At 44.4% G+C, this 72,089-nt stretch overlaps 1 protein-coding gene and 1 long non-coding RNA gene across 2 annotated transcripts; both read right to left on the bottom strand.

Annotated features, from left to right (window-relative positions):
- Positions 1 to 39,495: 39,495 nt before the first annotated feature.
- LOC124659751 (nodal modulator 1-like) lies at positions 39,496 to 55,028 on the bottom strand. The gene is made up of 27 exons (XM_047197570.1): positions 54,862 to 55,028; positions 54,707 to 54,772; positions 53,797 to 53,883; positions 51,884 to 51,940; positions 51,706 to 51,770; positions 51,449 to 51,615; positions 50,405 to 50,466; positions 50,235 to 50,318; positions 49,934 to 50,090; positions 49,196 to 49,311; positions 48,621 to 48,749; positions 47,218 to 47,289; positions 46,794 to 46,889; positions 46,638 to 46,715; positions 46,065 to 46,193; positions 45,767 to 45,943; positions 45,488 to 45,688; positions 45,287 to 45,400; positions 44,946 to 45,199; positions 44,690 to 44,732; positions 44,356 to 44,604; positions 43,684 to 43,911; positions 42,907 to 42,998; positions 40,946 to 41,174; positions 40,492 to 40,848; positions 40,090 to 40,163; positions 39,496 to 39,996 (listed from the first exon to the last, which is right to left on the bottom strand). Exons 1-27 carry the CDS (start codon positions 54,958 to 54,960, stop codon positions 39,891 to 39,893), a joined length of 3,588 nt encoding a protein of 1,195 aa, XP_047053526.1. The 5' UTR covers positions 54,961 to 55,028; the 3' UTR covers positions 39,496 to 39,890.
- Positions 55,029 to 56,927: 1,899 nt separating this feature from the next.
- On the bottom strand, positions 56,928 to 58,853 carry LOC124665095. The gene is made up of 2 exons (XR_006990481.1): positions 58,674 to 58,853; positions 56,928 to 58,017 (listed from the first exon to the last, which is right to left on the bottom strand). It is a non-coding gene; the product is annotated as an uncharacterized LOC124665095 (long non-coding RNA).
- Between the last annotated feature and the right edge of the window lie 13,236 nt (positions 58,854 to 72,089).

Below are 72,089 nucleotides of genomic sequence, written 5' to 3'. Positions count from 1 at the left end.
CAGGGCGTAAACATGCTCAAGAAGCTTGGGATGATGAAGAAGGAAGAGGGGTTGCTCTTTCCCGGGGAGGAGAGCTTTCCTACACCTCGCATCGGATACCGGGTAACATTCATCGACCACCTCATCCGCGGCCTGTCCACCCCCATCCACGAGTTCCTCCGTGGATTACTTTTTGTCTACACCAGCTGACTCCCAACTCCATTCTCCACATCTCCATCTTCATAACCTTGTGTGAATGCTTTCTCGGAACCCACCCAAATTGGGGCATGTGGAAACGCATATTTTATCTTCGCAGCAACAACTCCCACAACACCGCCTACAATGTAGGTGGTGTTGTTATCTGCATCCGTCCCGACGTCGATTACTTCGACGTCAAATTCCCCGACTCCATCCAAGGGTGGCGCAGGAGATGGCTATACATCCGCGAGGAGTACATCGACTCGCAGGAATACAACGTTGCGCCTTTTGATGGTGGTACAAAAATCCTTCAGCGCCGATCGTGGGATGCGGAAGCTACCGAAGAAGAGAAGATGGCGACAAATGCGCTGATGAAGCGCATCCATGAGCTACAGAACACCCGCGGTAAGGAACTGTCGGGTGTTCAGATTACTGCGCACTTCCTTAGGATCCGGGTGCAACCTCTACAGGCTCGCAAAAACCCTCTCTGGATGTATGCTGGCGAAAAAGATGTCGACCGCGTATCCAAGGATCTTTCTGTGAAGGACTTGGAGAAGCTTGTCCGACGTTTTTCATCGCTAAGCAAAAAAGACACAGTTCCAACCTCTTGTCGTGTGGAGCCATACAGCGGCAACCACGCCCTTCCCAAAGTAAATAATCTTTTCCTTCAAGTTGTGCCTTTTCCTTTTTTCGACTGCTATATTGTTTCCTTGTATCCTTATATTGATTTGTTGTTTTTTTCGACAGAACCATCAACCTTTATCTTCTCTTCCTCCTCTTCCTGAGGGTGGAGAGGTGGACGAGCGAACCGTCATTACTGGTGAGTCGCAAGAATCCTCTCCTCCTGAAGTAGAAGTCGCGGGATCTCACAAATCCGCGGCTTCCTCTGAGAAAGACACGGAAACATAAGCTTCTGAATCCGCGCGCTCTCCCCCTTCCGCTGTTTCTCCAAGGAACAAGCGAAAATGGGATGAGGTCAAAGACTCCGGCACCTCCAAACCCAGTGGGTCACCCGCCGAAAAAACCTATCCCGAGGAAGAGGGTGCTTTCTGTCCTTACGAAGATGCCATTATTAGCTCGTAAGCTATGATGCCCCTTACTCTTGCATATTTCTCGCGAATATTCTCATGTTTCATTGTTGGCAGTGGCGAAGAAGAAGAAGAAGAACCCGCTGCTAACGTGACGGCACCAACAAGCACGCCGAATACCTTGGTTTTGTCGGAAACACGTCGTGCTGCCGAAGAAATTTCATCTCCTCGCCAGCATGATGTGGAAGCATCGACTCCTGTCGGCAGCCCCCGAGCTCGTTCGCCTAAAAGGGCAAGGATTGAACTTGGCGAAAGCTACAACTGCTTTGTTGGAAGCTCGACTACTCCTCCTTTGGACGACGTAAGCACCTCTGCAACTATTTTTATTTTGTCAAGTCTCAATTTTTATTTATTATCAATTGTCGAGCTTTTTCCCTTTTGAACCTGCCTCTCGACTTTATTTTTGTAGCCTCTGATGAAACATTTCATCAATCTCGGTACCCAATTTATTGGGTATCGTGATACTGTCGAAGGTTTAAAAGGTAAACCTTACTCTTTGTGGATAAGGTATTTTTTCTTTTCCTCGGCTAGACTATATTGTATCTTGACATCATTGTCTCCTTTTTTCAGAGGCTCTCGGCAAAGCCAACAAACGCGCTGATGATCTTGCTATTAAGCTTGAACAAAGCGAAAAGGCTCGAGAAAAAGTTGAGCAAGACGCTGCTTCTATTGGAGATCTTCGCGAGAGGCTTCATCGCGCTGAGAACGCTTTAAGCGAGAAGACGACTCAGCAGATTGCGCGTGAAGAAGCCATCATAGGTCGCTTAGAATCTCAGAACCGGCGCTTTGTTAGTAAGTTCCTTAGTCCTGTTTTCTAAGCTTCTTCTGAGGTTGACTCTCTTCATATATTGATGAACTCGAAACTTGTTTCAGCGGGAAAAATGGGTGAAGATTCCAGACTTCACGAAACTGAAGAGGATCGTCTTCTCGACACCCTTTCAGTCCTTGAGCTTCATGGGGATTTGGCGCGCAGCAACATTGCTAGTGCGCGAGCCGCTTTCACGCGCCTCTTCCCTTACTTCTTCCCCAAGCAGAAACAGCGGGATACTTTCTCAGAACTCGCCAGGCGCTTCCTTCCTGAGAAGGATCTTGGATTGGCTTTTCGGCAAGAAAACTTGAAGTTTGGAGTTGAAGGGACCATAGCCCTAGTTGCCGAAAGTCAACAAAATGTCGAGTGGGCGAAAACTGGCGAAACGCAAGGAATAAACAAGGAGAAGTGGAAGTCCTTGGTGAAGGCTGCCAAGCCGCATTCTAAGAAGATTCTCTCCTTCCTCGGATACAAACCAGCTGCTTCCTCTAGTACCGCCAAGCCGGAGGTCAAGTAGACCAACTTACCCCTCCATTTGTCTTCTTTTCCTCTTTTGATAGCTGTCGATATCCTTAAGATATGTGGCTGCCTTTGTCGACTCACTAGGAGTCGTCCTTTTGTAATGAATCCTCGCTTATGTAAATATTTCGACTTATGAATGAAAAAGAAGGACTCTTTATTTAGTAATTGATGTCGACCTTTTCTTCCTTCCGGTTGGTGTTTGATAATTACTCAAAGACTGTTGGACCATCCAATGCTTCTCCTGCTACGTCTCACTCGAAACGGATATCTGATCATGCTATCTTGGATGATTCTTCATGCGCAAACTCGGACCACCTGGAATTAAATGAACTTCGACAACAGCTCCAAGCCATGAAAAAACAATCCATTATTGTCATGGATCAATCCTGCAAATTTTCCGAACGGGAGAAGATAGCTCTTCAGCAAGTTCAAGAAGCCTTAGAATTTCTTATGTTGCCGAAGATACAGGCTACCTCTCGAGAAAATTATATGCTTGAACTACTGACTGACGCAAGTCTGCATATGGCGGGTAAGTGTCTCTTTTTGTGTTCTCCTTTTTCTTAGCTATGTACAAGTTTTTCCATCCTCGCCATATTTCCTGATATGGTTAGGCTCCTTCTTGGATGCTACTGCCGAAGATCAGCGTGTTGATGCGAGATCCGAGGTTCTTCTTCGACTTGCTCAACAAAACAACTCCAACTTCTGGTCTTCCCCGGACCGGACCCGGCAGATTGTACGTTTCCAGGACCATGTTGCTCAGGTTCAATAGTATCTTGAATTCTGCACAAATACTCTGGCCATGATTTACAACGCCATGTTTCCTCGGAATCTCCAGCCCAAAACTCTTCATGAATTGATGAACAAGTTTAAGAGCGTTCGTCGAATTCATAGATTTGTAAAGGCCCAGTTAATGGCTGGTGCGAGGTTTGCCTTAATTATGCTGTAGATCTATCACCCGAAGCTATACATGTGCAACCTTGTTGACCTTTGCTACTCCCGATTAAGAAAAAGGAGAAGAAATGTCGACAAGATCAATGACGAGATAACTCCTATAGCTGAAAAAATGATTGATGACCTTCTTCGGATGGACACAGAATTTTTTACTGACTGCCACTACGCTGATTCCATGGGTGCTTCTACGGAAGTTGAAAGGGTGAACATAGATGACCTTATAGGAGACGATTGAAGTTATTTTTTCTTTTATCGTTTCTAATGTAAAGAAATATCTTGTATATTGTAAGAAATATCTTGTATATTGCGAGAACTATGTATATTTATTTTTCCTCCTTTTTTTAGCTTCCGAGTGTTTCGGTAGGCACATGTATTTTTACTATTCGCGAGGTGTTTGAACCAAGGCGAAGAATTTACATGTTATATATTTTGTAAAGATCGAGTCTATTTTGTTGAATTTGCGAGTTGCAAGCCCCCGAGCCTGACGAAGAAAATATATATCATCATTATTTTTACTATATTGCAGCATCGCGAACCCGCCTCATTAAAAACCTTTCAGCCCCACTCGGTGCCCTGAAAGGAAAAGAGTGCGTCTGAAAACTCGCGAGCTTTTCAGTACATTGTATGTTTACATGTATATATCTATTTTGACTTCTACGCGTAGAAACGCCAAAGCTGCGTCACGTTCCATGGATTTGGCTCTGCGACCCCTGTCTTCTTGTCCTTTATTCTGTATGCTCCTCCTGCGATCACCTATGTGACGATGTATGGTCCTACCCATGGCGATTCTAACTTTTCATGGCTATCTTGGGTAAGCTGAAGAACTAGGTCGCCAACTTGAAAAGACCTTGGACGCAAACATCGACTATGGTAGTTTTCCAGGTCTTGCTGGTACTTAGTTACTCTTGACAGCACCTCATCTCTAGCTTCATCGAGTGCATCGACGTCGTCCTCTAGTGACTTTCTCGAAGTTTCTTCATCATATTCTGCCACTCGGAGAATTGTGTTCTATTTTGATTGGGAGCACAGCCTCGGCTCCATGGACCAGAAAGAACTGAGTTTCCTATGTTGCTGTATTGGGTGTTGTCTGTATACTCCATAACACGCTATGCAACTCTTCTGGCCAAGTGTGTCGAGCTTTCTCCAGAGGTGTTATCAATCGTTTCTTGATACCATTGCAGATGACACCGTTTGCTTTCTCGACTTGACCATTGGTTTGCGGGTGCGCAACCGACGCAAAGTGTAGTTTGATGCCTACCTCTGCGCAATATGCCTTGAATTCCTTGGAGGTGAAATTACTGCCGTTGTCCGTGACAATGCTGTGAGGAACACCAAATCGAAAGACGATGCCTTTAACAAAGCTTACCACCGATGCTGCATCTGGCGAAGTTATTGGTTTTGCCTCAATCCACTTGGTAAACTTGTCGACAGCCACAAGCATATACACGTATCCTCCTGTCCATGCCTTATGGAATTTCCCCACCATATCGAGACCCCATTGAGCGAAAGGCCACGACAAGGGTATTGGCATCAACTCTGCTGCCGGAGAATGAGGTTTTGCCGCGAATCTTTGACACGCATCACAAGTGCGCACTATGTCCTTTGCATCTTCTACTGTGGTTAACCAGTAAAATCCTGCCCTGGAAACCTTGGCTGCTATTGCTCGACTGCTTGCATGCGCATACTCCCTCGTGTACATCCTTCAGAATAACTCTTCCTTCTTCGGGTGTAACGCATCGCTGCAATACTCCCGATATGCTTCGCTTATACAGCTCTCCTTTTACCACAGTAAAAGCTTTGGATCGTCGAATTACTCGCCTTACTTATACCGGATCTTCGGGTATTTCTTTCCTTAGGATATATGTTACGTAAACCTGCATCCAATGAACTTGCATCACCATCACCTCATGTGATTCCTCTTCATCTCCCGATGTATTTTCTTCTGATCCTGTTGGAGCCCCCGAGTCTTTCTCAAGTTTCTCCTTCTTCTTTGGTTGTTTCTTCGCCTTGGTTGACCTTTCAGTTATTTCCTACCAAAATACACCGGGTGGTATTGCTAAACATTGCGACCCGATGTTTGCCAGAACATCGGCTTCATCGTTGCTGAGTCTGCTAATATGGTTTACTTCACACCCATCAAAGAGTTTCTCGAGTTCATTGTATACCTCCTTGTATGCTATCATACTATCATTGAGTGCATCGCACTGGTTCATCACCTGTTGAGCCACCAATTGTGAATCGCCAAAAATATTTAATCGGGTTGCTCCACAAGCCTTCGCCATCTTCATCCCATGTATGAGTGCTTCATACTCCGCCTCATTGTTGGATGTGTTAGGGAACGTCATTCGCAGCACATATTTCATCTTATCTCCTTGAGGTGACACTAATATCACGCCTGCTCCATCTCCTTCTAACCTCTTGGACCCATCGAAGTTCATGGTCCAGGTTCTCGATAGATCTAGGGGTCCCGTATTTTGCAGCTCCATCCACTCTTCGACAAAGTCTGGTAAGATCTGCGACTTTATTGCTTTTCTTTTCTCATACGTGATGTCCCGAGGGGAAAGTTCTATTCCCCAAAGGGAGACACGACCTGTAGGCTCTGGATTGTTTAATATGTTTGATAAAGGTGCCTCATTGACCACTATTATCGGATGCGCCAAAAAATAGTGTCGCAATTTTCTTGCGGTTGTGAACACTCCATACGCCAACTTCTGATATTGCGGGTACCGCTGTTTTGAAGGTGATAAGACTTCACTAATGAAATACACCGGCCTCTGGGCTCCATGAAGTTTCCCTTCTTCTTCCCTTTCTACAACAAGTACCGTGCTCACCACCTGAGGTGTGGCCGCGATATATAACATGAGAAGTTCCTTTTCCTTAGGCACCACCAGTATTGGCGGTGTCGAAATTATTCGCTTCAAGTGCTCGAACGCCCTATCTGCTTCTTCGTTCCACTCGAACTTTTCTCCTTTCTTTATAAGCGCATAGAAGGGCAACGCTTTTTCTCCTATCCTGGCGCGACACGTCCTGTCAGCTACTGTATCTCTTTAAGCTTCGTCGGCTTTCTCATTGTCACAATTGCTTGTATCTTTTCAGGATTTGCTTCGATTCCTCTAGCTGACACCAAGTATCCAAGGAGTTCTCCCGCAGGAACGCCAAAAGAACACTTTGTCTGGTTTAGCTTGAGATGAAACTTGTCTAGGTTGTCGAAGGTTTCCTTGAGATCATCAATCAGAGTGGACCCCTTCTTTGTTGTAATTAGGACATCATCGATGTATACTTGGACGTTCTTGCCAATCTGCGTGGCGAGACACTTTTGCATCATCCTCTGATAAGTAGATCCCGCGTTTTTCAACCCGAAAGGCATCATTCTGTAGCAGAACACGCCATAAGGTGTTATGAAAGCAGTTTTGACCTCATCTTCTTCTTTTAAGCGGATCTGGTTGTAACCAGAATACGCGTCCAGGAAGGAAAGAAGTTCGCATCCCGCTGTGGAGTCGATGATTTGATCGATCCTCGGGAGGGGAAAGTGATCCTTTGGACGATGTTTATTGAGACACGTGAAGTCGACGCACATGCGAAGGACGTCCGTGTTTTTCTTCGGGACCAGAACTGGGTTTGCGACCCACGTGGCCTCTGTGTGCAGCTCTTTGATAAAGTTTGCTTCTCGAAGTCGATTAATTTCCGACAGCATAGCTTTGCGGTTTGGTTCCGAAAAACGCCGCAAAGGTTGTTTGATTGGTCTGGCCATTCGATCCAAGTTAAGAGGGTGCTCGGCAAATTCCCTGGGTACTCCTGGCATGTCAGCTAGACACCATGCGAAGATTTCCCAGCGCTCACGGAGCAACTCGACAAGCGCGCTTTCCTATGCGAGATCCATGTTTGTTGCGATAGTTGTCGTCTTCTTAAGATCTGTCGGGTGAATCTGTACTTCCTTCGAGTTCTTGGTGGTATCAAAGGTTGGCTCCTTGAGTGGCCTCCCTCCGTCAGGCAGCACGTCATAATCGGTTGTTAGCCTTGACGCCATATACTCTGCTTGCATCCTGAAAGTTTCTGACAGCCGATGAAAATCCTTGTCGCACTTGTCCTCTAGCGCGAAACTACCTTTTACTGTGATTGGGCCCTTGGATCCAGGGAGTCTCCACAACAAATATGTGTAATGTGGTACCAGCATAAATCTGGCATAAGCGGGTCGTCCTAGCAAAGCATGGTACTGTGACGGAAAATCCACAACTTCGAACTCCAGCTTCTCTCTTCTGTAATTCTCTCGGGTTCCAAACTGGACGTCAAGATTAATCTTTCCCAATGGATAACTTGGCTTATCCGGTGTGATACCATGGAAACGCGTCTCAGTTGGTGTTAAATTCGCCAAGGATATGTTCATCTTCCTCAATGTATCTGCATACATGAGGTTTAAACTGCTGCCTCCATCTATGAATACCCGTGAAACATCGAATCCTGCAATCACCGCCGGTAGGATCAAGGCAGATTGCCCTGGTCATGGAACTTGTTGCGGGTGGTCTGCTATGGTGAAGCCGATGTCCTGCCCCGACCAATTCAGGTACTCGATTGTTGGTGGAGGCATCTTTTCTGCCATAAAAACTTGTCGCGAAATCACTTTTTGAGTTCTATTGGAGGGCCTGCCCTTCTGAATCATCGAGACCGCCCCATTGGTGTCGATATAAGGACCATTGCTTGGAGCTGCCGCCAATTGCAACTAGTGTCGGTTTTCGTCCGTGATTGCGGGTGGAGGTGGAAGGTGAATCTCACTCCTTGGCCCCTGGGGGTTCCTGTTTGCTATCTGTGCATTGATATGCCCTACATATCTATGCAGTGCTAGGAAAGTTTGGCAATCCTTCTGCGGGTGCCCTGACTGCCTCTTCCCATTATTATCGAGGAAGAAGTGCATTTGGCATGGTCCGTTCAAGAGATCCTTGGGTGACACATATGGCCTCTGGAACCTTGGCCCATTATTTTGTCTGCTAGGACGGGGAGCGTCCCTTTGATCGCTTCGCTACTCATTGCTTCTCTGATAATCGTCTCGATTGTTGCTTCTGCCAGTTACTCGGAAGCCAACCGATATTTGGCCAGGACCGACGTAATCTGAAAACTGTCGAGAAAAACATCGTCTATTTTGATTATTTCGACCGCGGTCGTCCTCAGGTGACCTATGTCGTTTGTTGTGAACAGGATCTTCTCCATCTACCCAGCGGTTCGCTATTTCCATGAGCGCTGCTATTATCTTCGGATTAGTCCTTCCCAAATCCTCGACTAAGTCCTTTCTTCGGATTCCGGCAACAAACGCATCTATTTCTCTTTCGTCAGATATGTTGTCTGCCGAGTTTTTGATGATGTTCCACCTCTGGATATACGTCCTCATTGGTTCATCATACTTCTGCCTGTAGGCCCTCAGTTGCTCTAATGACGCATGTTTCTTGCATGTGGATAGGAAATTCTTCAAAAATATGTCCTTGAAAGTTTCCCAGCTGTCGATGGATCCAGGCGGTACCTTTTTTATCCATGACCGCGCTGCTCCACTTAAGTGTACCTGGATGCTCTGCATGGCCGTTGCTTTAGTTCCACCTGTCAACTTCACTGTCTCCAGGTAGTCGACTAACCAGTCCTTAGGATCTTGCAAGCCATCGAACTTCTTATAGTTGTCGGGCAACTTAAACCCAGATGGGACCCGAGTTTTACGAACTCGTCGAGTGAATCAAGGGAGCCCCGCACATATCCTCCTCATCTACCTCTGGTGAATGCCGACGTTCTCTCCTTTCTTGCCGCACTCTATCGACCCGCGCCTGTGTCGTTGTATCTCTCGCACCACTCGTTCTTGGAGGGTCTTGCACTACCACAGTAGGTCGTGGACTATTTTGCCTTGGAGCACCTTCGGGGGGGGGTGTACTTGTTCCTGCGAACGCTTTTCCCATGGCTCCAACTCCTGCCATAGCCATATTGTACAATGCTTCTCTTGGATCTCCGGGAGGTGGCCTGGATGCCAGTATGAAAGCCTGAGTCGCCATATATCCGGCTTCCGGTGCTTCGGGAATAATATTTCGCCTTGTATCTATCGACATAAAGGACATGTCGAGGTTTTGGACCAGATTCTCCCTCTCTCCTTCAGGTATATGCTGCATCCGAGACCTTGCCCTATTGCGAGCTGCTCTGTGACTGTCTCCCGAAGTACCTGATTGTCGACTTAACTCGGCCCTTCGCCTACTTGACGCGGAGGCTGCCACCTTTCTCTTCTCAATTATCTCCCTTTCTTTCTCTATCTCTCGGCCAGCACGCGCGAGCCTATATTGGAATGCTTGCAACTCCTCCACCATAGCGGCGGTGGTCAACGTATTTGTACCGTTCAAGGCCGTTGTCGCTCTATCCCAAGCTGATTGCGGGAGTTGCAACCTCTGGCGTGGTGTAGTCCCGACATACTTGTTGCCTAGGCCTCGTGTGAGATCAGCAGGATCGATGTATGGATTTCCCATATCATCGAAAGCCTCTGATGTTTCGCCCTCTGGATTACTTGACTCGCCGATCACGTAGACTTGATGGTACGTTGGCCTTGAGTAATCATCCTCTGGGTCGGTGACACCATCGTAATGATCGGCGAAGACCTCCCGAATAAGGTTAGATTTGTCGATGAAGCTTAAGTTGTCGACGCTATATGTGCTGATGTCCATATCGGAGTCCGTGAAAAATCCGAACGATATCCCGCTGTCGTAATGATCGGCGAAGACCTCCCGAATAAGGTTTGCCAAAGAGCAAGAGGCAGCCCGAAAAGATGTCGAGCGGGCGTTTGGTATCTTCCAAACTCGTTGGGCTATCGCCAGGTACCCTGCTAGAGCATGGAGTGTGCAAACTATATGGGAGGTGATGACTGCTTGTGTAATCATGCACAACATGATTGTTGAGGTAGAGCGGGATGATTCACTGTTTGATAATGATTGGGATGGCCAGGAAGAGTTGGTTGCTCCTCAAGGTGGTCCGGCATCATTCTAGGATATCCTCCATGTGCATCACGAAATTCGGGATCAACGGTTCACAACCAGCTCCAGGCTGATTTGGTTGAGCACATGTTGGTGCATGTTGGCAATAATGCTGCAAACAACAACAATGAAGAAAATCCCGAAGAAAAAAAATGCCAAGGCCATTTGTACCATTTTACATTTTTATTTTAATAAGTACTTTGTCATTAAACAGGTGGACAATAATCTTATGTAATAAACCTTAAGCATTTAAACTTGTTTATATTTTTATGTTTATATGCCTTATATTGAATTTAAAGGCCAAATGACAAATTCTATGGCCGCGGCCCATATCTGGCCGCGTTGGATGCAGCGAGCAACCCAAATAATGTCGGGCGGACACCGGCCACTGTTGAAAGGATCGTATGCCGCACCTTGAGGGGGGGTGATTGGGTGCTACCCAATTTTTAGTTCCTTTGCAATTTAGGCTTGACACAAAGGTAAATTCTCTAGATATGCAACTATGTGAATTTACCTAGATGACAAGGTATACAACTAAGAAAGATATAGCTAGACAAGATATAAAGGTGCAATCAAGGATAGAGGAAACCGAGAGTGGAGAAACGCCACAAAGGCCTAGCCCACTTCCACTAAGGGATTCCTCAAGTCGGAAACCGGGCCTTTACAAGATTCTTGGGGCACACATCCACAACTGAATCGGAGGCTCCCAATAGCTGTAGCAACACAACAACAATAAGAAAAAATCAATGACAAACAACTAGGGTTTCCAAATGGAACACTAGCAAAGGGGCCCTCAAGGAAATGAGGGGGAAAAGCAAATCGCTTTTGTGAAGATGTAGATCCGGGTCTTCTCCTTTGATTCTCCAAATACCAAAGGCTTTGGATGGTTGGAGGAGGAGATCTAGTGATTCTTGTGGTTCAACAATGGTGAGATCTTCTTTTTGGGACAAGCAACCTGTTCCATTGGGGAAGAGGGATATTTATATGAGTAGGTGCTTCAGATCTGACCGTTGTGGACGCTTTTTGTGTAATACCGGAAGTACCGGCCACAAGGGCCGGAAGTTCCGGTTAGATTCATCCTCCTGCTAACCTGATGTTGCTGCATGTTGCAGGCGGAATAAGGGCGGTAGTACCGGGGGCGGTACTGATACGTCTCAAACGTATCTATAATTATTGATGCTCCAAGCTTTTTTTACACCAATTCATATATGTTTTGTTCATACTTCGTTGCACTTTTATACATTTTCCGACACTGACCTATTAACAAGATGCCATAGTGCCAGTTCCCTATTTTATGTTGTTTTGTATTTCAGAAAAGTTGTACAGGAAATATTCTCGGAATTGGACGAAACAAAAGCCGAAGTCAATATTTTTCCGTAACGAAGACAGAGTCCATAGGGGATTCGAAGGGGGCAGCAGGGCGGCCACACCTGCCCTAGGCGCGACCTGGCCCTGGCCCACGCCTAGGGGTGGTGTGGGCCACCCTGGCCTCCACCGACATCGCCCCTCCGCCTATTTATTCACGATCTCGCGAAAACCCTGAATACCCGAGCCTCCATCCACGAAAAGTTCCATCGCGGCTGCCATTGCAGAACCCATCTCGGGAGGGTTCTAAAGCTCTTCCCGGCACCCGTCCGGAGGGGGAAATCATCGCCATGCCCACCTCCGAAGTGATGCGTGAGTAGTTCATCCGTGGATTATGGGTCCATAGCAGTAGCTAGATGGCTGTCTTCTCTAATTTGTGCCTCATGTTTAGATCTTGTGAGCTGCCCTACATGATCAAGATCATCCTTATGTATTGCTACATGTTGTGTTTGCTAGGATCTGATGAATATTGTATACAATGTTGAGATCGATTGTATATTCTTGTCATATGTTATTTGTGATCTTGCATGCTCTTCGTTGCTAGTAGATACTCTGGCCAAGTAGATGCTTGTGACTCTAAGAGGGAGTATTTATGCTCGATAGTAGGTTCATGCCTCTAGTTTTCTGGAAGAGTGAGAATAAATTCTAATATTGTAGATGTGTTGTTGCTACTACGGAGGAAACAACAATGTTTTATCCAAGGGTAATTTTATTGTTTACTTTACACACATTGCTTAATGCGATAATCTGTTGCTTGCAACTTAATACTGGAATGGGTTCGGACGATAACCGGAAGGTGGATTATTAGTCATAGACGCAGTTGGATTACGGTCTATGTATTATGTTGTAATGCCCAAACGAATCTCATAGTAATCATCTTGTCATGTATGGTCGATAGTCTGTCAATTGCCTAGCTGTAATTCGTTCATCCAGCATGCTATTTATCTTTATGGAGAGACACCTCTAGTGAACTGTGGACCTCGGTCCTTTCCTTTACACTGATAAATTCAACCACTGTAATCCTGTTTTGTTTACTTTCTGCAATCATGTTCTCTTTAATTATTGCAAACATCTCTTTCCACTCGATACGTCTAATCATTTCTGTTTAGCAAACCGGTGAGATTGACAACCTCACTGTAAGTTGGGACAAAGTATTGTGGTTGTGTTGTCTGCAGGTTCCACGTTGTTGCTGATGCCGGTAGTGCGCCCTGCCAATAGTAAGCTAGCAACACCTTCAGAAGTCACGCCTTTCTCCTACTGGTCGATTAAACCTTGGTTTCTTACTGAGGAAAAACTTGTTGTTGTGCTCATCACACCTTCCTCTTGGGGTTTCCCAACAACTGTACACCATCAAGATTTTTTGGCGCAGCTGCCGGGGAGAAAGAGGATTTCTGCAAGGGGAGTCTCTCATCTCCAATCTCTTTACTTTGTTATAGTTTTGCTTAGTTTATTTTATTTTGTTTTGTTTGCTTCATTATATCAAAAACACAAAAAAAATAGTTTCTATTATAGTTGTTATTTTTGTTGCTTAGTTTTAATTTTGCTAAAATTGATTCCGCTGAAAATACTAAGTTGTGTGACTTTACTAGCACAAACAACAATGATTTTATTTGTACACCTATTGCTCCACCTGCTCCCGAAGCAGCTTTCTATGAAATTAAACCTGCTTTATTAAATTTTGTTATGAAAGAGAAATTTTCTAGTGTTAGTACTGAAGATGTCGCTTCTCACCTAAATAATTTTGTTGAACTTTGTGAGATGCAAAAATATAAGGATGTAGATGGTGACATTATAAAACTGAAATTGTTTCCTTTCTCTTTGAGAGGTAGAGCTAAAGATTGGTTGTTATCTTTGCCTAGAAATAGTATTGATTCTCGGGTTAAATGCAAAGATGCTTTTATTGGAAAGTATTATCCTCCTGCTAAGTTTATATCCTTGATAAGCAACATAATGAAATTTAGACAATTTTATAATGAATATGTTGCTCAAGCTTGGGTAAGAATGAAATCTTTGGTAAAGAATTGTCCCACTCATGGACTGACTACTTGTATGATCATCCAAACTTTTTATGCAGGACTAAATTTTTCTTCAAGAAATCTCCTGGATTCAGCTGCTGGAGGTACCTTTATGTCCATTACTTTGGGGGCTACAACAAAATTATTTGATGATATGATGATAAATTATTCTGAATGGCACACCGAGAGAGCTCCACAAGGTAAGAAGGTAAATTCTATCGAAGAAACCTCCTCCTTGAGTGATAAAATTGATACTATTATGTCTATGCTTGTTAATGGTAAACCTCATGTTGATCCAAATAATATTCCGTTAGCTTCTTTGGTTGCTCAAGAAGAGCATGTTGATGTGAACTTCATTAAAAACAACAATTTCAACAACAATGCTTATAGGAATAATTTTGGTAGCAACAATTATAGGACATATCCTTCTAATAATGGTAATGCTTATGGAAACTCCTATGGTAATTCCTACAGAAATAATAAAATTGCACCCTCTGATCTTGAAGTCATGCTTAAGGATTTTATTATTAAACAAACTGATTTCAATAAAATTGTTGAGGAAAAGCTTGGCAAAATTGATATTCTTGCTTCTTAAGTTGATAGCCTTGCTCATGATGTTGATTTTCTTAAATGAAAACGTATGCCTCATGATGTTAAAGAAAGTAAAACTTTGAATGCCATTCCAGTTAGAATTGATGAAAATGTAAGGATGTTGGCGGAATTGCATGCTAGGTGGGAAAGAGAAGATGAAATTGCTAGAAATAATAATTTGACTAAAAAATTTACCATCACCACCACCGGTAATAATGAAGTTTCAAATGCTATCCACTCTCCTACTATTAATGGTAAAATATTTGGGTTAGGAAAAGTCCCCGCTCCCTCTACAAAATTGCCTAGAACAACTGAAACTGCTCCTGATAAGTGTGCTGAATTTTTTCGGAGTATGGGAGACAAGAGTCCTTTCACGATTGATAAAAATGACTTTGATTTTGATGATTGCAATATCTATGAAATAATTAAGTTCTGACAAAAGCTTTCTAGAAGTCGTAATGCTAGTGCTATAAATATGGCTTTTATAAAGCATATTACAAATCCTCTCATGCAAATTAGAGAAAAGAAATTAAAGTGTGAAGCTTCTATTCCTAAAAAGTTAGAAGATGGCTTTGTGCCCATCATTAAGATGAAAATAGATGTCTTTGATTGCAATTCTTTATGTGACCTTGGTGCAAGTATTTCTGTTATGCCTAGAAAGATCTATGATATGCTTGATTTACCACCGTTGAAACAATGTTATTTGGATGTTCATCTTGTTGATATTGCTGCAAAGAAACCTTTGTAGAGAGTTAATAATGTTCTTATTATGGTTAACAATAAACTTTTCCCCGTTTATTTTGTTGTTTTGGATATTGAATGCAATGCTTATTGTCCAATTATATTGGGAAGACCGTTTCTTAGAACTGTTGATGCTGCTATTGATATGCGAGATGGGATTATTAAATATCAATTTCCACTCAAGAAAGGTATGAAACACTTCCCTCGGAAAATAAATAAGTCACCTTATGACTCTATTATTAGAACAAGTTATGATGTTGATTCTTCTTCACTTGATAATACTTGATGCTAGCACTTTTCCTGCGCCTAGCTATAAGGCGTTAAAGAACAACACTCTTGGAAGTTATTACCTCTGTAATAATTCTTTTGTTGAGTTTTGGAAGTTATTACCTCTGTAATGATCTCTCCTTATCATTTTTATTTCATTTTTGTGCCAATAATATCCTCTAATAGGAAGAAAGTAAGATTTAGGGAAGTTGTTGTCCTGAAGACAGATTCTGTTCTGTCACCATAAAAATTCGTATAAATAGTCAGAGCAGAATTTTGAGCTGCCATTTTTTATGAATATTCCCCAGGTTATTATCTAACTTTAGTTAGTTGACCACTTTTCTAGATGAGCAACATAGGATTTTCGGAAAAATTGATCTTTACCTGTTGTTCTGCACTATTTGCATTTGCCTCTTAATCTCTTTCTTTTTGAGTTCTTTTGATCAAAGAGCTTTTTGAAGAGTTGGTACAGTAGCTAATTCTTCAATAGGTGTTTTATATATGTTAGAATTGTACCCAAGTGTATTTGTTTATTTTGATTGTACTAATGCTGCTTATAGAGAATTGTGTGAAGTTTTGTATGAAGGAAGTTTTCAAGTGTAGGGAGAAAAGAATGATGTGATGAGATGAAAAATGGACAAAAGATTGCACCCCAAGAAATATCCAAGAGTACAAGCGTAAAAGCTTGGGGATGCCTTGGGCATCCCCTCTTCATCAACAAAGCAACAGGTCATCTTTCTATGCGCTATATTTTTATTGCTTCGTACGCTATGTGTTGTTCCTGGAAAGTCTTTATTTTCGTTGTTAGTTTTGTTTTGTTTTATTTGCTGTAGCATATGTTGGATCTCGGCATATTTGTTTTGGAGAAAGACACGCTCTATTTTAATTGCATAGAACGCTCTAGTTTTAGGTGTTATTGTTCTGCGAGTGTTCTAATTTGCTAGTACTGCGTTTAGCTCTTGTTCTTTCACTTAAATTTTGTTCAGAGCTCGTTACTATTCTTTGTTTATGTATGATTATCTCTCTGGTTCATATTTATTTTCATCTCTAAGAGTTATTTCAAATAAGTTGATTGGTGTTGGAGACGAGTAAAATGTTTCATGACTATAGTGATGCAAAAGGAAGCTTGTCTAGACTGTGGCATAGACTTTGGCATGTCATGTTGGATGTTATTCTTGTCATATGCTTAGTATTTATTGTTGTAGCATGACTTGTTTCAAATAGCTGAGAGTGCATAATGTGTCATTGAAAGAATCATGTGTTGTTTCCATCATAAAAGCATAATATTGTGGTATTCTCCTTTGATGCTTTATTGGGTTGACTTGGCACATGCTTATACCATGTTATGAATATAACCAGTCAACTAAAGCCTCTATGATCATTTAGCTATTGACTTGTAATTTCACTTTATGCTTTGATTGATAATGTTTTGTCGCTATACATGATTATGGTCATTACTGCTCTCTTAGTTGGCCGCTCTCAGTCTTTTGCTAGCCTCCGCTTGTACTGAGTATGAACTCTACTCGTGCATCCAACCACCAATAACCAAAGTTTGCCAATCGTGTCCACCATATCTACCTAGTAGCATTATTGCTATTCCAAGTATGCTCATCATGTCTTTATTCATCTTCCAAATTAAATTTTGGCATGAGAAAATTAGTAAGTAAAGCTCTCACGAACTTGATGGCACATTTACTTTCTTGCACTTAATAAATTTGATCATTGTGACTATCTTATGAAGTTTATATGTTTGAAAAATTGCAAGTTGGGAGTTATCATAACCATGTTTTCATGGGGAACGCTTTGAACATTGCACTTATTCATATTTAGTTGATGTCATGTTATTTTGTTTATGGATGCCTAGCGGTGCGAAATAAAATGAAAAATTGTAAGTACGTGGAGTTGTATATGAGTTAGAGAAACGCCTGGGCTGCTAATCTAACCCATGCATCATTCATGGTGGAAATTTACAGCGAACCATAGTGAGCATTCTATGAAGCATTTTCAATAAAAAGCTATACGCATAGTAAATAAAAAACTGCTGAGATGCTCATTGTCTGTTTGTCTTGTAATTTTGGCATGGAATTTCTCCTACAAGAGTACTTCCATATCATCGGGCAGGAGGTACCCCATTGACGGTTCTCGATGATACATGTATACTTACAATGACAAGAACTTATTTGAGACCTAAGTTGAGTAGGATGAGGTTTAGGTACTCATATTCAAGGGGCATGAGATTTTCAACTTGTGATTTGTCAAGCATATAGGTCATATTTGCCTCACATTAACTTTAACCATTCAAGATGCTTATGATAGGGGCAATGAGAGCTCAAAGAGTATCATACTTTTAGAAGGTTTATAAAACTTGTTTATCTTGCTTACTCTGCAAAGAGTCTCTCTTTTAATTTTATGTTGAGTCTTCATCTTCTACTTTACGCACCAATTAAGAGAGCGTAGTTGTCATTCTTAGTGCAATGTGCATAGTCCCAAAATTATTATTGATTGATTCATGATTATGCTATTGCTTGTTCTTAAACTACTTGTATCTAGTCGCCCTTTGAACTTTAAAGGTATCCTAGCATTTATATTTTGCTACTTCTTAAAGGACATGTTGAGTACCACTTTGCTATGTTTTCTCTATGCTCATAAACAAACAGTTGTTTTCAATGCACTATTATTCATGATCTTTTGTTTGAGTTACTCTTCATGTCATAACATAGTTGCTAAGTTCTATTGTTAGATTTGTATCTATCATGTCTATGTTTAGAGTAATTTGATCCTAGCTCACAATGCTTTACAATGCTTGATCAAGATTGTGTTGGCTGCATGCCACCTCAAATATTATTTTGTTATCACTTACCTACTCGAGGACAAGCAGGAGTTAAGTTTGGGGATGCTTGATACATCTCAAACGTATCTATAATTTTTGATGCTCCATGCTTGTTTTACACCAATTCATATATGTTTTGCTCATACTTCGTTGCACTTTTATACATTTTCCGGCACTAACCTATTAACAAGATGCCACAGTGCCAGTTCCCTGTTTTCTGCTGTTTTGTATTTCAGAAAAGTTATACGGGAAATATTCTCGGAATTGAACGAAACAAAAGCCGAAGTTAATATTTTTCTGTAACAAAGACAAAGTCCAGAGGGGAGTCGAAGGGGGCAGTAGGGCGGCCACACCTTCCCTAGGCGCAGCCTAGCCCTGGCCCACGCCTAGGGGTGGTGTGGGCCACCCTGACCTCCACCGACATCGCCCCTCCGCCTATTTATTCACGATATCGGGAAAACCCTGAATATCTGAACCTCCATCCATGAAAATTTTCATCGAGGCCGCCATTGCAGAACCCATCTCGGGAGGATTTTGAAGATCTTCTCGGCACCCTTCCGGAGGGGGAAATCATCGCCGGAGGCATCTACATCGCCATGCCCGCCTCCGAAGTGATGCGTGAGTAGTTCATCCCTGGACTATGGGTCCATAGCAGTAGCTAGATGGTTGTCTTCTCCAATTTGTGCCTCATGTTTAGATCTTGTGAGCTGCCCTACATGATCAAGATCATCCTTAGTAATGCTACATGTTGTGTTTGCTGGGATCCGATGAATATTGTGTACTATGTTGAGATCGATTATATATTCTTGTCATATGTTCTTTGTGATATTGCATGCTCTCTATTGCTAGTAGATACTCTGTCCAAGTAGATGCTTGTGACTCCAAGAGGGAGTATTTATGCTCGATAGTAGGTTCATGCCTCTAGTTTTCTGGAAGAGTGACAATAACTTCTAAGATTGTAGAAGTGTTGTTGCTACTAGGGAGAAAACAACAATGTTTTATCCAAGGGTAATTCTATTGTTTACTTTACACACATTGCTTAATGCAATAATCTGTTGCTTGCAACTTAATACTGGAAGGGGTTCGGACGATAAACGGAAGATGGATTATTAGTTATAGACGCAGTTGGATTACGGTCTATGTATTATGTTGTAATGCCCAAACGAATCTCATAGTAATCATCTTGTCATGTATGGTCAATATTCTGTCAATTGCCCAGCTGTAATTTGTTCACCCAGCATGCTATTTCTCTTTATGGAGAGACACCTGTAGTGAACTATGGACACTGGTCCTTTCCTTTATGCTGATAAATTCAACCACTGCAATCATGTTCTATTTACTTTCTGCAATCATGTTCTCTTTAATTACTGCAAACATCTCTTTCCACTCGATACGTCTAATCCTTTGTGCAAACTGGTGAGATTGACAACCTCACTGTAAGTTGTGGCAAAGTATTGTGGTTGTGTTGTGTGCAGGTTCCACATTGTTGCTGACGTCGGTAGTGCGCCCTACCAATAGTCAGCTAGCAACACCTTCAGAAGTCACGCATTTCTCCTACTGGTTTATTAAACCTTGGTTTTACTGAGGGAAAACTTGCTATTGTGCTCATCACACCTTCCTCTTGGGGTTCCCCAACAACTGCACGCCATTAGGTTCTACCGGCCAAGTTCTGGCCTACTTCCAAAAATGTGGAATACTCCCTTGGAAACCATCTGCAACTAAAATGATATTTCCGGAAGTAGGACCGGAAGTAGGGCGGTAGTACCGGCCGGTACTACCGGCCAACTTCCGCTCAAAGCCTTCTCTTTGTATTGTGCTGTCGTTGTTGACAGAGGAATCTGGATGGTAGTTCCGCCAGCTGTGGCCGGAACTTCCGCCTGGAGCAAAAACACAACAGCTACTTCATTTTGAGTGATCTATCCAGCACAATAATGTGTAGCATCTTTCTATATACATGTATACAACAACACACATAAACTTGTACCTGTGTTGACATCAAACACACAAAACCCATAAGGGCGGGAAATGTTCTTTCAATCTCCCCCTTTTTGGTGTTTGATGACAACAAATGTATTTGCACGGAATAAGCGATTTAAGCAACCAATATGTCTAAGATATAGATGAGCTCCCCCTAGATATGTGCATGTACTAAGTTTTCCTTTGAATGCAAAGGCACACATACTAGAATCAACACTCCCCCTATGTCCTGCACCCATCATCCATGGGTAATGGCAATAATATATCTCACAATCCTAGATGACACATGTATCACAAACGATGTAAGAACTAGGCTTGAGATACATCATACACACATATAGATAAACCATAATAACCGATGTCTCACATGAGGAGTTTACCACATACATAAATAAGATTCAAAAACCATATAGCATGTAAGAACGGAGTTCAACAACACATAGTAAATAAAATGAGATCACAAGCGATAAGAATCAAAGAAAGCACGGGCTTGTGACTCCCCCATGCAAATACCCAACGGAGAGCACCCTAATAGACCTCACTCTCCCCCTTTGGCATCAAAGCACCAAATAAGGGACATGAGAAACTACGCGTCCCAAGGGTCGACGTTCGCCCAGCCGGGAGGAAACTCTGAGGAGGCGCATGGGTAGACTGGGGAGTGTGGAGGGGATTGGATCTCAAGACCATCATCCAGCAGAAGAATGCCTTGGTGAGATAGCCATTCAGCCTCTGGAGTAATGTTCCCATCGGTGCCAGGAGGAGAAACCTCCAAGTGGAGTGCCCTCATGATGCTCTTCTCACGGACACGGGACTTCTTTGCTTCACAATGCTATTGATACTGGCGCTTGTTGATGGCAGTGTTGAGGCAAAAGATTTGTTGCATGCGGCGGGCAAGCTTGGAGACCCAACTTGGCTGCTTCTCCACGACGGGAGGAGCATCTTCAACGGGAATGGAGTGGGTCTTGATCCTGAGCGACTTCACTTCATGGGTTGTGAGAGTGAGTGGAATGGAGTAAATGAGAAGTGCCCCACGAACAGACCGCCAAGTCTCTTCAATGAGCTTCATGATGTAGGGTGCAAAGATGGGAAGCTTCTTCTCCATCACACATGACCACATCTCATTGTAGATGTAGTCCATCACATCGAGCTTCTCACCGGTGCCTTGCATGATGAGGGAGTTGTACATGAGATCCACTTCATATGCATGAAGCTGATGAGGACATCCCTACCTCACTACTACCTCTGTCATTACCACATGAAGATGAACCTGCTGTGAAGCTCAAGTCCAATGAAGTTCGGATTGGACCTATTACAAGGGCTCGTGCGAAGCTACTTAAACAACAGGTGAACTTGTTCCTAAACGATACTTTGATTGATGAGAACTTTATACTGCCTAAGTCATGTTACTTATGTACCATCAGGTATGAAGAGGAGACAAGCATCGCACGAGGAGGAGAGGAGCAGCTAGTACGTGAAGATGGACGTCAAGATGGACATGGAGCTGAACATGGAGCTGGACATGAAGATATCTCGTGGACGCGCGAGGGAGGAGCGGGAGGCATGCGCGAGAGGAGAAGACGTTGTCCAGGCCGGTGCCAGATCCGGTCCGACCGGCCGTGCCGCCGGACCATCCGGTCCTAGGCCCGGTCCGACCGGATCCCGCGCCGGATCTGTCCGGTCCAAACCGACTGTGGCGCTTCTGCCAACCGGGCGCTATCTAGTATGCCCGGAAGCCTCGCCCGGTCACCACCCGGTGCCAGGTCCGGTTTGAACCGGACCGGCCGTGTCCGAGTTTGTCTCGACCAGATCTATTCTGGGTCGGTTATTCTCGTACTTTTTCGACCTAAGGTCGTCCCGGACGCCTATATAAGTGGCCAGGAAGCCCCCAAAGTTGCTTTAGGCCACGTTTAAGATAAACCCTAGTTCTTAGTTGTTTGCTCCGCAAAACTATTGAATTCCCTACACCATATTGCTTGATATTGTGTAGATCTGAAAGTCTTGTGTAATCTGTTGTTCCATTGGGAATTAGAAGGTTGCAACTTACCGCTTCGTGGTCGGCGGCTACATGCGCAAGTGTGTGGAGTTGTGAATATCTTGCAGGGTTGAGAGCTGTTGCATTGGCGACAGGGACCAATCGAGAGATCTCGTTGCGTCATACAAGTTATCATCCACTTCATCAAGTTATCTCCGCTGCAATCACCCCGTGATCATCATCACCACCGTTGCTTACTGAGAAGATCAGGAAACCCCTTATCATCTTGGTATCAGATTCTCGGGTTTCCTCAGTAAGCCATCCACAATCCACCCCATAGTTGAGTTGTGAGTGTTTCCTATCCAAAAAAAGCCATAAAAAAATTAGGGTTAGGGTTTGCCATAGCCTTAGATTGCACTAATTTCAAGTTTTAGTTGCTTTTCGTAGTTGTTTTTGCGTATCTTTTTCTTTCATCTAGTTGTTAGGGTTTGAGTTTCTACCATCATCTAGTTTCAATTTTTGTTACTCCGAGTACACATAGCATACAGTGTGTTTGTCCCAACCATAGCCACAGCCTTTCGATATAAGTGACTAGGAACTTCCCCAGAAGAGACTAGTTTTACCGCTCGACAGGCTGCTCATTAGGGTTTTGTGCTTTGCATATTTTGTTGGCCGTGTTATCAAGGAGTAGTGTCATATAAAAAAACATAAAATAGGAAAGAAGCGAAACGAGCTACATAACTGTGTGTTATACAAAAAGAAGAATACAAAAAAGAAAAGTGACGTGCTAGAAGAATCAAGTGTAGGCCTAAGTTTAATTTACTGCACCCGTAGTTGAGCAATCTTGTGCCTATCTCGTTGAGCTTTGCTAGCGTCTCTCTAGTGCATTGCAATCTTTCACCCATATAGTTGCATTGCCACATCTATCACCTTGTGTGAGTATCATTGGTTGTCTACGGTCAGCGCTAGAGCTTGTTATTGGTGCAAATAGGTAGCCTACCTACAGCCCCACATATATCCTGCTTTGCCGTGTGATTTGTTCTTATACCCTTGATATTTGCTTCGCTACATCCGTGCACTAGTTGTTACTACAAGTGGTAAGCAATACTAATTCACTTTGGAGCGGTAAGATTTCCTTTTCTTATCAGTTTTGAGTGAGTTGTGAGAGTACCACCATATATTTTTGATTTAGTGCACTAACCTACTAACCATGTCTGCTAGTGATGAAAAAATTGTTAACCAGGAGAACAAGAACTCCGCGGATTTGATGACATGGAGGGAGTATGAGGCTCTTCGTAATGAGATGCGACGTGAATTCCGCGCTCATGATGATGAGCTTAGGGGAACGGTTCAAGGGATCTCCCAAAAGCTGGATGCTACTAATGCAACTGTCACCACAATGCAAGATCAAATGATGGATATCCAGTGCAGTCTTGTCGATTTGCGACTAGCTGTTGAGAATTTGACTGAACAACAGCAACAAGAAGATGAAGAATATCCTGAGCTTCAAGATGACGCCCATAATGCTCCTGGTGCGCCACGTGGTAATCGCCCTCGTGGTTTTGCTGAACTCCGACGTCCAGGTCGTGGGTTTGAGGAAGAAGATGGATTGGGTAAGCCCAAGTTCTCCATACCCAAGTTTGAAGGAGGTGCTGATGTTGAAGAATACCTCACTTGGGAGATGAAAATTGAGAAGCTATGGCGTTTACATAATTACACTGAAGATAGAAATATCAAGCTTGCTTCTTCCGAATTTGATGACTATGCATTGCGTTGGTGGGATCGATATGTTAGTGCTCGCGAAGAAGATGGTGAACCGCCTATTATCACATGGCGTGCTATGAAGGCGGCAATGACCGAGTGTTTTGTGCCCACAAATTATTTGCGCAATATATTTGATAAGTTGACCCTATTGAGACGAGGTGTGAAGACTGTTGATGAATACTACATGGAGATGGAGATGCTCATGCAGCGTGGCCGTGTCAAAGAATCCCTTGAGATGACAATGAATCGTTTTCTCAATGGTTTGAAGTATGATATCAAAGGCATTGTTCGTCATTACAGTTACACCACTATGAATGAGTTGCTACATCATGCAAGAGAAGCTGAATCACAGTTGGCTGACGAAGCAAAGGTTAAAGGTCGAGCTTCAGGAGCTGGGCGCTTTACGCCTGGTGCGCCTTGACCTACGGCGCCGGCGCCATCGACGCGCTCCGCACCTTACTCTACTCCATCTAGCAAGCCGTTCTCCAATGTGTCTAACGCAAAGAAGTCCGAATCTGCTGTAAGTACGAGTGGCTCTAACATGTCTACTGTGCGCAATCGTGATATGTCTTGTCATACATGTGGTGGCAAAGGTCACTTCAAGAGAGATTGTCCTAACCGCAAAGTCATGATTATCAATGAGGACAATGAGTATGAGACTGGAGATGATGTTGATCCAAATGCTCTAGAGGATGATGACTATGACACTGATGGTGAAGATGCATATTCGTCTGATGCTCGCACTATTGTTGTGTCGCAGCGTGCTCTTAATGTGTTGCCTAGTGCATCTACTCAGCGCTGCAATTTGTTCCAAACAAAGGCTTTAGTTGGTCCTGACAAGGCTTGCAAGGTCATTATTGATGGTGGGAGTTGCCGCAATTTAGCAAGCAAGGAGTTGTGTACCAAGCTGAAGTTGAAGTATCTACCGCACCCGCATCCATACTATATTCGAGTGGTTGAGCGACAATGGTGAGATGAAGGTAAACCACATGGTGCGTGTTGAATTTGCTATTGGACCGTATAAGGATTCCATTGATTTTGATGTGGTTCCTATGACGGTGTGTCACCTACTATTGGGTCGGCCTTGGCTCTCTGACCGTTCTGTGCAACACAATGGTCGTGCCAATACATATCACTTGGAGTTCAAGGGCAAGAAAATCAACTTACAGCCTATGTCACCACAGCAAATTGTCAATGAATCTCGTCGAAAAGTTGAAGTAAACTTGGAGGATGCTTCTTTAGATAGGCAAGAGAATTGTAATGTCGTGAGTGATATAACAAAAAGTGAGAGAGTGAATTCCTTAGTCTCATTAGCCACCAAAGAAGACATGAGAGAATTTAGTGAGGATCCTTCGGCCATGCCTCTTGTGCTTTTGTACAGAGGTACGGTTTTGGTTTCTAATGACATGACCCCTCTTCCTCTTGGTGTTTCTAATGTTTTGCAGAAATTTTGCGACGTGTTTCCGGATGAGGTACCCGCAGGACTACCACCATTGCGAGGTATTGAGCATCAAATCGACTTGATTCCCGGAGCTTCGCTACCCAATCGGGCACCATATAGAACGAACCCCGAAGAGACGAAGGATATACAGAAGCAAGTACAAGCGCTACTCGACAAAGGTTATATCCGCATAATCCTTAGTCCTTGTGTTGTTCCTGTTATTCTAGTTCCTAAGAAAGATGGTACATGGCGTATGTGCGTAGATTGTAGAGCTATAAACAACATTACTATTCGATATCGTCATCATATTCCCCGTTTAGAGGATATGCTAGATGAATTGAGTGGTACTGTTGTGTTCTCTAAAATTGATTTGCGTAGTGGTTATCATAAAATTAGGATGAAATAAGGGGATGAATGGAAAACATCCTTTAAAACAAAATTTGGTTTATATGAGTGGTTAGTAATGCCTTTTGGTTTGACTAATGCACCTAGCACGTTCATGAGACTGATGAACCATGTTTTGCGTGAATTTATTGGCAAGTTTGTGGTTGTGTACTTTGATGACATATTAATCTACAGCCGCAATGAATTTGATCATACTATACATATTCAACATGTTTTGCAAGTGTTGCGTGATAATAAACTCTATGGTAATCTTGAGAAGTGCACATTTTGCAAAGATAAGGTCATATTTCTGGGTTATGTTGTCTCTCATGATGGAGTAGAAGTAGATGTGTCTAAAATTGAAGCTATTCAAAATTGGCCTACTCCCATGAATGTGAGTCAAGTAAGAAGTTTTCATGGTCTAGCTGGGTTTTATAGAAGATTTGTGCCCAACTTTAGTACTATTGTTGCACCTTTGAATGACTTGACTAAAAAGGGTGTTGTTTTTGAGTGGGGTGCAGCCCAAGATCATGCTTTTGATGAACTTAAGAGATTGTTAACTTCACGCACCGTTGCTTGCACTTCCTGATTTCAATAAGCAATTTGAGATTGAATGTGATGCTAGTGGTATTGGAATTGGTGGTGTGTTGATGCAAGAGGGTCGCCCAATTGCATATTTTTCTGAGAAACTTTCTGGTGCTAAGTTGAACTATCCTATCTATGATAAAGAATTGTATGCTTTAATTAGAGTTCTTGAGGTTTGGCAACATTACTTGTGGCCAAAAGAATTTATCATACATTCCGATCATGAAGCTTTAAAATACCTGAAAGCTCAGTCTACTTTGCATAAGCGTCTTGCTAAGTGGGTTGAGTTCATTGAGTCTTTTCCATACATTATTAAGCATAAGAAGGGAAAAGATAATATTGTTGCTGATGCTCTATCTAGGAAGAATATGCTATTAACTCAACTTGATGTTAAAATTCCTGGATTAGAAGTGCCATGTGATTTGTATGCTACTGATCATGATTTTGCTGAACCATATCGCTTATGTGCTCTTGGTAAAGCATGGGAAAAATATCACATACATGATGGGTTCTTGTTTAGAGCTAATAAACTATGTGTTCCAGAATCGTCTGTGCGTTTGCTCTTATTGCAGGAATCACATGATGGAGATTTGATGGGTCACTTTGGGCGTGAGAAGACGCTACTCATGCTCGCTGATCACTTTATTGGCCAAAGATGAGGCGTGATGTGGACAGGTATATGAAGAGATGCATTACTTGCAACAAGTCCAAGTCCAAGTCCAAGCTGAAGCCTCACGGTTTGTATTTTTGCTTTACCGGCACCTACTACACCATGGGAGAACATAAGTATGGATTTTTCTGTTGGGTTTGCCGCGAACTAAGAGAGGCCATGATTCTATATTTTTGGTAGTGGACGGATTTTCTAAAATGTCACACTTTATTGCCTGCCACAAGAGCGACGATGCGTCTAACCTGTTTTTCAGGGAGATTGTACGTCTACATGGAGTCCCGAAGACTACTGTTTCTGATCATGACGTGAAGTTTATGAGCTACTTCTGGAAGACGCTGTGGAGAAAGCTGGGGACGAAGCTACTGTTCAGTACTACTTGTCATCACCAAACTGATGGTCAAACTGAAGTGGTCAATAGAACTTTGTCACAACTATTGAGATCCATGATCAATAAGAACCTGAAGGAGTGGGAAGAGTGTTTGCCGCATGTGGAGTTTGCTTACAACAGGGCGGTACATTCTACCACGGAGCTATGTCCTTTTGAAGTGGTGTATGGTTTCAAACCCATTACTCCACTTGACTTGTTGCCTTTGCCTATACATGAGAGAGTCAATATGGAGGCATCAAAAAGGGCAGATTTTGTACGGAAGATACACATGAAGACTAAAGAGTTGATAGAGAAGAAAGGCAAGAGCAATGCTGCAAGGATGAATAAGAAGCGCAAGGAAATATTGTTCAAGCCTGGTGATATGGTCTGGGTACATTTTTGCAAGGATAGGTTCCCGAAGCTACGGAAGTCCAAGTTGCTTCCTCGTGGTGCTGGTCCTTACAAAGTGCTTGCCAAGATCAATGATCCGCGGAAGTCCAAGTTGCTTCTCTCATGATCCGCGGACCAAAGCATTTCGGACCCGGAGGACCTTCTGCCTCAATCATCTCAGATAAGTATACTTTGTCCAGCATGTGCCTCGCATCCCGGTCTGGCAGGCACCTTTCTCCTACGCGTTCCCCCAAAGGGTTCCGGTAAACTCCGATCCTTTCAGTTCCAGAATCAGCTTCATCGTAGCGTTCCGGTACCGCGGCTCGTGCCTGCCGGTACCTTGGTGGAGGCATTTCTTCCTCAACATAAGCTGCTCTTGTTGCGCGATAATTTTGCCCGGTTTCACCTTACCGGCATAATCATTTCCGGCGTAGCCATTTCCGGCATAGCCACGACCTGCCCCTTGGCTTTTTCTTCCGGCCTCGTGTCGCCCGGCTTGTTGTTTTCCGGCAAGAACCGGATCATACACAGTCATTTGCTGCGCATTCACTCCTTTTTCTTTTCTTCTGTCCGGATGAGGGGACGATGCCAGCCCATGCGACTTGCTTCTGGCATTCTTCGCCGAACGCATCTATTTTGACGCTGCTGCCACTTTGTTTACCCTAGCAAGTTGTTCAGCGTTTTGTTCCTGTATCATACCAAGCAACCCCCTAACTCGATCTTGCTGTTTTGCGAAAGCATCTCCGGTAAGCGAGTCACAGAGTTCTACTACAGCCCTAGCAGCTTTTATGGTTTTTATCCGGACTGCTGTACTTAGGTTTTTCTACGATGCTCAAAGATGTTGAGGTACATTTTCCGGCAAGGACTTCCTTACGCAGATCCTGATCTAGGTTGCGAGCTCTAAGCCGGTTTTTCGGCACTCTAGCAGGCTGAGCGCTAACAGAAGCAAAGCCATGGCAGCGTTGTACTCACGTAGGGTTAGGTTCAGCTCGCGCTGCGCCCGAATGATGTCCGCACCTCCGGAGAGCAGCTTCTGCCGTTGCGCTTCCAGCTCCGCCTGAGCCGCTGCCGGGTCGATGTTCTGCGCGATGGGCGTCGCCAGCACGCTCATGGCCGCTTGGAGAGGAGTCTCCGGTGGCGCTGCAGATGCGCCCGCAACCGCTTGGTCACGCTCGGTCGGCGGCTTGGCCGTGCGCGTGGACTTCTTCGGTCCAGCGCCTTCCGCCGCTGCACCCTTGCCGGCGTTAGTCGCGCCAACCATCAGCACCTCCATGCTGCCGGCGGCGCAGACGCTGCAAACTGCAGATCTTGGCGGGTCCGGCGCTACCAGCACCGGCGAGAGGTACTGGCGCTCCGGGACGGTGCCATAGTAGACGCGGTGGCTGCCGAACTCGATGATGCGACCGTTCTTGGGGAACTTACCGCCGTTGGAGAAGCAGCCAGCATTGTCGTTGATGAAGTCCATTGAGAAGAGGCGGTAGACGAGGCCGGTGACCACACGCTCGCCGGAGATGGTGAGGAGGCCCGCCCGAATATGAACTCCAGCAAGCGCAGCTGCTGGCCCCATGGTGGGCGCCAACTGTCGTCGTGGTGAACAGACAGATGCCATGGGATGGCTTGAGTTGGGGCCGAATGTGCGGTAGAGGATTCGGGGGAGGGTTTTGGTAACACAAGGGTGGAATCCGGATGGATTACCGGTATCTTATTGATGAACTTGGCCTTGGCCAGAGGTTGAAGAAGCACAGTACAAGCACTACTTCTAACTTGGGATCTCTCTATTGCATGATGAATTGTCTTACAGGCTACTGGTTATCATCTACCCCGCGCAAGGGTGTGCTCACTCTCCTTATATAGGGGGGAGGGTGGCTTACAGGGGAAGAAACCCTAATGGCATCTTTGACTAGACAAACTACTTTACAAAGCCTCTTTGGCAGCAGGTGACGCCGGTATGTCTTTAATCGGGAACGGTGACATCCTCCGGTTGCTTTTACGTCATCCTCTGCTTTGGCCTCAGAGTTTCGATTAAAGCTGAAGTGCTTCGCTCATCCTTGTCCTCTAGTCCTTGAGGGAATCTTTGACCAGTTTGCCGACGTGCTACAGTGTAGCATGTGCCGGTACTCCGGTACCTTCTTAGCCTATTCCGGTATACCCCTTCTGGGATACCGGCATAGTTTCTCTTTAGCATAAACTTAACTTCCTTATCCGGAATAACCTTTAAACCGGTACCTCAACAGCCTAAACAAGGCTAGTTCGGCACGCCTTTGGCATACCGGGGGTCATCCCCCCAACAAAAAGGTTCTTGCATGGAATGTCATATGGTCATGGTAGTGGTATTCCAAATCCTCCGGATATGACATGCTCCAAGAGGTTCTATATGGTTCTTGAGTGTCCACCTCTTCCACCGTATTGACACTCAAAAGAAGATTTGTATCTCTTGCCGTCCCTATAGCACGATTCCGAGAATCCTGAGAATTTTGTTCGGCCACCTTGAGAGCTTGCATCTCGTGCACCACCTGATAGGAGGTTAGCTTAGGATAGCTTTCTCTTCGAAGGAGACTCTTTACATCAATGGGTTCATAAGGCATCATGCAATTAATATACTTGTCCTTGATCCAAAAGTCATCAATATGTTGGGCACCCACATTTTGAAAGGCAACGGCAATGGAGATAAGCCTTCTATACATCTCATGATGATCTTCATATGGAAACCCCATGAACCCTTCGGCTTGGTTACAAAGAGCAATATACTTGTTTCTCTTCATGCTTTCACTTCCCACAAAGATTTCAGACAAACCATCCCAAGCTTCCTTGGCGGTGGTGAAGTTTCGAATATAAGCCAAGTCCTTTGAACCCACAGCTTGCTAAATCATGGTCAAGGCGATAGAGTTGAGTTGGTGATCAACCTCTTCTCTTCTATTCAATTTGTCGGGGTTGAAAGGCTTGAACCCTTAAACAATGATTCTCCAAAGCTCATTGGAGGCACTGCATACATGAGAGCGAAACTCAAATTGCCACTTATTAAAATCTTCATCATTGAACTTAGGTGGATCGCCCCTATTGTTTATATGAGGGTGGGGAACCGGGGGATCGGGAGAGCGCCAAGGAGGAGGAACGGCATAGTAGCTCTCACCAACACCCGCTTTAGGAGAAGTAATAGGGTTTTAATTTTGTCTAAGTTTTCACCATCAAATGGCTTTGTAGTAGAGGGTGAGCCCGAAGCATCTCCCTCTACTAAAGAGTCCTTGTCCTTTTCCTCTGTGATGGGAATGACGGAAGGGTCCGGTTTTAGAAGCTCTGAAACATATTTCTTCATATTTTCCATATTAGCTTTCATGGAGGATCTCAAGGATGTTTCCATCAACTTGAGATCTTCCATGGAATCCGGCTTTGCGGCCCCTTCCGGGTTCACATTGTCTGGCATACTCTTAGGCAGTTAAGCCCGAAATAAGAGCCGAGGCTCTGATACCAATTGAAAGGATCGTATGCCGCACCTAGAGGGGGGGTGATTAGGTGCTACCCAATTTTTAGTTCTTTTTCAATTTAGGCTTGACACAAAGGTAAATTCTCTAGATATGCAACTATGTGAATTTACCTAGATGACAAGGTATACAACTAAGCAAGATATTGCTAGACAAGATATAAAGGTGCAATCAAGGATAGAGAAAACCGAGAGTGGAGCACGCGGAGACACATAAATGATTCCCATAGTTTCTTCCTTTTGAGGGGAAGTACGTCTATGTTTGGAGGGGTGTGGTCCCCATAAAAGCCTAACCAACGCCACGAAGGCCTCACCCAGGTCTCCTGTGAGCAACGCCACAAAGGCCTAGCCCACTTCCACTAAGGATACTAACAATATTATCATCTACAATATACAAATAATTTTTGCACTAACAATTTGTAGCATCTATATATTTTGATCATCTAACAATTTTTACCAACATGTGTAATTTTTTTACCAACTATACATCATTATATCATCTAACACTTTGTATCTAACATCTAACAGTATACATCACACTAACAATTTAATCTATAATTTGTAAATTACATTAGTAGATCATCAACACTATACTACACAATTTTTATCTATAATTTTTATCTACATTACACCACTAACATAACTATATCATCTACACCACAGTAGGCGATATACTAACAATTTTAATCTATAATTTTCTAGCAAAATCACTAATCTAAAATTTTCTAACACTAACATATAATTTCCTAACACTAATCTAAATCAAACAACTACACCATTAATCCAAATCTAACAACTTCACCACTAATCTAACACTAACAACTACATCACTAATATAAATCTAGTAATTACACCGCGATGGAGGAAGTCACCGGTGGGCATTGTGTGGGGCGATGGAGGTGTTGGGAGGTGGCAGCGCGTGGCGGACGGAGACGGTGTGGGGCAGGGGGATGGAGACGTCGCGGGGCGATGGCGCAGGGTGGGCCCGGTGGTCGCGCGGTGTGGTGACGCGGGATGGAGAGAGTGACGAGAAGAGTAGAGTATGGGGAACCGATGGAAAGTGGGGAGGATTACGAGTGCGTGACCGTCGGTGGTGGACATGCATGCCAAGGAGGGTTAGAGCAACTCTAACAGAGCCCGTAAATCACATCGAAACCGTATTTTTCTGGCCGATTTACGGGCTCGGGTCCAGAGTGGCGCGGAACAAATATTGAACTCGGTGCTCACCCCGAAAAGCTTTCTCAGGGGCCGAAAAAATTCACACTCGGCCACTATTAATACAGACTGAAGGGCGGTTTACAGGTCCAAAACTGAACGGATTTCTCACCACTTCTCCAGCGCCGTTCGTACAACCGCCTCCAGCCGCTGATTTCTAGCTGCTTTGCTAACTGTGCATTGCCGGTCAAACATCTTGTCAGGTCCTCCAATTCCAACTATATCTATGTCAATTTCCGACGAATCTTCTCGATAGACTAATTTCGATTGATTCACAAATATCAATCGATTCCATAGCTAGCTAGCTAGCTAGCTGGGTGGTGCTACTATTCGGATTAACTTGGTAGCTAGGTGGTGTCCTTATCAAGGAGGTCGACGAAATGCGCGGGATTGGTCGCTCCCAGGGGAGCGGCCCGGGCGAACCAAAGCCACGCCGCACCCCACTCTCCTTCCACTCCGCGCCCCCTCGCCGCCGCCGGGCGTAGCCGCCGGCCAAAGGCCGTGTGGTAGCCGGCGGCGGCGGGTCTCCATCCCTCGCGCGCGGGGTCTTCGACGGCGGCGGTGCGACGCCCGGTCGGCGTGCTCGCTCGCGGTGGAGCTAGGTCGGCCGGGCGGCGGCCCCGGGTTTCTTCGGCACGGATTCGACGACCGTGGTGGCTGCTTGGGCAGCGTCTCGGGCGGTGCTCGGCCGGTCTTCTGCCGCAGCAGATCCGGCGGTTTGGGCGTCGGGGCGGCGTCCGCGACGCGGAGGGCGCCATGGGCGCGGAGGCGGGGGCTCGAGCTCGGCTGCGAGGCTAGATCCGGGTCTCGGCGGTCCCGATCCGGGCCTGGGCAGGCCCGAGCTCTCGTTTTGGCCGGCGAGGACGAAGTCCGGCGTGGCGAGGTTCGGCATGGATGCCGTCGTCGATCCTCTTGGGGCTGCGACTCGGTGCCCTGGCTGGAGGTTTTCTCCGATAGCAGCACGGCTCGAGCAAGGCCCCGGGGTTTCCATTCGGCCGCGGAGGCGGTGCGGCGCGAGTTAGGGGCGCCGGGTGTCTTCCTTGGCCCGGCGTGCCTCGGTCGCGAGGAAGTTGGGGCGGCGGCCCCGGATTTGGCTTGGTGGTGTTGTGCGGGTGGCTGCGGTATGAGGTGCTACAGCTGCCGCACGGCAGCTAGGTAGGCCGGGGCGGCGGCCCCGGATAGGTGGTCGTGCTTCCGGAGGGGCAGCTCGGCCTCCCGCCGGCATGGTGTCGTCGTCGCGGCGTGAGGTGACGCGACTCATCGCAGCATGTGTTCAGGTTTGGTGGTCGGCGATGGAGCCACGCTGCGTGTTCTGGCTGCTCCTTAGCCTAGGCCCTTGGGCTTGGCGGTCGAGATCGCGCTCCGGGTGAAAGCCTCGCACTTAGGTGCCGACGGCGGCGGCGCCCTAGGGTGTCGTTCTCCTTCTTGAATGCGTCGTTTGGGAGTTGCGATCCTCTACCGATGCGGGTGGCTTGTGTTTCTCCGGGTGAAAACCTAAGCTCCTTTGGAGCGGGCGGCGGCGACGGAAACGCCGTTACCTTCTTGAAGGCGTCGCCTTGGAGCTTCTCAACCCTCGTGGTGCGACGGGCTTGCGGCTGACCGTGGGGTGGCTTCGTGGTCCGGGCGAGAGGATGCCGGGCGGCGGCCCCGGAAGGCGGTTGTAAGCCGAGGCGGCGGCCTCGGAAGCTTGGCGACCATGGCTCTATGAGGCAGGGCCGTGGTTTTGCGTTGCAAGGTGTCGAATTAGTGCCATAAGGGTGGCTGGTTCCTCACCATAGTCTCTTTTTCCATTTCTTTCTCTTTTCTGTTCGTTTCCGGATGTACTTTCATTCGGGCGACATTTGTGTACGTTTCCCTCTGCTTATCAATGAATGCCAGCAATTGCTGGATCTTTCGAAAAAAAAAAAAAAAAACGAAATGCGCGGGATTGCGAAGTCGCGCGAGGCCGAGCTGCCGACAGTAGAGCAGGTCGCGTACGGCCGCTGCCTAGACGCATGCTGTGCCTGTGCGCATGTACTAGCTGCAGTGCTTAGCTGCTTAGGTGCTTTGCTGCTTGGGCTGTGGTCACGCGGGGATATCTAAGAGCATCCCCACTCGTTGGCGCTCCCCACGCCCAAATCCGGTGAAATTTTCGTCCAGATTGGAGGAAGATTTGGTGTGGGGAGTAGTAGTTTCCCAGCCGCGTGCCCAGGCGAAGTCGACGATGCGAATTTAAAAAACGGAAACTTGACAAACTACGGCTAAAAACGGGTGAATATAGACTAAATTTAATGATATTTATTACATTACGGGAGGAGTTCATACATAGAGGCCGAATTCGACTATATTTCGAATTCGGCTAGGGGAATTCAAACGCTAATTTTAAAACACGGCGCTCTACATGCCGAAATGGCGGTAGAACACCGTGTAGTCGCCGCCGTCGTCGTCGGAGCCGTCGTCGTTGGCCTTCGGCCGCGCGGCACCGGCTGCTGCTGCCCGGCCGGCGTCTCCCCACCCCGGGGATGGCTTGTACCCGGCCGTCGTCGGAGGACTCGAGGTCGACGACGGGGACGGCGACGCCGGATGGAGGTGTCGCGAGACGGCGGTACCGCGCGACATCGTCGTTGGCGGTTGGAGCGGCGCGGGCGGCGAGTTGGCGTGCGGCGGCCGGGTCCGGCAGCCGCCGGCCGCCGCTCCGCCTCCTCGCGCTCCCGGTCGCGCCCGGCCGATCCGGTGCGGCGTCGTCCGCGCGCTTCTCCTCCTCCATGTCGTGCGGCGACACGGCGATCGCCTCCGCCATCGCGGCGTCCTCGCGCGCTTCGCCTCCTCCTCGGCGAGGCGGCTTGCGGCGGCCTCTTTCTTCGTCTTCTTCCGGCCGCTGCGGCGCGGAAGGCTGTTCTCGGATGACGAGGGCGCCGCTGCTGCGCCCTCGGTCGCCGGCGGAGACGCCGGCTCCTTCTTGACGCGCACCGGCGTCGAAGGCGGCGTCGCCTCCTCCCTCTTCACCGGCGCCAAGGATGACCTTGACGCCGATCCGGAAGACGACGAGCTAGCAGCCATGCGCCGTGGCTGCCGGACGCTTCCCGACGGCGGCTCGCCGATGCCCTCGATGCCGATGGAGGGGCATCGTGAGCACCGGGAAGTTGCCGCCCTCGATGTGCGCGAGGACGTTCGCCAACGTCCTTCCGGCGCGCTCCACCACCGTCGGCGGCCCGCGGCGTTGTTGCGCGCGGCGGAGGCGGCGGGCCGTCGTAGGCCGCCAGCTCCCGCTCCCGCCGCCGGAGGAAGTAGGAGTTCCACCGCGTGTAGTTCTCGGGGTGGTGGCGCGGGTCGGCGCGCTCCTCGTCGGTCATCGTCATCCTCGCCTCCTCGATGGCGACGTCGAGGGCATGGCCCCGCGGCGGCGGCGGGATTGGAACGCCGCCGGCACTTAGCCGCCGGCCCGCCTCGGGAGGCCTCGTGTCCGGCGGGCAGGGGTACCCGCCCGGTGGAGGAGGTGCCCCTCCCACGCGTGGAGCGACCGGCGGGGAAGCCGTTGTTGGGCTGCGCCGTCGTCGTCGTAGAACGCCATCTTGAGAGTGGAGGGAGAGTGGAGGGAGAGTGGAGCACGGGGTGCGCCTCGCGGCGAGCGGACCGGCGTATATAGGCGTGGGCGGCGCGGGGATTAAATTCCGCGTGGATTGCGACGCGTCCGCGGCGAGCTGACCGGCGGCGGCCTTTAGTGCGCGCGGAAGACGATGCGTGCGCGGAAGACGACGACATTAACTCGCCGCGTGGCCGGCGAATGCGGACCGGCGGCGAGGCTTTACAGCGCGCGGAAGACGATGCGATGAGGACGACGATCGGTTTCTCTCGCCGACAAGTTGGGGCCACCGAGGCGCGGGAAGTTTCCTCGCCGTTTCGCGCGCTTCGTTTCGTCCGGAGTCCCCGAGCGCTCCCGGGGGCCGGGGATGGCGTGGGATCGCCGGATGAATTTAGGCCCAAATCCGGACGAAAACGAGGAACCGGGGGCGCGACTGGGCCGAATTACGCCGTCCGGATGGAAAAAACGCTCGCCGGGGGCCTGTTCGGGGGGACGAGTGGAGATGCTCTAAGCAGCGGCACACCATCATCTTCATTGCGCATGTACTAGCTGCGGTGCTTTGCTGCTTAGATTCTTGTGAAGAAAATAATGATTTTTCGAATATTTCGTTTTTCAGTTTTTGTTTATAGAATATGTTCTGCGTCGTCGTTTTGCAACTCACAAAGACGTTTTCGAAAGACTGAACTCGAGATTTTTGGTTTATGTTGAGTTCTTTTATTTTTGTGGAGAAACCGAGGTTGGGAGTTGGGACAACGACGGTCTAGGTGACAGCGATTGAGTCGAAGGCTACGTGGAGAATTGCCACGGCAACGTGGTATCGACGTGCGTACGAATGTGCGATCTACCCTGCCGATGCGACGACCTATACTCTTCAATTATTTGATATCTCTCGTTTATACGCTCTACCTTGACATGAGATCCATGCAAATATATTTTTGTTGATACTGACAACAAGTGCAGTAGCAACTTACTAGTAGCTGGCAATGAAGATAATGATGTGGAGCACTTGCACTAACATGCAGTCCTTACTATAAACAAGTGGCGATAAAATCAGCTGTTGGCTCCCGCAATCCTCTATCTGTCATAGGAAAACACTCTTCTCCACATTATGCAGAACGACGATGTACCTACTTGCCAGGAGTACATAGTGACCTTTGCTATACGCGTGTGTAAAATCAGCAATCGACTCTTGCAATCCTCTAATTCATAGTCCAACTCTTCTCCACATTTACCAGCGACAAGATGAAATTAATCTGTCGTCACATATTTGTACATTGCCCTCGGAATCAGGCCTGCTCGGAAGGAAAGTAACATGTAATTGAAGTGTAATTGTTGGAGGTACGTGATCTAGATCTCATTCAACTTAGACTTAACTAAATTCCAGTCATGTGATGTCATCCATGTCTTAGTTACAACATGGTTACAACTCATGTAAAATTTAACACGAATCTCGAAGCAAATTCAACAGTCTGGATACAACATATATGTAACTGGGAAAATTTTAGTTGCAACCCATATGCAACTAGGGAATGTCAGTTAAAGTTGTCATATCAACACGAGTCACAATGCAAATCTAATGGCTAAAGAGTCACTGAGGTTTATTAAATATCAAGCGCATGAGAATTAGCAATTCCGAATTGTTAATCCCTCTTGGGTACACTATTAGTAAATTTTACTTTTTATCTAATTTAGTTCCTTTCTTTATTACTTCTATATAAACTGAAAATCTTATACTCCGTACTACATGTGTTTGACAAATAGAGGATGTCACGCATGTGAGCACGTCTTAGGCAAAGGAAAGGCGCCACCAGTGAGCCAAGGCATATTAAAGTGGCGCAGGTGTGGGTGGCGTGTGCTAATTTAATGTGAGTATGGATCATGCGTACTACCACAGAGTGGGCATATAAAATGCCAATGTTGTAGTACGTAACTTGTAAGTTGTAACTGAATCGGGTACGAGCTGAATTGAGGAATATATATACAATCATAATTCTCCTGCTACTCCTCACGCTGGCGATCGTACCAGCCAGGTGGGCACTGTACATGTACTGAAGGAACCTTTCTCACCCTGTCACATTATAATTTTAAGAGCATCTCCACGGATTTGGGTGTACTGGACGTTTAGCCGCTTCCAGTCGCCGCTCCAAAACTCTTTTTCATTTGGCACGGTTCAATATGGTGTTCGGCGCCATGAACCTATCTTCGCTACACAGGAGACGTTGCGGGACGTCGGACGCAACTAAAAAACGCATCACGAGTGACGGGGCCAGTTGTGTCATCATCATAGGGTTGTCTAACACCAATCGCCTATCTTTGGCCAAGGAAAATAAATTTCCGCGTATTGCAGTTTCCCAGACGCGCACAGGGAGACGTCTTGTCGCGCTTTGTCCTTCATGCCGGTGTTAATGTACGCCACCACTCCCTAGTGCTCACACGACCCTAGCACCACATAACTTTCTCCATAAGGGTTCAACTGGTTGTGGTCAAGAACACGGATGCGGCTGCCGTGGCAGAGGCAAGGGTGGTCTTGCTGCACGCTCGTGGTCGCCTGCACGGTCGCCATAACCTGAGGAAGAGGAGACGGAGTTCCTATGCGACAAGTACTTCGAGTTCCTCATCCTCATCAACGACAATCCTTTCGGCAAGAAGAAGCTCCCGAACAATTTCATGGAATTTCTTGTCGGCCAGGGTGAACCTGCAGGCTGCGACGTTTGTTGGTGGCCCATGGAGATCTTGTTCGACGGGTAAGTAAGATGTACCTCCACGCCGGCTGAGAGAAGTTCGTCCACGACCACAACCTAGAGGTTGGCTACTTTGTGAACTTCCTCTACAAAGGCGACGGCGAGATGAGTGTCAAGGTCTTCGACAACAAGTCATGTCATACTACCAAGACAACGACTCCGGCAACTACATCAGCGATGAAGGCTGAGGGCCATTAGAAACTCTAGTCTAGGTTTTTATGCTTCCCTTGGGTGTCTGTGTCCACAAGCTTTTTGGATATTCTTCATCAGCTATTTTCCATGTAAAAGCGATGAAGCATCTCCAAAATTATAAATAAGGTATTTATTTTAAATAGTAAAATATATGTTTGGGGGAAACGACGCGCCCCAAAAGCAGCATCATGCAAAGGCATGTCCCAGACGGTCAATCCGGCACAACTAAAGATGGTCTAGCATGAGCATAGATTATGCAGATATTCAGTTCGAGTCATGAGTGCACGACCATAGATTATGCCCTTTTATCCAGCTTAAAAGTACGATACTAATACAGGAATTCAGTTGAAAAGTATCTAATCTAACATTTATGTACACAAGATACTGGTTGAAAGGTAGTTTCGACGTCCAAAAGATTGGTAAAAAGAAGAGAGACGGTATATATTCTTCTGAGACTGCTAGCAGTACAGGTTTTTGTTCTTCAATGTCATGCCACTAGCATAGAAGTTACTTTTCTAGAATGTCAACAACGATACTACAGGTAACCCTCTTGCCAACGGAAGTTGAAGTCCAGGCTCTCAAAAGCTTTGTCTGGCTCTTGCAAGTTGTACATAGTACCACCATCATACAACATTCCCAACAATGGGACCAAATTTGTAGGCAGTATCGGAAGTACAGAATACCAACTGTTAGGTTCCTTTTTCTCATCTGCAAAATTTCCCTCCGAGAAGAAAAGAAACAGCTACTTTCTAATCCTGACGTGTTCAATCTGTGGCTTCAACTTTGCAACACCTAATCTGAAGCATGTGTTTCAGGCTCTCTTTCTCAAACCTGTCTTCCGTGGTTCCTTTCTGCTTCCCGCACTTCCTGAACTTAGGGAAGTCATTCCTACAGCGCTTTGGTACAAGTCCTTCAACCTATAGGCATCATTATATCATATATAAAACAGTTCTGACAATCATAATTACTTAAATTTAAACAAAGAAGTTTGACGTGATATATCAACAAACCTTGGCATACTGATCACGAGTGCAACAACAGAAACTCCAACGATAAGAGGAAACACTGGGGCTGGGGTCAGTTCCTGCAAGAAATAGCAATTAGATGATATCCTATACGAAAACAGCTTAGAACACGTTGAAACTTCAGGTAGATGAAAAGTGTTGAGTTGAAACTTTTAATAAATTTGGTACAGATGCAATTTGCAGAGTACAAAGATATCTTGGTTCAGATTAAATAAGAACCCTCCCCGCCAAAAAAATAAAGAGCCTTTATTTGTGGTGCAGACATCTCTGAAGAAAATGGTTTCAAACAGCCCATTTCAATTCTTACCTCTTCACCAGTACAAGAACAAAAAAAAAAGACTACGGCGTTGTGTTGCAATGCTGATGCAAGTCTGTGAAAGGCGTTACCTGCTTGTGATGGCGTTCTTCAGTTTTGTATTTAACAGGACCAACATGAATCTGAGGTTGCTTTTCCAGGTCAACTTCAACCAGCTCCGATTCAAATATATGTGTATGTGATGGAAGGCCAGACCGAAGCTGAACAAGATGCTTGCCTTTGGGCAAATTTCGTACTTCAAAGTAGTATGAAAGAGGGACAGGAACTACAGATACTATTCTAGAGGGGTCAACAGCTGATCTAATTTCAACAGATAGATGTGGCTGCAACACATCAATGCCATCTCCTTCCACGTGACCACTCAAAATTGTTGTTTCTGGCTGTTCAAAAACCACAAAACTAATACCAGAGATGTCCTCCTGACCAACCTGATTAAAAAAAAAGAGCAGTGCCTCTGTCATTAACAGTTTTGAACAGTGAGTAGTATGCAAATTTTGCGTGCAAAGGAGATCCACAATAACTTACATCAATCGATACAAATTCTGGTGAAGCACGTTCAACTGCTGCCAACCTAATACTATCTTTTGCAGCCACTCTTACTGAGTAAGTTGAGCCAGGCACGAGTCCTCTAAGACGGAACCTTCCAAAGTAATCTGTGGTAGCTTCCTCATAATAACCTCTTGATTCAGATCTAGCCTCAATAAAAACGCCTTCCTTTGGTTGGCCGGTTAACAGTGTTACAGAACCCATGGCACTACATTGGAATGCTGGTTGAGTTAGTACCATAAGATTGGCTTAGTGAAGCAGGATGCAAGAACTGTCGTAATTGGTTAATTTAGAACTAACAAAACAAATCTTTAAACTGAAACACTGTCATTACACAAGCTAGGATGACTGCTATAATTGATCGATTTGGAACTTCACAAGCACATGAATGTGGGAATCATTCAAAAAGAAAAAACCAATATCATGACCATTAGTGGTAGCTCCAACCCTCCACCATGGTTTAAAAGGCGACGCCTTAACGCCTTGTGGTGGGGGTGCGCCTGGACGCATAGGCGCTCAAGGCGCAAGGCAAGGCGACGCCTTCAGTCGAAGCGAAGAGAAGGAAAGGGCTCCGGCCCAGTATACTCCGGCCCAGTACCCCCAGCCCAACCAGCCCAACGAGACGGGGCTGGACGAGAGCTCAACCTCGACCTCTCTGTCCCCCACCGGAAACGGCCCCCACAGCTGCTGCTGCCGTCGGAGGAGGCCATCCGAGATGGGCAAGGAGGAGGAGGAGGCCGGGCGGAGTGGCAGCCACCGCGGCGCCCGGCGGTGCTGTAGACTCCTAGGACGCCCGGAAGGAGATGCCCGGAAGCTTGGCCGGAGGAGGAGGAGATCTGGCGGAGGAGGAGCTCCTCTCTCTCTCTCTCAATCCACTCGATTTAGGTCACGGTGTGTTCCCCTCCTTCTCTCCTATCTTTACCCTCTCAATCCCCCCCTAATTTCCCTCCAATTTGGCCCCAATTTAACTTTTCCCGCCGCCAGCTCTCTTTCCCGCTCACCTATTGATGGCGTCCCAATGCGAGCAGAGCGTCCAGAAGCGAGGAAGGCGACGACTTTGACGCCTAGGCGAGGGAATCTGGACGCCTTCGTCAGAAACCAAAGGCGAGCCCAACGCCCTGCCCTCCTCGACCGCTTGGACGCCTAAGCGTCGCCTAAGCGTCACTTAGGCGACGCCTTTAAAACCATGCCCTCCACTTCAGCACTCATACAGTAGCAGTAGAAAGCCCATTAGGAACCATTCCGCACCTAGAACTCATTATTGTATTTGGTTAGGAAGGAGGAAATGGAACCTCCCCGTTCCTTCAAAGCGAATATACCCTCAAATGCGGAATACAGTGATTCCTCCAAATTCGTGGGAATCTGGTGGAATCCCTGCCTAACCATCACCGCAAACCACTCATAAAAAGCACCTTATCCTCACCTGACCAATCCACCCATTCCCTCGATTCTCCCAGGCAGTGCCGGCGGGAAATAGGCTGCGGCGGAGGGGAAGGAAGCAGTCTGTGACAACGGTGGCGGGGAAGGAAGCTATCAACTCATCTTTTCACTCAGTCGTTCTAACACATTGTCCCCCCACCTACCACCTCAAAATTAAAGGCCAATACCCAGCAGCAGCAGTATGAAAAACTAAGCTTTGACCATTGAGTTTCCTTAGTGGATTATGAGCAAATGAAAACCTGATGTCACAAATTATACTTTATAAACCAAATTTAACAGATTCTCTCGTCAGCATTGCATAGCCAGAACAGACCCTTGTATGCATCTGTAGGGTTCATAATTAATAGCTTCCTAAGAAATACTCAAATGGTGGATTCCAGAAATAATCTATGGCCATGAATTTTCTGCAGTTTCTAAGATGGTTTCTGTCTACAGATAGCAGGAGATGGGAGCAAATAAAAATATGCAGATCAAATTTTGTATGTAAAAGTCAAACAAACCTGTAGGCAACACGGGTTGCACGGAACTCAACCTCTCTAGACTCCCCAGAATTGAGATCAATAGCAACAGTTGATGGAGTAAATTTATATTCCTAAAGCAAAACCATCAAACAATTAAGGGCTCTCCAACCAATGAACTTGAAATAATGCCACAATTTAAGTTATATTATGTAACCTAGATGGCATATATAGTGGCTAGTGCGCCAGCATGACTCAATCTTTCTATGGACACTATGGCTTTCAAAAGAATATCAAACCCAATTCAAGTGTGAATTCTGAAGTGGGCAAGCATACCTGGTGAAAAAGTATATACAAATCAGAAAGACACTTAAAACTTTATTATCTTTTTTTCCTTGCAAAGTGTCTTTAGTATCCTTAGCGCATTAAGATTGAAGTGTAAAATAACTCTCTCCTTATTCTTTGATATTCTTATTTAAGAAATTTTGAGAAGTTAATTCAGCCGAGGCCTTGAGGGGATTGGCTATCACCCATCAGCTATTCTGTAGATGAAGGCTATAAGAACTCAATGAACAAGATAGTAGAAAGGACCCAGTTTGATCAAGTCATCCAGAGGTAACACGTCAATCCATGTTATGCATGAGAAAATAAAAACTACAAATGGGAGTCAACATAATGTGACAATCATATTAACATCTGAACAACCCGCCAATGTAATTAGATTATTCAGTAGCAACATCTACTTTCAAGAATTTAGCTTATTCATAATAGGTGCGGTGCGTTACAAACTAGCGCTGAGTATAAATGACAACAACGTACCTTAAGAAGAGGACGTAGATAGAAACTTCCAGGGAATAAGTTGGCAAAGCTGAAAGTTCCACCAGAACCACTAACTGAGTTGTTTCTGTAACCTCCTTCGCCACTCAAGGATAACAATACTGATGGTAACATCTCTGTATCTTTTTCACCATAAACACGTGCTAATATTTGACCAAGTTTCTGGCAAGAAAAGCTGTATGGGCCAGTTTTCTTGAGATGATAACCAACCTGCAGGAAGGTCGAAAATGATATCAGGTAGGTTATTCAAGAAAGCATATTTTTGGTCATTGCTGATTTTAAATGTTCCCTTTCCAGTTGTTATTGTGTAACTCATGCATACCATTACCAGCCGCAAATAAACATCATTTCACAATGAATACAACAGTGCATTATTAGAATTTGAATGAATACAAGTGGAACCATTTCTGACTAGTCTTCTAGTGGAAAGGTAAATTAAAATAAATGTGTTCCACATAAGCCTCACTTGCCATGGCTTTCTTATTTGAAAAAAAGAGTAATGTCAAGGCAGTTTGTATCTCCGGCAAAAACAAAACAAGAAAACTGAGAAATCAAGCCAATGCACTGTAGTACGCTACACAATTGCAGCATATACCCAGGAACTCAAGACTATAGCAAGAACACAAATATTTGTTTGCAGAAAATGATACAAACCTTTGAAGCTTCAACTTCATATCCTATATCATCATATAAAGGACCTGCAAAGAATGATCCTTTGGAATTTGTCTTTGTCTCTGCTGCTATATCACCATTCTTTAGTGCTGCAAACTTGCTATTTCCTGCTGCTAGAATCTTGATGTCAACATCAGAAGTTGCAGGTGAAACTGATCCTTCAAGGTATAGACCCGTTTTAGCAGTGATAGAAGGAACAGTATCTTGGCATCCATTCGTTGACACTGAAAACTGCAGTTTACATATTATGAATGTATTACAATCACGGTTTCACCATTCAGGAACAGAAGCTTTTTCTTAACAAACTATCACTCACCTGCTGCCGTGATGGATAAAATAGGATCTTTTTCCTTCCAGTGCTGTAAAAAGTTGTGAATCTTGTATTAAGAAAAGCATAATAGATGGATAATCATAATTGTTGGCTGAGATAAGGGAAACAAATAGTAAGAAAAGTAAACAAGAGTTACAGGCAGTACCAAAATTCTACAAAAGCAAATTTGACTATTGAGAAAGTCTTGATAGATATAGGACTGTTGGTTCAGAACTAAAAGAATTATGGGTAAGCATTATACCTAGAATCACGAGGGACAAAGATGAAGTTTTCCCCAAGATCAGTCCAAGTAGAGTACTCAAAGGCAGTAATGCCATTTTGATGGCTCTTTCCAAGTACAGGTATAGTGGAGATTTTCTCAATGGAACTCTCATCATCACTCTTAAAGGCATCAACAACAATATCTTCTGATAGATCAATTTCTTCCAGAGGAGAGCTTATGTCCACATGGATTTCACCTCTTACTAGATACTTCCTTGCACTGATATGAACCGGCTAACAGGGGGGGAGTCATTTAGCATTAGGGCGTCAAAGTGAAATTTACTTGCATAAATATTACAAAAATGTACACAAGTAGCTCACCATTGGATTCCGTGTATCAAACACAATGGATGAGCTCCCAAAGGAAATGCAAGGATTAACTAAATGAAGCTCATGTTGCCCAGGAGTTTCTATGCAAATTCTCTGTGGCCCTTTCTGTGCAGGACAAGAAGTGGATATATGTTAACCAGAAGTTCTATTGGCTCAAATATATTGTAGATTTATTGAGTACCAAGAATGGACCTTTATGAATAAGTCAAGTTTAGAAGAGTCTGGCTGATGAATGTATGCTTCAGTGTCATGGGTTGAGACTAGCTCTATCCAGTAGCCCTTTTGTACAAATACAATGTCTAGCACATCATCATTGCCAACATCTACATCCAAGGTATTCTGGTCCCAGCACCAATTATCGTTTGCAGGTGCCTCGGATGAAAAATGCTTCACCTGAAGGGTTCATTTACCAGATTTGTAAGACTTTAAACAGAACAGTACAATTTCAGTTATTGCTGCACAGGAATTTACCTCTAGACGATATTTTCCAGGAAATACTTTTGTGAACACAAAATTAGCATCACCTTGCTCCAAATTGGTTGTCTTCTTTTCATGTTCGATACCCCCAGCTATTCTAACAAGCGAGAGCAGAATATTTTCGCTGCATTTCTCTTTGCAGAGGACCGTACCATAAACATTGACTTGTGACTGTTTACAAAGAGAAATTGCTCAGTTATTATCGCAGTCTACAAAACATACATGAAACTTGATGGAAGTTAAATAATATTTAAAAAAATCCTGAGAATTTGTAAAAATGGTACTCGTTTACCTGAGAGAACTCTACATCAAGCAACGGGCTCTTCACATTGACATCAATATGTCCTGGTGAAAACATAAGGCTGGAAAAACCTTCGGAATCTACAGGTAATGCAGATAACCGGTATTCGCCAGTAGGAACCTGCAAATTTTGCAAGAAAGAAAGACAAATTAACAATTGTGCCATACAGGTCAACTTTAGATTATTTTACTTAATAAAAGAGTGCTGGAGGTCACATTGCAGGCTGGTTCGTGCTAAGATCAGACCAAATTTTACAAGGATATAAACAACCGTTCCAGCTAGAAGATTCTATGCAACAAAAAAGTCTTATTCACATGCAGAACACAAGATCGTCATTATTATTATTATTAGTAGAAAAGAGCAAAAGGCTTACTATGGAAAATTACTTTGCCTTGTGTTTGTTCAATCGGTATGCATGGAGGATACGTAGCATCTAACAATTATGAATAGTATTATAAGTGTTCAAACTACAACACATAGCTTACGATTCTATCTTCATATGAAAAAGTAGCAAAGGATTTAAACATCATTAGGTGCAAGTTGAAAACAAAAATAACCACATACCTCAAAGCAAAACCTTCCATTCTCGCTCACCATTTTCCTCTGAGGCTTTACATTTTCAGGTCCGTGTGTTAAAGTTACCTATCATCCCCATCAAAATGTGAGGCTAAAGTGATTGTCATGATATCGATGAAATGGAGAACTACATCAGTATATTACCATTGCTTTGGAATTTGGAGTTACAGTTCGGACAACACCACATACATCATATCGAACTGATTTGATATCATCAATGCTTGCCATGTTTGGTAGAATCTAGTGGAAAAGACAGTCATTAGCCATAAAAGGGAAGCTGAGGCACTTGGTCTTACTCCCTCCTTCCCAAAATGTAAGGCATATTAGTTTGTCCTAAGTCAAAACTTTTTAAGTTTCACCAAGATTACAACAAAAACAATCGACATCTATTATACCAAATAAATATGCATATTTCGAAATGTATTTACTGATATTGATTGTTACTGCAGGTGTTAATATTTTTTCCCTTATAAACTTGGTCAAACTTTAAAAAGTTTGAGTTAGGACAAAACTTATATAGTTCTATGCCTTTAATTTTGGGAAAGGACTCAATCAATAACTATGTTACCATGAAGTTCTCCAAACTGTTGAACTTATAATGATCCTTCTCGGCAACTATGGTATACTTCTTGGATGTAACCTACACAAAAGGCAGAACAGAAGGCAATTTATAGATGATGAAAATAGCAAGTTTACACTGAAAAATGAAGGGAGAGCATAAGTATCTGTGTTTCTTTCTTTTCAGGTCAACTAGAGGAACTAAGGCCCTGTTTGCATCAAAGGGAAAAAGGCATTTTCTAGGATAAGATTCCCATAGGAAAAATTCCTTCGGTACCATTCAGAATATTCATCTTAGAATTACTATGGGATGGCTATGCCTTAGGAAATGTTTTCTTCTATACTCCACATTTCCTATGTTCTCTTGCACGACATCCAAACAAATCTTTCGCAGCTATGCCATAACTCAATTAATGTGGTTTTCCTGTTCCTGACTTACAAGTTCTTTCGTTCCAAACGGGCCCAAGTGTGCTTGCAAAGACACAATTATGTACCTTTTTATTCCAATAATCTATGTATCCTAGTTCCTATTATTTATATGACAAGAACTTAAGAGTAAGAAGTTACAGTTCAGTTAGTGTCTGTTGGTCAGACTGGTTTAGAGTTGTCCAGTTTGAAGATGTACTAGCAATCAACTCAAGGGAAGTTGCCAAATTCCTGCTAAATTCTCCTAGGCTTGAGTTATTTTTGGAGTAGACATAGAATTATAAAGAAAACGGAATGTCAAATCAGAAAATGGTGGGTATGACCATATGAGGCATTGTTCTCAAGTCCAAATTTTGCAACCATGCTGAGTACTACAATAAAAAAAAAGCTTGTTGCTTCAAATGTGGTGAATTATTTGCTATTAGGAGCTTAAAGTTCCAGTAGAACATTTGGTGACAATTTGCTTCGAATTCCTATTATCATGAAATTTGCGATTCAGAAGACTATAAGATGACAATTTGTGCCAGAACGGATCAGGGCTAATTACTGCAAATCTGCAGCAGACACTAAGCTAGCTTCTAGTCCATTCCTAAGAGCAAAACCTAGAGGCATTCTTTTTGTAGCCTCTTATAATTTACTACCTGACATAACTAACTTATAACACTATTCACAGCTTTCTAGCCTTTAAGCTGAGACTAGAAACTTTTCTATACTTTAGTTGTACTTTTATCATATTTACTAAAAAATTATTGAAATTTCCAATACTTAGTGTGCAACAACCAACTTAACTGATTTGGTCAACAACAGATTTACTAGCTCCTCGTGAACCAGCTAGAGTAACTAAGCAGACCAGTGGAACTGGTATTCTCTACACAAATAATCATGCTACGCACTGATATTTGATATAAAATAAATATATGGTTAAGATGAAAAGTAACTCCCAATATCAACACATGTGCTAACTAATAATCGATCAAATAAGCTTACCTGATCAAGTCTGTAATACCCAAGATTATCTGTAACAGCTCTCAACTGACCATCAATTATGACATTGGCACCTTCGATGCCAGCACCATAGCCATCAACAACACGCCCACCAACAGAAAACCCAGTAACCTAGCAAGATAAATGTGAAAGTTTGCTAGTTCTTAGTCGAGATCAGGTTTGCATATGAGTGAGGAAGATAACCACTGAAATTGAATGTGTAAGAATATGTTCACGACCACATCGAATAAAGGAAGTTACAAAACTCATATGTGCTTAAGCAGCTAAAAGTTCTCAAGTCTACATGAAAATGTCATTTCATCCAAAATTTGCACCCAGCCAAGCTTGCAACAGTTTTGAATGCTTGAACCATGTACGTTCATCTACTATTTATATCCATTATTCAGAAAGCATGCATGCTAATCCAATTAGTTGTTACTTCATCAAGTTAACAGTTACCCAGCTTTAAATGATAAGTGGGTCCTCTGTATGTCATCCTCAAGAAAAAAGTAGCTTCATACATAACTTAAGAGTCCGAACTACGGGAAGCTCATATGCATAATATCTTCAAGTATTACCTGGAACTTTTCAGGGATCGTCATGTGACTATGTTCAACAGAAACAGGCAGTGAAGAAGGTGAGACTTCAAAAACAGTGTTTTCCCCTTTGTAGTATGGCAACAGCTCATAGTTACCTGCAGAATTATACCAAAATGAACATTTGTATGCTTACATACACAATGAAATGGTATGGCACAAAGATCACCTCACCCTCACAATCATGCAATACATGAAAATATTGAGTAGCAACAGAACTGGTGACACCAATAACACATCAAACAAAATTTAGCGCTATAAATAAAAGGATGGATTCAAATTTAGAACATTTGGAAAGGGACACCCCAAGGAATGTCTACAACTTGAAGCACCAACCCCAATGGTACTGTGGATTTAAAGCGTTCTTGTTAAACAAATAAGGTAGAATAAATATCTATATGAATGGAATACAGTGCAGTTCTCATGTAGGTTCCTTTATATACATACCTGGCAAAAACCAGAATAAGAATTTCAATGAATAACAGCCATAAATAGATAGAAAAGAATAATTACAATCCATGCTGCAAGAGGACAATCATTCCTTATCTATGAGATGATTATTATTAGTTAAATGAACACATACGTGTACAACTAATGGTGTTATCGTGGAACATCATAAGAGGACATGCCAAAAGGGAATCCTCGTAGCATGAAAACGAATAACTTCATTAAAGTAGTGTTGCACTGTGAGTGTGAAGAAGTTTATATAAGTTAACTTACCACAGGGTATTGATCTAAATGAGAACTTCCCGTCAGCACCAGATACTGCATGGCAAAGAGCACCTTCCCTGGGTGCACCAATCAAACCTTGTGAGCAAGGAACCTCCTTTACGTCATTTGAATATAAATACAGGTGAACTCCCAAGATTGGATTTCCCTGGCGAAGGAATTTTTTAATATATGTTAGTATATATAAAAATCCAGCAAACAAGAAAATCAGAATCACCGAGATGGCAATTTCAGTTATATGCCTACATCACTGGTTATTAACTTATTATCAATATGCAGATTCTTTCAGTACCTGTGCAACTACAGAGCCATGAATATTGTATCCAGATACAAAGAAAACATCATCTACAACAGCATTTCCAAATCGCAAGTCGGCCTACATATAAAAACATACTCCACTGTAAGACAACACAAGTGTTCCAACAATATATATTGGCAGATGAGCATAGATAAAATCCTAACCTCAGATGAACCTCTTATCTCAATTTCATAATCAGGATGAGAAGCACGCAATTTGTAGCTTCCTGGACAAGTTTAGACATAAATAATAAGCAAATGTGCTACATAAAGCAAACAAGCAAATGCATGTCAGGTATAATGTTAATGAAAGGACGAGAAACAAGATACACATGGTTATCATTTGTAGATGGGTGCAACAAGAACCTAGCTTGACATAGACCACTAATGATAAACTGAAATTTTGGCTGAGTTGGCTGCATATGTAGCAACAAGAACAGTATAGAAAGCTTAGCCAGAAATGTGGTGTTTGGACAGAGGAAACCATTCCATGGGATAGTTTTACCTCAAAATGTCTGTATCGTATTTGTATAGTATTAGATAGGAAGGAAAGGATGCATGAGACTTAGGAGTTGGGATGCAGCTGGCATATATGTAGTGATGTATGGGGCTTTTTTTGTAGGAAAAATGAATCTTGCTCCCATTCTACAGATGGCTCCAGTGGAACACCAAAGGAGGGAAATGAATTCTGGCCTCTAGGGTTCAACATAACAAAAATAAAGATAGCAGGTATGGCTTGTCATGATATCAGACCCGAACCAATTTTTCAGCGGTCAAACAGACAGGTCTAACTCCTATCAGAAGACACATGCCAACGTAATGTTAGTGAGCCAATTGCACATCTTTTACACAGGATTTGATCTGTAGAAATCAGATAATAGAAACAAGAAACCAGATTGAACAACCTATAAAGGTCACATCATATAAATCCTTAACAGGGTGCTAAAAACAACGTGAGAAGGAGATGGCTGCATAAGAAATGACCAGGACTCCTCGCATCGAACTTCAGACATGTATGTGCTGTGGTTTTCTATGCATAGATAACAATAATAATAATACTCCCTCCGATTCATATTAATTGACTCCAATATGGATGTATCTAGAACTAAAATATGTCTAGATACATTCATATTAGAGTCAATTAATATGAACCGGAGGGAGTAATAATAATAATAATAATAATAATAATAATAATAATGTGAAGCTAACCAGGAATTATGTTCACAAACGAATATCCTCCTGTTGATGATGTTAAAGCAGATGCAACTAATTCATCTGAATCTGATAACAGATCAACTTTCACACCAGAAGGACCTCCATCTTTTGAACAGCTCCTAGCGCCAACAGCTCCCACTATTCTACCAGATATTGTAAACCTGCATATTGGATTCAACAGTTTAAACTTAAATCTGACAATTGTGCACACAAAAAATACAATATCAAATAAAAAAGTCAAAGCAACAGACCCAGTGAACTGAAAGTTTATGTCTGCATTTCCATTGCATCCATTTTGGTCAATTACAACAGGAACCTGGAAATGTTAATTGATTACTTATTTCACATGAAAGGAAGGTTGAAGCAAAGCACGTAATTGACACAGAAACAAGGGATGAATGAACAGATTCAGTCCTGACATCAACTTACCGTTTCAGGCTTCCATGACCATCCCTTAGGCCCCTTAACTCTGACCACAAATGAACCCTGTGGATACAAACAACCAAAACCAAACAAACAGGATCAAAAAGTTATTTCCATTCCATGGCAAGGCAATGCTCAGTACATTGAAATATCACATACTCCCTCCGTTCTGAAATACTCTACATTCTAGGCCTAAAATTTGTTCTGAAATAGTCTACATTTTAGCTTTGTGATCAACAATAATAACAATAACACAGGAAACGAAGCAGTCTTAGGGGGTGTTTGTTTGGGCTTTTTTCAGCTTTCTAGAAGAAAAATCCAGCAAATCGAAACAAACGGGTGGCTTTGGGTGTTGGCTTTGGCAAAGCTGAAGCACCTAATAGGCAAAGATGGGGAAGCACGTCTTGAGGTGCTTCCCGCAACTTTCCCTTAAACATCCGAACTGTTTTTTTACTTGCCCATTTCGTTTGGGGAAAATTTGCTATAGGACACTGTTATTTTCTGGCGTTTGCCAAAACACACTGCTCGATTGTGTCTTTGCCAGGTACCATTACAATTTCGTGGCACATTTGCCAGAACACACCACCTAGCCGAAAACGGAAAGTTTTGCACTTTTACCTGGGATGACTGGTTTTGAAGACAAAATGCAAAACTTTCCGTTTTCGGCCAGGTGGTGTGTTCTGGCAAATGTGCCACAGAATTGTAATGGTACCTGGCAAAGACACAACCAAGCGGTGTGTTTTGGCAAACGCCAGAAAATAACGGTGTCCTGTAGCAAATTTTCCCTTTCGTTTGTAGTATTTACGGCAGATTGCCACCCTACACCGAATCGTTTTTCCCTTGCCCCGTTCTCTCTCCTGACTCGTTTCTTTTCCCCATCGACCGAACCGAGCAACAGCGACGCAAGGACCAACCCCGCAGTAGGCTGCCGCCACCACTCCGCCGGAGGGAGACCCTCCGCCTTAGCCCACCGTCCCCGGCCATCCTCCCTCCGTACCCGGCCGGTTCCCACGGAGGGGTGTAGTTCTGTTCTACGCCGACACGAGGCGGGACTCTGTAGAGAAGGCCATGGATGTGCTGCACCGGTGGTCTGCACAGCATTGTCTGAGGCCAGGGCGGTGTTCCGGCACGTCGTCCAACTAATTGAAGCCCAAGCCAATCAGACCTCCTCGTATTATTCACGGATTGCACTGCTGCACAAGCTGCACTCGTTGCAGTTTTCCCTGCCTGTGTTCATCTACGATCTATGTTCGTTGCGATGTTCCTGCTGTACTGCTGCACTCTTGGCTGAAACCAAGCTACTACTAGTACGTCTGCTAATTAAGGTGAAGTTAGTTCTCTAGCTATTGGTTGATTTGCTATTTTTTATTCTGACATGGATAAGTATTCTGATCACCATGATGTCTTTTTGATTTAGATTGGTATGGATATGTATTAGAGACAAAGTCACATATCCCCTTATACATTTCATTATTTCAATCAACACATAAATACGTTCTCGAAATATGGGGTATTTCAGACAATTTATCTGCCCACAGCGACACAGCTAGCCAAGGTGCCAAACAGTGAAACTCGGAACAGCGGCTTTCTCCATACAGAAGCTTTTCCCACAGAGCAGCTTTCCCCACACAGCCAGCAAGCCACAGCCCAAACAAAGAAGCCCTTACTTTTTCTATTGGATATCACTACTTTCAATATAGTTTGGATTGGTTGAAGTAGTACTAATAAATGTAGTACTGATTTGTCTGATTTTTTCTAGGATGTGTAGACTAAATCAGAACAGAGGGAGTACATCATAAAATTAGCTAGTACGTAGTATTGTTCAATCATTGTTCCTATTGTAAACAAGTTATAACATAAAAAGGGACAACACACATAATGAAAAAACAACTAAAAGCAAATATCGCACACAAAGATACCTTGTCATATACTGGAATGAAATAGTAGCCATTAGGAGCACACTGAGTGCTTTCTTTCACCAAACCATCGACAGTACACAGCTCAACCTGATTCAGAAAGTTTATGAAGGAATGGATTTGTGCATACCAGATACAACAAATACAAAACTAACAAAAAAAAGACTAAAGAGAGCATGAAGAATCAAATACATATAGAAACCAAAAGCAGGGGTGGACCTAGAGTCCCCTCCAGCCCGGGCGCCGCCCAGGCTTGACAGCGACGTAACACGATTTAAACCCAAAACAAGAAAGCATCGTAAGCCCTGTGCCTTGTAGTTTGCCCAGGTTTTCTGAGTCCGCCATTGCAAAAGTATCCTACCATCAACAATTACTTCAGATACAGCATTCATTCTAGCATAGCAAGTCGATCATGGATACAACTATTTTGGTTACAGTTTTTCTGACAGCTTCAACATTTGAAACTTACTCAAAAGTGAAAATCTCATCCTAGCAAGTTTTGTGACCACCATCACCAGCAACAAGAAATTACAACAGTCATGGTCTCAGGCAACAAAAGATTAGCATTTGATTCTCCACAGCCTACTTTTCCTTTTCTCCATGAGGAGAAATTAGGAGTAGAAACTAGTAAAGCAGTTGTACTGTACAAAGCAAGGAGCAATCAGAATTATGAACAATGCGCTCAGGCTAGCAGCAGCCACTGGAAGTTGGGGACCAGTGTCATCCGGCAATGATAAGAACCCACAAGGTCTCAGCTTAAGTGAACTAGCACAGGCAACAATACTTATCCTGCTGAACGACTCATGAACTACTCGCTGAGGCTCGCTCAAGAGTAGCAGCAGTAACAACAAAACGATAATTCCGGATATGGAAGAGCTCGAGTGGCACGCAAGGAGGGGCATTGATGGCATACCGTGATGTCGGAGTAGTCCAGCTTGGAGTCGGACGCCTTCCTGGACTTGGCCAAGCCCGAGCTCGCCTGCAACCAAGAGCCCAATCGAAACAATGCATCAGAGACAACCAAGCAGGGCCGAGGCAAAACTGAAGTTCGAGTAAGACGAGGAATACTTCGACGAAGCCGCCGCATCCGTGGATCTCGTCGGAGGCGGCGGAGAAGGTGGCGAGGGAGAGGAGGAGAAGGAGGAGGGCGGGGAGGCGGGGATCCATAGATCGGATCTATTGGTCGCCGAGCATGCCAGGAGACGACGAGTTCGAGGAGATGTGCAGCACTAGTAATAGCAGTGGAGTTGCGACTAGGAATTTTGTGTTGGGTTTATGTGGGCTGTTAATTGACCCTGCACTGGAGCCTTTGGCATCAGAGTGAGATCATGCAGTATATGGGCTGGGCTGGGCTGGTAAACGCCAGTTGAGTGCAGCCGGCCTTTCTTCCTGGTCGGTTATCACAACAACATCGTCATGGCCTATGAGTGTCTAAGCTTTATGGAAGCACAATTGCCCGTGCGTTGCATCGGTAGAAAAACTTTAATTGTAACTAGGAAAAATACCCGTGCGTTGCACCGGAAGATCGAAAAAAATAGCGTCACGAAAGAAAGTTTTCTTATTGAATTGAAATTGCTTAGGTGCAAACTTGGTTCAGCACCTACAGAAAGAAATCAAAGTAAACCTGCTACGGGGCTTCTTCTTCGGGAGCCAAGGAGGTTGTGCTTGTCGGGTCCAGTGGTGCGCCAGGTCGCGATCATCCTTAATATGTTCCATGTGTAGCAATATTTCGCCTATCACGGCATTTGGGGGTGCACAAGCTCTATGCTATGAAGCACATGATGAAAATATTTGTTTCACCTATCGTATTTGGCAGTCTGCACTGTTTTCATCTACTACCAAACTATAGTTGTCTGAAATCAGAACAAGGCGAGGTAATCTGCTTAAAAAATGCAGAATTTGTAGAGTTGAACTAAGACGACGGTGATATGTGAAAACCAACTAACCCGATTCATGGCCGGCATCTTATGCTAAGCTGCTTGAGATAGCCGGTGATGTCCCCTCTCGCGATGGCTGCCCCTTCCACCTCTGGCACACGTAGCCCCATGATCCTATCAGTGTCACCGTCCATGGATGCGAGCGCCTGTCGTGACCAGGTAGATGGCGCGCCCCAGAACGCGGCACATGGGGCCTTGTAGAGGAATTAGAGCACAAACTTGTCGCCACGATCCGAGCGCCCGAGGCGTCGACGGTTGCCTTGATCTGGACCTGATAATCACATTCCTGGATATATAGACCTTAGATCAATAATTCAAGTCAGGCTCTACTGTAAACCGACGGAAATAATTGGACACGGACGGCAGTAGTTATAAAATGTTCAAGTAAACTAATTAACTTGTACCTAGTGAAAGTAGCAGCTGCTGGAACCGGCTAAGCAAATTTTAAATCCTTTCATGTCAAGTGGTGCCCAAGCTTTTTCGTTATACTGGATGAGAAGTTTGAGAAGGTTGTTTCAGATAACCAGATATTTGCAAGTGTAGAATTCACTGCTGCATTACGTTTTCCCACCAGAGTCCAAGCAGAATGAGGTAAAAGCTCCAAACTCCATCTTGTCCTCAAAGTTCCGTGCAGCACTCTCTAATCAATAATCAGCCAGATAATTTCAGAAATAAATGGCATGGGATGCGAAACACGAGTATGGGGCTATGGGCACGAGCTAATACGATGATCCTGAACATGAACGCTTAGTGTTTCTGAACCATTGCCCTGTTTGAGGCTCTCTTGCTCTTGCTGGGAGATTCTCTAGAATCCATCAACGAAAGAGCAGCAACAAGCACCGTCTCTTCTTCTTCACTTAATTCCTCGCGAAAATCACCACGAACAGGGCATCCATCACCGGGCCCCTCCATCACCATGCTCTCAGCGACCTGACTGCCCAGCTCCATCCCCATTCAGGATGCAGGCGGACACCTCCGTGGAGTCCGTTGCGTCTGCCGTCTGAGCCGCGTATGCGAATTTGGTTGTCCGTGGATTCCGTGTGAACGCATTCACCTGCCCGCTGTGTCCGCTGGACAATACGGACATTGCCGCCTAAGCTAATTTATTTGCCTGCACACTAGCTAGCTTAGCGTTGTCGCAGCTTCTTTGATCAACAGCATGTGTACACTAGCTTAGCCGCTGCTCTGCACACTAGCTGCATTGATCAGCAGCTTGCAGACTTATCTTATATATACACGAAATGATATTCATTTTGTTCAGTGTACATGCTTTGGCACAGACTATTAAAGTCTTCCAAATATATTCATTTTGTTGCACTTCACTCAGTATCTAGTAGGAAGTAGCTGAATTATTATTTGGTACAGTCTTTCAGAATCTAAACTTCAGATACATAACTCATACTAGTACTGTGATCAGCTTTTTTAATGCTACGGAATATAATTTGGCTAAGGTTCACACAGGCGTAGGCAGCCAGGCAAAGTCCGTGCCGCCGCCGATGAAGGCAGGTCTCTTGTGCAGCGCGTCCCATCATCTCTGTGCTCTGTGGTTGCGGCCGCCGTGGTGGTCAGCCAGCGCATGGGTGGCCTCCTCCCCCGAGCCAGTGCTAGCTGCCAGTGGTGGCCAGCACCCCTCTTCTTCGACGGTGAGGTCAGCACTGCTTCATGCCTACCTGATGGCAGTCCAAGCTGACAAAACCAAAGTAGAGGTGTTTTATACAAAACCAAATTAGCAAGTTAGTGTTTCATTTGGTAACAAACTGAGAGCATCATGGAGCGCACAAAAATAATGAGAGGTAAATCAAAAGAAGTACAAGATTGGACTGTAGAAAAACATTAAGGGTGCGTTTGGTTCGTCGCCGGCGCCTGCCTTACCAACCTAAGGCAGGGCACGCTCCGGCTCAATCCAAACAGCCCCTAAGATTCTTTGTTCCATTTTCGTCTGAGCAAAGTCTGTCTACTAACCCTGACTCCTTCAGCTAGAACTGAACAAGAAAAAAACAGTACAAGGACCACAAATTCAGAACAAACATGACAGAGTAGCTCGGGTGAAAACACCATCAATCAATCTCAGAGGATTCACAACTATGTGTTATAGATAAAAACACCGGTACCTAAGCACATACTCACACAAGTTCAGAAAAACATGTCTAGCTTACACTCACCGTTGTAGCATCAGACTAGGAGTGCACCACATTGATTGCAGGTTACGCAGGAAATACTTCGCAATTACCAAATGTTTAGTCCGATCTCTGAATGATATTGTGCAACATGGCAGAAAATGTGCGAGCTGAAAGAGCAGACTTCAGTCTTAAAAATTATATTATACAATGACTTCATTACATTTAGAATGTACAGTTTCAGAATTTGACACAGTCCTATTTACTTGTGAAAGATGGCGACACATACAGATACATGTCCCATGAAAAAATATCAAACAAACTGACGATGGATTTAACTTAGTTAATCCACGACACAGAAAAGGAATAGAACATCAGAGAGTATTGCACCATGAGCCACACTAATGTTATCGCATTTTCAGATTTGCCATCAGAGAGTATTGATTTGAAATTAGAAGATCATGGCACAGTTAAATCAGTCATGTGACACTGGCGAAACTAATTATTCAGATTTGCGTCAGGGGGAACTGATTCTAAATTAGAAGATCATGGCACAATCAAAACAGTCATGTGGGATGTGGCACTGGTGAAACTAATTATAAAGATGAAACCCCTGCAGCTAACATACATGCAGGTTCAAGCAGATAACTGCAAACAAAACCTTAAGCAGGCTACTGCAAACAAAAGATAAAACCCCTATGTCTGTAAAATGGGGAAGAACTCACAGACCAATTTAGACTCATCTAACCATGTTCCACTATAGATGCTTAATCACGGATTTTTTTTGCATCGATGGGGGCAAGAGAAGGATTGAAGAGTGCCAGACCTTATCCCCTTCCTCTGTTGATTCTTGTCCACCTCCTCAGACAGATTCTTCCCCTCCTCTACCGGATTCTTGTCCTCCTCACCGCCGCATGTATCCTGTCCGAAGATGGCGGCGGCAAGCGAGTTTGGGGCCGGGGTGGCGCAGGCCTAGAGGGGAAGGCGATGGGCGGCGACGAGCAGGGCGCTGGCGCGTCGGCAAAGCGATGGTGGGATTGGTGGCACAGGCGTGTAGGGGAAGGCGCTTGGCGGCGGCGAGCCGGGCGGCGGCTGAGCGGTGAGGCCGCAGAAGTAGAGGGGAAGACGGTGGCCGGTGGGCGGCAACCAGCGGGGCGCCGGCCTAGCGGCGGCGAACGGCGGCTTGCCCTATCCTACTCTTTCTTTCTACGAGCTGACCAGATTTCTTAGCAGGACAGACGGTCGTAGTGGACTAGACAGGCCGTGTCCGTCAGTCCGTTTGGCTTGTGCGGCCCATCCGCGACGCCGTTTAGGCAATTTACGCGGCCCGGACAAACAGAGTCCACGGACGTCCGCGTCCATTTGCATCCTGAATCCCCATCGTCTCCCACGTCAGCTTGCTGCACGGCCACCTCTCTCCCTTAGCAAGACGACGGCCGTCGCTGCTTACCCTTGCCACGCCAGCACGCCCGCCTGCCTCCCTCCCTTGCATCAAAGGTCGCATCTGGCCGTTGCCGGTGGCGCGCGGATCTCTGAATTAATTTCTCCTCGGCGACGGGAGAGTGGGCAAACTGGGAATCCAGGGTAACGATTCTTGGTGGCGCGGGCTAGATGTTGAACTCAGAGCAAGGGTGGTCTGGACTCTGGAGTTCCCCGACTTTCTCCGGATTCTGGCCGGAGATGAGGGATCAGCGCGGCTTTCTGCGTCTTCCTCGATGGCCGTTGTCTTCCGTGGAGGTGCGGTAGAGCGACGTCGAGAGGAGCACCTCCGGCAGGCGCTGTGGGATTATCGTGAGGAGAGGGTAAGAAATCTCGATCTCGATTTAGGATTCGAGTTTGGCATGAACTAATCTGGTTTGACTGCCGGACGGACGCTGGTATGAATCGGTAGGATGGCATTGGTGCGTTGTATGTAGCTTGGTGGGAGGGCAAAATCGTCCAACAAAAAAGTTGGACGAAAAAATTGGCAGAAACCTTACTGCCTTTATTATTAGGTATAGGTATAGATTAATTATTATTACTCCTTATTTTATTTTAAATAATTATTCATATATTATATTGAAAAAAGAAGCATCTCAATAATATACTCCCTCTGCTTCTTGATATAAACCATATAGTTTTTTGAGAAAAATTTCAAAATATAAGATATATTGCGTTGTACCGCTTGTATGGAGATTTTTTTGAATTTTTATTATGTTAAATTATCTAATGTAAACTCCTCTATTTTGTCACGTCAATTAACCAGGAGTAATTTTGGCCAAATCTTCTCTAGCTTTGCCTCCAAGTACGTTCTTTAATATCCGTACCAAAAATTATACGATTTATATTTAGGATTGGAGGTAGTATGAAACTTCCAAATTTTGAATACGCATACTACCTCCAATGGTGGCCCATACTGTACTATTGTTTCGACGCTTTTCCCCTTGCTGGTCATATGTCTTTATCTTTGATCTAGTTAAGTGATCGATTTGTGGTTAAAAAACGGTTTGCACGTTAAATTTGTTTGTAGTATTAATCTAGTCTCCAATATTTTCGCGAAATAATCCTACAGTTATTTTTTTTTTTTGCCAATGATCACCATCCAGGTGTGTGGGCCTTTCTACCCTTCTGCACCTACGTTGAACAGGTTTAGGTACCTACACAATACCTAACAATATTTTTTATATTGATAAGAGTGCTTATTATAAATGAATTCTTCCAAAAAAAATTCAAGAATTCATTTTTGCATTTTGAACTATAAAAATAAAAAATAAACAAAATTCATCGTGGTAGCAGGCTTCCTTTTCTCATTATATTTTACCCAAGCAGATTCTGATAGATTTCATAGCTCGAGCTAGGTCTGACCGCCGGCAGACCTGCGGCTCCTTTGATTATTCAAAGTTGTTTCCTTCCATACCTGAGTGAGACTTTATTTCTGGACTAATAGGAGAACGTACAGACGATTTGGCTGGGCGTTCGCTGGTTTATGTTGTATCGCTAATTTTGTTTGGGTGTGTCTTTTCGTACCCAATCCAGTACAGAACAAAGCCGGCCCACTCGACGCAAGCGAGCCCAGCGCAAGCCCAGCATGAGAACACCACGGAACAAAGCCCGTAGTAACGGAGCAAACGCCCAGCGGGAGCGAGAGACCCGATCGAGCAACCTTTCCCTACCGATCGAGCACAGACGGATCGGAATAAAACAAATTTTCTTAACTAACCGGTGGCACTGCCTGTAATTTCCACTAGAAAATAAGGGTAAATTTAAAACGGGCGAAAAAATTGGGGAGAAACCTTACTTCCTTTATTAGTAGGTATAGATAACCGGTGGCACTGCCTGTAATTTCCACTAGAAAATAAGGGTAAATTTAAAACGGGCGAAAAAATTGGGGAGAAACCTTACTTCCTTTATTAGTAGGTATAGAAATGGTTTGTTCAAAAAAAACAAAAATGGAGCTCTAAAGCTGGACATGCAAAAGGCTTACAATAGAGTCAGTGAAATTATCTCGAGCTATTAGAATACGTATGGGTTTCAACATAGGGTGGGCTAATCTCATTATGAGCATGGTCTCCTCGGTGTCATCCTCAATTTTATTCAAGAGTATAATTCACCTTTTATCTTGTGGTTGTGCTTTTGTGACACATATTACCCCTTTACTAAAAATTCTACCAAAATATCCTATTTAGAAGACTTTGCACACGGTTTAACTCAAGTTTGGCATTTTGCCTGTTAGATAGGATAGGCATGATATGCAAATATGGCGCGACAAAATTCGTAAATATAGAAGGGCGTCATTGACGATTACGTCGATGACTTGTTTTTATCCGCATGGTCCATTCCTCATGGTTGTCTTAATATTTACGGACCTCGATGATCACTCGACAACTTTCCTAATGGACAAGCATTAGAAAACGAGAGGTCCAATGCTTCTAAAACGGATAATCTACACGAATTTTCACTCGACGTTCAGAGTCACAAATGTATAACTAGCGGGTAAAAACTTGAATTCGCTCTTTATTCAATGATACTCCTTTGGAGGAATTTCAACCGCACAGGAGCCTTCATCAAGATAAACTTATATCCTCATTTTTTTGCTTGCACCAAAGGGCCTCTCTGGCCTCTTAAAACAAAAGTCGTCAGTCATCGCATCTTCCAGGGATCAAGGTGACCGCCACAGCCGTGTTATGAACCACCTCTGTTTCGCTAGTGATAGCATGTTGACCGTTAAAACCAATGTGGTGGGAGCAATGTAAATTAATGATATGTCGAACAAGTATTTGCGCAGCGCAGATAAATCTTATGTGTCCTACAGTAAGAGATGCCTAGAGGAGAGAAGACATCTCATTAAAGTAACCTGCAATGTACCTAATGAGGCCTTAAATGAGAAGTGTCTTTGAATGTCATATGACGTGGGTAGATCCAAGAGCGGAGATTTTAGGCATCGCAGGGATTGTATCTTGAAGAAGATCCATCGCTGGCTAGAACAACTTCTTGCGGCTGGCGGAAGGAGGTCTTGATCAAATCAATGGCTCGGGCGATCCCCACTTTTCTATGTCATGTTTTAAGCTACCTATAGGGCTTTGGAAAGCTATTAATGTGATGATTCTTAGTTTCCGGTGGGGTAGCGAAAATATTAAGCGCAAGAAAGCCTAGGCTGGTCCTCTCCCCTGGGATTTGAATTGTTCAACTTGGCAATGCTAGCATGCCAAGCCTGGCAAATTTTACGAAACCAAGACTCCTTAATTTCTCGGGTTTTGAAAGAAGTTTACTACCCTTCTTAAAATTTTCTGGAAGACAGACTTGGGTGAGGACATCACAGATTTTGAGGGTGGTGGTGGAAGAGAGATGTCATGACGAAGGGTCTGATCGATGCGCATTGGGACATGCAAGTCCATGGAGGACTTGCATCACAACAAGCTTGTAACATCTCAAATTTTAAAACAAAAGAAGAAAATGAATTTCCTTTATTTCAAAATTTGGAGCCAACAACAATTTTGAATTGCTTTTCCCTATGAGCCTAGTGCTATACTTGTATGTAGTAATCTTTGCCAGGTTAGTTGTTTGAAGTATTGAACATCTCTCTAAACCCTAAACCCTACCCTTCTCAAAACCAAAGAAGAACAAATAAAAAGAAAATAAAATAAAAGGGTGAGGCATATGTGGGCTTATGTCCATTTCTCCAATAATGGCCTATGCCCTATTTACTTTACCCCAAATGGTGAAACCCTCCATGCACCCAACCATCATCAAATGAACCCAAAACAAGGATCTTTTGGATCAAAGAGAAAAAAAGAAAAATAAAATAACATCACATTTGAGGCTATGGCCATTTTTGCAAATCTTTGACCTAGGCCATTTTGAATGGTGTCAATGGTTTGGAAGTGTTACTAAACTAATAAGAATCACTTTTGAGTCAAGAAAACCCAAATCAAATCAAAAGAAAAATCAAAATCAAGTGACATGTGATAATGGTCACATGTGATAATTTTAACATCTTACCCACTTTGAGCCCCGGTGTTAAGAGATTCTTAAACCAAACTCTCCCAAATCTTTACACCTCATCCAAGACCTCATCAAGATGAACACTTTTGATGTTGACCACTTTGACTAGTTCCTTTTCTATTGCTTATTATAAGGATGCAAAGTGGCAATGTTGAATCAGATTCTAGATTACTCCCAACTTTTAAAATTTTCACAAATCAATTCCAAAATTCAAACCAATGCCACAAATGGATGCCAAACATTATTTATATCACTGCTATGAAGTTTTTTGGCCAAAATTCAACACACGTGTGACATATGTTGATCACATAGAGTAAAATAGAAGTACAACCACTATTTCAACCACTATGTACCCCTCACCCTCTCTCTCTTTGGCTCATCTATAGTGCATTGTACCCTAACAACTCCCATTTGACATCATCAAGCCTAGCCATGATCACCATGACACAAGACCATGCCAAGGACATGACATATGTCACACACATGTTGGCATTGATCCAATGTGCACACCCTAGCCCTCTCCAACCTTGCTCACCTTGTCAAACACACCAGCCTCACCACCCTACAGCATGCCATGCCCTCAGAGACCCAGAAAATTGCACACAAGATCCAAGAACATGCCATGCTGGCCATCTTGATCACCACCATGCCAACCCTCACTCTGGTCCTCCTCTCTCTCTCTCTAACCTTGTCAACCATGCTTGCCTCACTCCCCTGACACCACTGGCGCGAGCCCTGGCCAAGGAGAAGTCGACAACGGCCGTACACGCACGCGCCCACGACGCCAGGACGCGCCAGAGCGCGCACAGCGACGCTCTGGACGCGCCAGTACATGAGCTCGCCTTGTCGCCTCACACCCTCTCTCGCTCCCTCCTTTCTCCCACGGACCCTCCGCGACACCAGTGACCTCCAGGACATCCTCACTGGCCCGCGCATGCCCTGTAGACGACGCCCTCGTCGGCGACCGTCCGCCACAGTACCCACATACACGATGACGACGACGACGCTCCTGACCCTCTCCTGCTGCGCACTGACGCTCATCGTGACCGCCTCGACGTCGCCAACACGCTGCGCCCACTCCCCTGGCCCCGCGTGACCTCTAGCCCCGTCGTCACAATTGACCTGCCCCGCTCCCCTCGGCCACCTCTCGCCGCTATAATAGGAGGCCGCCTCTGGATGATTTCTCCACACCAGCTTGCTCCCCTCCCTTCACTTTCTCTCCTCGAACCCTCTCCCATCCACATTACCACTGGAGTAGCTCCAATTTCATCGACGACCGCCGCGGCAGTAGCTCGACAAAGCCGACGATCCCGAGCACCCCTGGAGCCGCTGCGACCCTCCTTCGACTCGCCATCGTCGACAACGTCGATTGCCCGCCTCGTCGGACTTGTTGGACGCCGGTGAGCCCTCCATCGCAACCCCCAAGCCTGCCAGTAGCTAGGGTTCCCTCGTCGTTTGTCGCGAGGACGAGGACGACCCGCCGACGTGCGATCGTCTTCTAATCCGACGGCTGCCAGCGCGTACCGTTTCGGTAACGTGAAACAGCCACTAACGCGTGGGTCCCTCGCTGTCAGTTGGCCCGCTGAGCGCTGAAGCGTAGTTGGGCCGGCCCAGTAGGTTTTCCCGCGCAGCCCACGAATTCGAATTCGTTGAATTTAATTTTAACACAAATTCTTTAGTGGTGCCAATTTCAAAATTTAATAACTTCAAATCTACTGAGCCAAATTTGGTGAACTTTATATCTTTGGAAAGCTTGAGAAATTCTCTAACTAACTACACTAGTTTCAACTTTAGATTCATTGTAGAACTCCTGTAGTAAAAATAACAAGGCAGAGCCTTTTTCAAATTCAACCAATTATTAAAAATCAACCATAAGTAATTTTGGGTTGATTCCAACTCTCATAAATCACATTTCATATTTTCTAATTGATTATGTAAAAATATGACATGGTTGCTTCATATGATCATGAGCTAGATTCAAATAATGGCTATGTAGTCATTTGTAGCTCATTTAAATCATTTCCATTTTTGAATTTTAAATCTACGAGATGTAGCATCTCATTTAAATCATCTCCCCAAGTAAGGTGAAGTAAGGTGATGACCTTAGTTGCATGGTCTCATACTTGCTTACTTGAGGACATTAAATCAAAGTAGGATTTAAATTGCATGAGGTGTAATACCTCATTTAAATCATTTTCCCAAATGATAAATATGAAGTGTTGACCTTGGTCAATATGTATTCATACCTTATTATTTGAGGAGATTAAATCTTAACAAGATTAAATGAGAGGAAATTATTTCTCCAAAAGAAATAAATAGAAACCCTAATCCATATTTCACTAAGAGGAAGTTATTCTTCTTACAAGTTTTCTCCAAAGAAAAACAAAGCCAACCCCCTTGTTAGTAATGTGTGATGATAGGATAGCTTGTGTGATCCATTTGTGTGTTAAGTCTAGTACTTAAGCTTTGTGTGGTGATTGTATACCTCGTATCCGTTTATAGACGCTAGTACCGAGGACTACCAGGAGGAGGAGGTATTCTACCAGGAAGAAGAAAGCTTTGATCACTGTACCAATCAAGGCAAGCTATACTCTTGCAAGTTACCCAAGTGCAAGCTCTACTTGAGCAAGGCACCACTACCATACTATTTGTGTTTTACTTTCCAAGTCCCAGTTTTTATCTTACAAAGCTTTTACTTTGATTAGTAAGGTTTACTTTTATAGTTAACTTGAGTCTAGATATGGAGTAGTACAAGAACATCAAAGTTAGCCTAGAGAGCTACAAGCTAGTTAGCACCCCTCATGACTAGTTGCTAGTGCTAAAACTAAAATTGACTACTCTAGATGGGAACTTGTGAAATTCTTGACTTTGAAAACCTTGGAATGATGAGTCATTTTATTGAAAGATTTTGAAGGTGAAGGTGACTTGAATGACATGGTGATTTTGATAAAAACTAATAATTGGGTTCGGATGCGATACCATTCCAATTCTTGAGTACCCCCACAATACTTGATTATGGGTAAGGCTTTAGCTGGAAATTTATGTGTCTTAGTATGGGTTCCCTCTGAACAAGCGTCATAGAGGTTATGTCGAGGCTGCCTCCGTTGAAAGTGAAATGACGTGAAATAAGGTGAATGTCCTACCAAAGCCCTGTGCAGTTCCCAGGTTGGCGGATTGCTATCACTGGGAGGACAAGCTCATGTGGAGAGGTGCCTATACTAGGGTATGTAAGTGAAATGTTAATGGTTGATGATCCGCATACTGAGTTATGATTATTCAAGGTTATCCCTGACGGATGTAATCAAATGTTGTGGCACAAGTGTGCAACCTCTGCAAAGTGTAAACCTATTCGAATAGCCGCGTCCGCGGTCATGGACAGTTGGAAAGGCCATACTGTTCCGTCATCAGAACTTTTCCAAAAAGGTGACATGTGAAGGGTGACTTGTGAATTGAACTTGAAAGGTGACTTTGACTTGAATCACAACAGAGTTGTGGGAATGACACTAATATTCCCACTTAAGTTAGTTAGGCAAATAAAGAGTCTTTTACTAGTAAGTGCTTATGAAATAAAACTGGCTTTATGCAAATAAACCTAGAACTTAGAACCCCCTTACTATAGTTGATAGTGCTTACATTAGTATTAGTTTGCGAGTACTTTAAAGTACTCATGGCTTTGTCCCTGGCTATTCAAATGGCCAGACTATGAAGAGGAGAACCAGTACCATGAAGATGGACAGCAGGACGTCTATGATAACTAGGACTACTCCTGACGTCAACAGTTGCCCGTGGAACAGAAGGACCGCTACTACGCTACTTCCGTTGTGTGTTTTGTATTGGATCCTTCGATCTACTATGTTGTATTAAGACTGGATCATGTGATCCTTTGATGTAAGACAATTATGAGTTGTAATGAATGATGTTCTGTGATATCAATATATTATGTCTCGCAAAAACAATATTCCTGGGATTGCGATGTATGGCATAATAGGCATCTGGACTTAAAAATCCGGGTGTTGACAAGTTGGTATCAGAGCCATTGTTTGACCTTAGGAGACCCTAGTTAGAATGGACGTCTGAAAAACTTAGTTTCAAAACCAATGAAGTGAATATTTATAAAAACCTATTATCCCTCTTACCTTTGAGATCTTTTCCAAATGAGAAATCCATGCTCTACTTTTCCTTGTAATCCTACATAAAATTTTGACACACTTGCTCACTTCTCTAACTTACTCATCCTAATTTCTCACAGATGGAGTATAACTGTGAGTCCTATCAGCTTGGCCACAGAGGAAACCTAATGTTCGAGAAGGATTTGAAGCAACTAGTTGAATATCTAGGACGCATGTATCCCGAGTTCTTTGGAGTGCCCCTCAATAATCAGTCGGGAAGACAACCTCAGTGGGAAGTTACTGCAGATCTGAGAGGAAAGCTTGGAGCCCCAATTTGGGAAACCATATGGTTTTCTGTAAGGGGAAACACTTGGAAGAAAGGAATAGCCCAAGCCATGCAAGAAGCAATTGCCCGTCTGTGTGGACAGAATGTGAACAAGCTCAGGAACACTCGCTTCATTTACTACCCAAGGAATGACCCCATGGGAAGACCAATAACCATGCCCCTGCACCCGGAGATGAACCACTATGCTGCATACCTAGACTTCATGTTGTACAAGACCCGCAAGGAGTTGGATAACGCCCGCGCCTTTCGCTAAGCACATTACCCATGAAGACGAAAAATCTACCATTTTGGATGAAGAGTAGTATCACTAGAGCACTCTCGTAGGTGTGAGTTTGTATCAGGATCCCTTGTATCGTAGAACGAATGAATGGTTCTTAAAACCACCGGTGTGTTAGTTATGTAATGTGTGATGTTTGGTATGAATGAAAAAGTGTTGTTGGTTTTACCCCCTCAGCACTACTCAAGTTTTGAAACTTTTTGAACTTTAAACCAAGCAAACCATAGAAATTTCCCTCTTATCTTATCATGTACCTCAATGTTCAGATGGCCCCTCCAACCCGCAGCACCAACCAGGATGCAATGATGCAAATGCTGCAGATGATGATGGCAGATAGAGAAGCTGAAAGAGCTGAAAGACAAGCCAATATTGCAGCACTGCAGCAGATAGCCCAGAACAATCAAGGCCATGGAAACCATGATCACCCTGGATCCAAGTTAAAGAATTTTCAGAATACAAACCCTCCAATGTTTAGCAAGACCGAAGAGCCGTTAGACGCAGATGATTGGCTCCAAACGATGGAGAACAACTTGGAAGTTGCGGGAGTAGAAGCCGCTGAGAAAGTACTGTTTGCCACCCACTACCTCGTCGAGACTCCGCCGTAGCTTGGTGTACAAGTGCCCGTGCAATGAATGCGGGACAAATGATGACTTGGGAAGACTTCAAACTCAAGTTCAGCAAATACCATGTACCCCAGGGACTGATCAAGAAGATGAGAGACGAGTTCCGCGAACTCAAACAAGGAAGGATGTCCGTGGTGGAATACTGCGACATATTTCTTACTCTGTCAAGGTACGCCCCGGATGAGACCGACACCAACGAGAAGAGGAAGGAAATATTTCTGAACGGACTGCATGATGAGATGCAAACTGTGTTAGTGAACATCCCGTTTGCTGACCTCGAAGCCCTGGTGGACTCTGCCATGCAGATGGAAGTGAAACTGCACCAAGCCAACGAGAACCGCAAGCGAAGAATGATGCATCAGAATGGACCCAACAATGCACAGAAGTACCGCAACAATTCATCTGGAGGATTTGCCCCAAGACACAACAAGCCACCTGCTCAGACATACCGCCCAAGAACTGGAAGCAATGCCATCCCCGTCACCCCAAAGGACAAGTCAACTGTGACTTGTTATGAATGTGGAATTGTGGGTCATTACTCCAATGAATGCCCCAAGAAACTTGCCAAGACTGCCCCCAATACCACTGCACCTGCCCAGCAACAATGCCGCTTCGCAGCTCGAAGGAATCCAAACAACCGCAACGGCCGTCTCTACCACATGAGTGCCACAGAAGCCCAGGAAGCACCCCAGTCCATGCAGAGTATGTTTTCTTGTTAACCCAATTGCACAATCTCTCTTGGGTTCCTAACTTTTCTTAAATCTCGGGACGATATTTTGTTTAAGGGGGAAGGATTTGTAACATCTCAAATTTTAAAACAAAAGAAGAAAATGAATTTCCCTTATTTCAAAATTTGGAGCCAACAAAAAATTTGAATTGCTTTTCCCTATGAGCCTAGTTGATGTAGCCCCGCCTATCGTCGACACTACACCATGGCCAAGGAGTCCCCCAAGTGGACCAACAAGTGCAACCCTGATACGTCTCCGACGTATCGATAATTTCTTATGTTCCATGCCACATTATTGATGATATCTACATGTTTTATGCACACTTTATGTCATATTCGTGCATTTTCTAGAACTAACCTATTAACAAGATGCCGAAGAGCCGCTTGTCTGTTTCTCGCTGTTTTTGGTTTCGTAAATCCTACTAACGAAATATTCTCGGAATTGGACGAAATCAATGCCCAGTGGTCCTATTTTGCCACGAAGCTTCCGGAAGACCGAAGAGGAGTCGAAGTGGGGCCACGAGGCGCCGCCACCATAGGGCGGCGCGGCCCGTGCCCCGGCCACGCCGACCTATGGCGTGGGGCCCTCGTGTGGCCCCCCACGTTGCCCTTCCGCCTACTTAAAGCCTCCGTCGCGAAAACCCCGAGCACCGAGAGCCACGATACGGAAAACCTTCCGCAGACGCCGCCGCCGCCAATCCCATCTCTGGGGATTCTCGGAGATCTCCTCCGCACCTCCGCCGAGAGGGGATTCATCTCCCGGAGGACTCTTCACCGCCATGGTCGCCTCCGGAGTGATGAGTGAGTAGTTCACCCCCGGACTATGGGTCCATAGCAGTAGCTAGATGGTTGTCTTCTCCTCATTGTGCTTCATTGTTGGATCTTGTGAGCTGCCTAACATGATCAAGATCATCTATCCGTAATACTATATGTTGTGTTTGTCGGGATCCGATGGATAGAGAATACCATGTTATGTTAATTATCAAGTTATTACCTATGTGTTGTTTATGATCTTGCATGCTCTCCGTTATTAGTAGAGGCTCTGGCCAAGTTTTTGCTCTTAACTCCAAGAGGGAGTATTTATTGTCGATAGTGGGTTCATGCCTCCATTGATATCTGGGACAGTGACAGAAAGTTCTAAGGTTGTGGATTGCTGTTGCCACTAGGGATAAAACATTGATGCTATGTCTAAGGATGTAGTTGTTGATTACATTACGCACCATACTTAATGCAATTGTCCGTTGTTTTACAACTTAATACCGGAAGGGGTTCGGATGATAACCTCGAAGGTGGACTTTTTAGGCATAGATGCGATTGGATGGCGGTCTATGTACTTTGTCGTAATGCCCAATTAAATCTCACTGTACTTATCATGACATGTATGTGCATTGTTATGCCCTCTCTATTTGTCAATTGCCCGACCGTAATTTGTTCACCCAACATGCTTTTATCTTATGGGAGAGACACCTCTAGTGAACTGTGGACCCCGGTCCATTCTTTTATACTCGAAATACAAATCTGCTGCAATACTTGTTCTTTACTCGTTTTCTTGCAAACAATCATCTTCCACACAATACGGTTAATCCTTTGTTACAGCAAGCCGGTGAGATTGACAACCTCACCGTTTCGTTGGGGCAAAGTACTTTGGTTGTGTTGTGCAGGTTCCACGTTGGCGCCGGAATCCCCGGTGTTGCGCCGCACTACATCCCGCCGCCATCAACCTTCAACGTGCTTCTTGGCTCCTCCTGGTTCGATAAACCTTGGTTTCTTTCTCGAGGGAAAACTTGCTCGCTGTGCGCATCATACCTTCCTCTTGGGGTTCCCAACGAACGTGTGAGTTACACGCCATCAAGCTCTTTTTCCGGCGCCGTTGCCGGGAGATCAAGACACGCCGCAAGGGGAGTCTCCACTTCCCAACCTCTTTACTTTGTTTTTGTCTTGCTTTATTTTATTTACTACTTTGTTTGCTGCACTTATATCAAAACACAAAAAAATTAGTTGCTAGCTTTACTTTATTTACTGTCTTGTTTGCTATATCAAAAACACAAAAAAATTAGTTACTTGCATTTACTTTATCTAGTTTGTTTTATTTACTACTGCTAAAATGGCCACCCCTGAAAATACTAAGTTGTGTGACTTCACTAGCACAAATAATAATGATTTCTTATGCACACGTATTTCTCCACCTGCTACTACAGTAGAATTCTTTGAAATTAAACCTGCTTTACTGAATCTTGTTATGCGAGAGCAATTTTCTGGTGTTAGTTCTGATGATGCTGCTGCCCATCTTAATAACTTTGTTGAATTGTGTGAAATGCAAAAGTATAAAGATGTAGATGGTGACATTATAAAATTAAAATTGTTCCCTTTCTCATTAAGAGGAAGAGCTAAAGATTGGTTGCTATCTCTCGCCTAAGAATAGTATTGATTCCTGGACTAAATGCAATGATGCTTTTATTGGTAGATATTATCCCCCTGCTAAAATTATATCTTTGAGGAGTAGCATAATGAATTTTAAACAATTGGATAATGAACATGTTGCTCAAGCTTGGGAAAGAATGAAATCTTTTGTTAAAAATTGCCCAACCCATGGATCGACTACTTGGATGATCATCCAAACCTTCTATGCGAGGACTAAATTTTTCTTCGCGGAATTTATTGGATTCAGCTGCTGGAGGT

Source organism: Lolium rigidum, chromosome 6, assembly GCF_022539505.1.
Source record: "Lolium rigidum isolate FL_2022 chromosome 6, APGP_CSIRO_Lrig_0.1, whole genome shotgun sequence".
NCBI lineage: Eukaryota > Viridiplantae > Streptophyta > Magnoliopsida > Poales > Poaceae > Lolium > Lolium rigidum.
Note: the sequence above shows the minus strand (reverse complement) of the source record. Positions and strands in the feature narration are given on the sequence as shown.

Bases quoted from the DNA above. Each gene is read 5' to 3' on its own strand.
- LOC124659751 (XM_047197570.1), bottom strand. From the start codon at position 54,960: ATGGATCCCCGCCTCCCCGCCCTCCTCCTTCTCCTCCTCTCCCTCGCC. The intron at 46,890-47,217 runs GTAACATAGTTA...CTTTTCCACTAG, and splicing joins ACAGTTTGGAGAACTTCATG to ATTCTACCAAACATGGCAAG. The intron at 46,716-46,793 runs GTAATATACTGA...TGGGGATGATAG, and splicing joins CTCCAAATTCCAAAGCAATG to GTAACTTTAACACACGGACC.